This window comes from Cervus canadensis, chromosome 30, assembly GCF_019320065.1.
Source record: "Cervus canadensis isolate Bull #8, Minnesota chromosome 30, ASM1932006v1, whole genome shotgun sequence".
Taxonomy (NCBI): Eukaryota; Metazoa; Chordata; class Mammalia; order Artiodactyla; family Cervidae; genus Cervus; species Cervus canadensis.
This window is the reverse complement of record NC_057415.1, coordinates 14,339,415-14,411,503: the sequence shown is the minus strand read 5'-3', so window position 1 is coordinate 14,411,503 and position 72,089 is coordinate 14,339,415. Positions and strand designations below refer to the sequence as shown.

Sequence of the window (72,089 nt, the reverse complement as noted above, 5' to 3'; positions counted from 1 at the left end):
GGTCTCATGTGCCCATCATTCAGCCTCTGTAAAGGCAATGTCTTATCATCCATAGCACCTCATCAAAAGCAGGAAATCAATGTTGGCATAACACACTCACTATTATAGATTACTGACCTCACTCAGATTTCACCATTTTTTACGTGTACACCTTTTGTCTCGCGTGTTGATTTGTATAACCACCACCACTGTAATCAAGATACAGAACTCTCTGTCATCTGAAACTTATGTCACCCTTTATAGTCACCCTATCTCCTAGCCATAATTCCTGGAAAACACTGATCTGTTCTCCGTTTGAGCAATATTTTAAAAAATAAAATAGAATAGAACAAATGGAAAATAACAGAAGAGAATGGAAAATAAGAGAAGAGAAAATAGTTGAGGGCATTTCAAAGGAGAGGGGCAAGCATTGATTTGGGAACCTGTTGTTTCTTTTACATGTATATAAGTATGTATTGGGCTATATTAGAAAATACAGATCTTATGGAGAGTTGTGAACAAGAAAAAAAGTATTGAGAAATGCTGTGATATTAGACAGTTTGCATCATCAGCAAAAGCTTCCTGCCTGCTGAGATCACAGTGACCTTTTCTGTTGGCTGATAGCTGCTGCTTCACCTTTGGATGGAAATCCACCATCTGGACCTTAAGTGTTTGGATATTTTTGCTCAGACCTGAAGACTGGAGACAAAGTGAATCGGAGACAGGTAATTGACTATAGGGGCTCAAGGATCATGCAAGTTCCAGGCTTCCCTCCCCACCCCAACACCCCCGGCCCCAGCCCAACCTCCCTTAGGGCCTAGAAGATAACAGAAGCCAAAAGATAAGCTCCTCAACACTATAGACTTTGGAAGACAGTTCAAGAGAGCAGCTAAGGGAGTTCCTGGAACTTTTTTTTTTTTTTTCATTTATAAGCCAATTTGTGATGTGTGGTTCATACTTAGACAATTTCAGGAAAACTTAAAACGTTCATCACAATTTTAAATAAAAATATGTGTTAACTTTTTAAATAATATATTTCATATTATTGATAGGGATAATATTCCACCAAAAAAAAATATATATATATATATAACTGGCTAGAAAGTAAATGGATTGATGTGGTATGGCAACCCCCTCCAGAATTCTTGCCTGGAGAATCCCATGGACAGAAGAGCCTGGAAGGCTGCAGTCCATGGGGTCACAAAGAATTAGACATGACTGAAGTGACTTAGCATGCACATATAGGTGAAGTTCCCCACTTAATCCCCACAAAGAATGAGAGCTTGCTACTCCAAAGGCATGCTGCTGCTGCTAAGTCGCTTCAGTCGTGTCCGACTCTGTGCGACCCCATAGACGGCAGCCCACCAGGCTCCCCCGTCCCTGGGATTCTCCAGGCAAGAACACTGGAGTGGGTTGCCACTTCCTTCTCCAATGCATGAAAGTGAAAAGTGAAAGTGAAGTCGCTCAGTCGTGTCCTACTCTTAGCGACCCCATAGACTGCAGCCTACTAGAGCTCCTCTGTCCACGGGATTTTCCAGGCAAGAGTACTGGAGTGGGGTGCCATTGCCTTCTCCCTTCAAAGGCATAGGTCATTGCAAATGGCACATGTTTGGTGTCTTTGTCAAACACATTCAGAAACTAGGGAGTGGTTTTTCTGTAGGTTGCCTCTTTGTGCCCGGCAGTTGTGATGTAGACAGGTTGTCCTGCCTAAAAGCTGAAAGAATGTTTCTGCTTGGGAGACAGTGATGAATAGTTGGTGCCAAATCTATTCTTGGGTTACAGAGATCCTGGGAAATAATTCTGTCATATTCTGTTGCAACATTTGAGTTTTTAAGCACATCCAAACTTATGCCATCTGTCTATTTCACCAATGAGTGAAGGAAATCACCTACAGTAAGGAAGATTCCAGCTCTCAGGGACTGAGACACTTGCAGTACAGCTTACGGAGTCTGGCTAGCCTGTTCTCAAATCTAAGAACTTGTATAATTTGGGCTTGAAGTGACTGACTCAGGTATTTCAAGATACTGAAAATTTCATTGCCAGGTGTCGCTTGAACAAACCTTCTGAAATCACAGAAGCAATCTTTAACTAAAATTATCATGCTTCACTTCAAAACCTCACGTGAGCATTGTTTACTTTGATGGCTGTTATTTCACTTCAGAAAAGCAATGTCTCATGTTTTACTGTCATTTCTTGCCACAACTTTCTTTTTTTTTTTTCAGTACCTGCATTTGGATTACAGGTGCGATTTTCTCCATTTTCTTAAATACTAACTCAGGATCAGAAGCATGATATTGACCATTGGCTATTCTCTGGGGATAACTCTGAGTGTGGATCCACATTCAGATGTAACCTCTTTACCTGGAAACGCCCCTTCTCCTGAACAAAGGCTGATACCCCTCAGCAGCAACCTCATGGCAGCTTTTCCAGGTCATGTAACAGCTCCCAGCTTATTTAACCAAATGGCCCTATGCATCATTTCCCTATGCATCATTTCCCCATAGCTTGGGTCCTCATTGGTTATCACCAATGACAAATTCTTCATTTATTCTTCTCCCTCATGCAAACACTATGACAGGGACCATGGGTTTTTTGTCCCTGCGCTGCTTCCTCCTTGCTTTTCCCAGTGTAGCATTTCCAGGCCGTGGTATTTAGGAGCTGATGTGCCTCCTCCATCTCTTTCCTGCCACAGCGATCTTGGAAGACCCTTGTTCTACATGGCCCACCTACAATACACAAGGAGGTTCCCACCTGCATCAGACTTTAGAGAGGCACAGTTTCAGGGTTTATTTGTTATCCCATGTCATCCAGCCTAACTTAACTTTACATAGGCCAACAGTTGATTTTTATGCCATTGAATTTTATGTGACATCTACAGAGATATTTTATACAGGAATTTTGTGAATAAATTACTCTGCTTCTTCTCTGGGCACAACATTTACAAATTTGGGACTGATTTTATAAGATTTTTAGCAGCAAAGTAAACTACTTGTTCTTAGTAAAAGAAGTAGAAGTTGAATGATGTCTTTATGTTTTGGGTCTCTTCTTTGACCTTAACAACAAAATTGAATACCTTAAAATATTACTTTTTGTTTGTCTTAGAAAAACTTAACTCTTCTAAAAGACAATTCAGGACATTTTGTGTGACAAAAAAAAAAAAAAAAAAGAAAAGAAAGCAAGAGTTTGACAAAGTTTCAAAGCAAGTGTATCCTCAATTTGATTTTTCTGTTTCTCATGTGAAATAATCGCTTGTTTGATCTACACGGACTCATATTCCTTATGTATAAGAAATTCCGATCCACTGTTACATTTGGGATGCTTTTCTGAATTGTAGTTTATGTTACTATGCTCATTACTCTTTTCACGCCTCAGTGAACCATTTTAAAACCAGTAACCCAATTTTGTAAATTGCGAATTTAAAATAATTGCTTAACCAAGGTTCTCAGGAAAGCAGAGCCTGAGACACAGATTAGAGTGCTGATAATTTATTTGGAATGTGCAGACTTTGGGCAGTCAGGGTGAGGGAAAAGGGGGTCTGTGAAGCAAAGGAAGATGTGAATGAATGCGATGTAACATATGACTGCATTGGCCCTGGCAGCACAATGAGCCACAAACAGAGACACCAGGCTGGACCGCAGGCACGCCCACCTCCCTAGGGCTTCTCTGGAAGTGTTCCAACTCAAAGGAGGAGAGGGAATCTATTTGCCCAACTCCTTCCTGTCCTAGTGGTCAGTGTATACCTCCAGATGGCTTAATGCCTGTCACTTCTGCCTTGTGCCATCCAGCCCATTGGCAGCTTCTAAGTCTCATTTCTGTCCTCTGTCAAATGAAGACAATTATATCATCTCCTTATGAGATGTTTTGAGGATTAAATAGGGCAAAGAATTTAAAACCTTAACAACTGTAGGCATTCAAACAAATGACTGCTAAGGAAAAGATGACAGGAACTCCTAGATGCTCAGCCGTTGATCAGAGTTCCTATTCATCTGTTAAATGATGAGGAACTTGCAATCAGCCAGATTGGAACAGTGGAGACAGCTGGGTGTGGTGACAGACTTGAAACTTGGTCCAACAGGGATGTGCAGCTGTTTTGACCAAATTCATGAGAGTAGAGGGAAAGGATGGGTTCCAGAAATGTTTCAGCAAGAATAATAATAAGCAAAAATTATATAACTTTGGAAGGAAAAGACTTGCTCTGTAGTGTCCAAACACAATACTTTATAATGGCTTCCTAAGAAAAATGTCTATTTCAACACTGTTCCAGGAATTCAGAGAATGCTGGAAGTCATTTATTTGCCCTGTTTCTACCTTCTGCCTTTTTTTTTTTTTTATCTTTTTTTGTAAATATCATGTAGACCAAGAGCAAAAGTTTACATCTCCATCTGTTATCTCACTGGGTCAGAGTTGTTCCTTTAAATCTGGGAGGTAAGAAATCAAAGTTCCCAGAGTTGGCTCTATTCACCACACAGAATTCATTTATTTTGAATGGCATAGTTACAGGTTTCACTACAGAGTGGCAACCCCACTGCATTTCAGCCAAGAAACTCATACTTAGAAAAAATATTCCAAGCTCTGCTGAAAACAGATCCAGTGCTAACACAGCCAGATTAAACACTGAAGTCAAGACATTTAAAATCAGTATTCTCATGTTGCTTGTTACTTCTTTACATGGCATACAACTGAATACCTTAATTTTCTGTTGAGTTTTGTTAAGGACATGACTTTTCATTCAGCAAATACTCCTTGAGATTAGGTGTAGGGCTATGGACTTTACCAAGTGTGCATGCATGGTTAGTCACTTCAATTGTGTCTGTGTCTTTGTAACCCCTTGGGCTGTAGCCCACCAGGCTCTTCTGCCCAGGGGATTCTCCAGTCAAGAATACTGGAGTGGGTTGCCATGCTCTCCTCCAGGGGATCTTCCGGACCCAGGGATTGAACCCAAGTCTTTTATGTCTCTTGCATTGGCAGGCAGGTTCTTTACCACTAGCACCACATGGGAAACCCCCATTAAGAAGCAAACATTGCATTTTATATGAACTCTGTACAATTTAGTTGAAAATATGTGACAATGAACTAAAACAGTAGTGAAAAGGATATCATAAGGCAGTATGAGTGATAAAGATAGCTAACTCTGGTGCTGAAAACTGGGTCTCTGTATACCGGTGCTGAACTGAATCTCGGAGACACAGTTTTGTGTGAAGCAGAAAAGAATAGCTTAATTGCTTTGCCAGGCAAAGGGGAACACAGTAGTTTTGTGCCCCTCAAAACTGTATTTTCCAACCTGGGAGGATTTAGTGGGGAGTTTTATAGCAATGGTTCAAGGGCAGGATTTCTGATAAGGATTAGGGTGTGAGTAGGGCTTGTACTTCTTTAATCTTGTCTCAGGTAGTTTCTTAGCTGCTCCTCTGACTCTTCTTGGAGTCTGCTCCCTATGAACCATAAATGGGGGACAGAAAGGCTTCTGTGTCCAGGAGCCCCACAGGGCTATTACTCACACCATCTTACATACTCATCAGAAGTGTATGAGGACTCCAAATTCTCAACATCCTTGTCAACACTTATTGTCAGTCCTTTAAAAATTATATTTATTCTAATACAAATGACATGGTATCTCACTGTGATTACAACTTGCCATTTCCCTAGTAAGGAATGATGTTGAGAACTTTTTCTTGTGCATATTGGTCATTTGTATATCTTCTTTGGCAAAGTGTCTTTCAAATCCTTTGTCTATTTTAAATTGGGGTTATTTGCTTTTTCTACTGCATTTTAAGAATTTTTTATACACTCTGAGACAAGTCCCTTATTCAATATATGACTTGCAAATATTTTCTCCCATTTTGTGCATTGTTTTTCACTTTTAAATAATGTCATTACAGCAGAAAAGTTTAAAATTTTTGATGAAGTCTAATTTATCTTATCTGCTGCAGTCCGTGGGGTTGCAAAGAGCTGAATTCGACTTAGTGACTGAACAACAAAAACAACAATTTATCTTTTCTTTAAAAATTTCTTGTGCCTTGGTGTAATAGCTAAGAAATCATTGCCCAATTTAAAATCATGAAAATTTACACCTATATTTCCTAAGGGCTTTATAGCTTTAGCTCTTGCAATATGATCTTTGATCCATTTTGAATTAGTTGTCATATGTGCTGTGAAGTAGGAGTCCAATTTCTTTTCCATGCAGAACTCTGGTTGCTCCAACATTGCTTTTGAAAAGACCATTCTTTCTTAACTTATTTGATTGTCTCTTGTCAAAAATCAATTGGCCATAAATACAGTGGTTTATTTCTGGACTCTCAGTTTTATTCCATTGATCTATAAGTCTGTCCTTATACCAGTACCATACCGTCTTTACTACTATAGCTTCATAGTGGAAGTGTGAGATCCTCTACTTTTTTTTCAGGCTTGTTTTGGCTATTCTAGATCTCTCGAATTTTTATATGACTTTTAGGATCAACTTCTCAATTTCTGCGAAAGGGTAACTGAGGTTTTGAAAGGAATTGTATAGCAACTGTAGAATAATTTGAGAACTAACAATATTAAGTCTTTTAATTCACAAATGCAGGATGTCCTATTAATTTAGGTCTTCTTTAGTTTTTTTCAATACTATTTTATAGTTTTCAGTACATAAATGTTGCACTTGTTTTGTTAAATTTATTCCCAAATATTTTATTCTTTGTGAGGTAGGTATAAATTGAATCATTTTCTTAATTTCATTTTTGGATTGTTCATTACTAATGTTTACAAATACACTAAAAATAGTGTTTGATTTTTGTTCATTGATCCTATTCCTGCAAACTTGCTGTACTTGTTTATTAGTTCTAATAAGTTTTGTTTTTCCTTTTTTTTTTTTAAAGTGTGTGTGTTCTTTAGCATTTTTTCATACAAAATCATATCATCTGCAAATATAGACAGTGTAACTTATTCCTTCCCAATCTGGATGCCTTTTATTTCTTTTACTTGTCTAATTGTCCTGAATTCACTTTGTTTTGAAATAACTTCCCCTTAAGTTCTTGCTCCGCCAAGCCTTGGAATCATAATTATCAGTCAATTCAGATCTGCCCTTCATTTTCTGGGCTCCTATGTAATTTCCTAGGGGGTTCATACAGAACCAAGTCATCAGTGGGAGTGGGCACTGTCTGGTCCTGGGTCTGTTGTCATTCTTATTTTCATCTATTTCAGCCACTTATGCATGCAGACTATTGTTATGTCCTTTTTGCCCCAAGCTGATGGACCCCTCAGATCTCTAGTTCTCTGAGCTGTGTTGTCACAGCCCTAGGGTGCTCAAAAAACATTTAGTAGCTCCCAGGTTTCTCTGGGTTGCAGGAAACTCTGTTGGGGCTGTCTTGGATCTGTCTGCCTGAATATAGCATCATTCTCCTGGCCTGATGGGCAGGAATTCATGTACTCAGGGATCTCCCCATACACAGGGAACATGGGTTTCTTCTGCTTGGAATACTCACCCAGCATGGAGCTTTGCTCATTTGACTCTGAATCCCAAGGTTTGATCATGGACTAGGTGTCTTCTATGGAGCCTGTGATAGAGTTTCAATAACATTCTGGATTGTTATTCAAGGAATGGAGTGGGTGCTACTGTCATCCAGCAGATAGAGGCCAATGATGCTGTGAAACATCTTACAATGCACAGGATAGTTCTCACATCAAAGAATTATCTGGACCAAAAGGTCAACAGGGTCAAGGCAGAGACATCTTGTGATGAATCTATTGTTCATCCTCATCCTTGAGGATCTGGGCTTTGAAATAATAATAGTAAAGCATTTTAATCTGATTTTCTGCTGCTGCATTGCCATCCCTGGGGCATTGGAGACAGAAGGTCTATTTGATCAGGAAAGATAGGGAGCAGGAGGAAGTAACAACAATAATGAAATGTTAGCTGAATATCATAGAGCAATGAAAATGAATGAGCCATAGACGCACAGGAAACACAACAAAATAATGCGGAATAAAAGAATATATACAGGGACCTCCCTGGCAGTCCAGTGGTTCAGACTCCATACTTCCACTACAGGGGTACTCGTTCAATCTCTGGTTGGGGAACTAAGATTCCACAAGCCTCGGCATTGTCAAATATATATATATACACTATGATTCCATGTATATAAAGTCCAAAAACAGGCAAAGCTACTATATTGAGATATCCACAGCTCGACTGGATGGTAACACTATAAAGAAAAGCAAGGATGTAATTGCCATAAAAGTCATTTTCTTTTACTCCATTGCCTCTGGAATAGGCAGGTGGAAAGAAATTATGATGAAAAAAGGACACAAGATTACATTCCAAGGTCCTGGTGGTGTTCTACTTCTTGTTTCCTTTAACCAGTACATTTATGTTTTATAAACATCTTTATATGCTTCATAATAAAAAAGTTAAAAAAACACATTAGTCAAAATTCAAAAATCTTACCCTCTTGAAACAAATAAAGTACATAAATAGAAAAAATAAGTGAATTTCAAATAAGATCTGAGGTGTGGTTAATAATGTACGAGGGTTAATCTCATAGTTTCGATGCATGTTCTAGGATATAGAAGCTGTTAACAACCAAGGAAACTGGGTGAGGGATACTTGGGGTCTTGCTGAACTTTGTAATTTTTCTGTAAGTGTGAAATGAGTTCAAAACAAAATATTTACTTAAGACAAATATCATCCTAACATTTATAAATGTTTTCTCCAATCTTTCATCTTTTTCTAAATTTTTACTTTTTTTTTTTCTTTTTTGGTAATATGGGCAACATCTATGGAAATAACCACAGATAATACTTGCAAAGCACTTATTTTGTGCAAGGCACTGCTCTAAGTGCTTAATAAACAGGCACTCATTGCATCCTAACAGAATTCCAAGGGTTAGAGGTGATTATTATCCCCATTTTACTGCTGGTAAAATAGAGGCACAGAGAGTTGGGTGTGATGACTAGCCTAGCTGGCAGGTGGTGGGGAGTGGCAACAGTCTGGCTCCAAGGTCTGTGCTCATAATATATTGTCATTACTGGGAGTTTGGGAAGTACAGAAAAGTATGAAGGAACAGAAACAGAAAGCCAGTCAGATGCAACTACTATTTCTTATTGCAGCATGTTCTCTTTCAGCCTTTTTTCCTCTGTGTGTTTCAATTTGGTAGACATGAATTTGTAGCCAGATTTCCTTTTGACTCTAAACATCATGTCATAAGCATTTTTCATGCCACTAAAAATCTAAACAAAGCATTAAAGGCTACATGATATTTTGTGTATGGAGTTGCTACGCTTTGCATACCTGTATCTAGAATGCTGTGTGTTTAGATGTTTCCAATTTCTTTGCTATTATATATAAAGCTGCCATGAATATCCTCATTCTTAATTCATGTTTCCTTTCTGAGTATTTGTTTGATTTCTACTTTTTTGTCACTTAACTTTTTTTCTCTGCTTTTCTGACCATAACTTACTATACAAGCAGTTCTATAAATGCACAGTATACCATTTTAGTAGTAATATAAATATTTACAAGTTTTAAAAATTCTCTATCTTATACCATTCAGTATTCCCCCTTGCCATTCAAGAGTGAATGGCAGACTTTCCATGCTCAGAAATGAGGTGAGTAATGTCTCTCTTCACACCTGGTAGAAGGAAGGTTCCAAAGTGAAATGAGATGGAGGCAAGGATGGCAGTAACTAAGGATGAGGATACATGTAACAGCTCAGAGCTTCTGGTGATGTAGCAAGTGCTCTTGTGGTATGCCGTGTCTCTTACTCCCCTAACCAGTACCATAGTGAGACATTGCTATCCCCACTTTACAGATGGGAAAACTCAGGCCCAAACCCAGTGAGCTAGTTTCAGAAGGAGTGGGCATGGAAATAGAGATGATATGGGAGGAGGAGAAACTGCAGACCAGACCCCCTTGGGATACGTGTCTCTGAGCACTTATGCCAGATTAATATTGAATATTTACAGGAAAACACACACATATACACAAATCCCATCAGGTTTGGAATCTTCAATTTAGGACATTCTAACACAAATATTTGCCTTAATTCAATCTAATTAGTCTGGGGTGGGAGTGTGGTACATGGAAACCTAGCACCTGAGTTTGTCAGACACATGGAATCTCAGAACCCACCACAGACCCACTGACTCAGGATCTGCATTTTAACAAGATCTGTGTGCACATCTAAGTCTGAGAAGCACTGCTTTAAGAGTTTATTAGGAAGGATTTTCTTCAGGTGTCTTTAAGCCCGATGTAGCACCTACAAGCCATGAAATGCGTTTTCTCGGTATGTTCACCAAGTGACTCAAGGAATGCTGACTGACATCAGAGGCTGTCTAGGGACTCTTGGAAATGCAGATGTGGGATCACAGAACTTCAGCTCTGCCAATTGTCTTCTGCCCTCTTCCTACTTCTAACTGCAACTAATCGCATTGTGCACTAAAGCTCCAAGGTGGAATGGGCTGGAGGGCATCTGGGAGAGTCCTACAAACAGAAAACAGCTGAGACCCAGCTGCTACTAGGATAAGCTTCCCAAGAAGGACAATCACCACGAAGACAAAACAATGTTACTTCTGGGAGGTAAGGGGTGGTGGAATGATCTCTCCTTGTGTTTTTTACAGAAGTGAAAAGAACTGACAAGGTGCTTAGAGATGGCATCTTCCAACCTTCTTGTTTTACACGTGAAAGAACCAAGAGCTTTTACTGTGATCACGTAGCTGCTAGCAAGGGGCAGAGTTGATGTTCCCCTTTGGTTCCTGGGCTTCCAAGCCCAGTCCTGCCCCGCAGCATGGGTGGTGCTAGAATGGGTTGGTACTTAGTCTCCATTTCCAGCACCTTCTAGCATACCTCCTTTCAGAAGTAAGAAACCTCCTTTCTAGACTCTCCCATGGTTGCATTGTGGATATGATTTGGGTTCCTTGGATTACATGCACTCCCAAGACATCTGAAGGTGAATTAGCACAACACATCTTTCTGTTTTTTCTGCCAGCACACTCAGGAACGGAGGTGGATTATTTGCAGCACAGCTGCCTGGGGGTCAGGAGACATGGAAGGATACTTGCTTTAGCCAGTGTATATCTAGGACAAGATATGTGACTCTGAGGGAACAACTGAGACCACAAGGCTTTCTGATCCCTGACTTGCATCAAAAGTACTCCCAAGACAATAGTCCCAGGTAACTTCTTGATTCCCCCCCTTTCTGACAATGGTCAGGCATCGGCTCCTGGAGGGGTGTTCCTCCAACCCCTCTGATGGTTTCATGAGCACAGTATTAAATCCCCTTTTGCTTTAAGTGCCTAGGGCTTTTCTATTTTCTGCTGCTGAATCCTGATTGAAGTATGTACTCTCTTAAGTGTGAGGCATAAATTCACAGTAAATTATATTAGGAAGGAGCTCTGCAAAGACCCATTTTTTCCTTCTCTCTCTGATTACTATCGCACAGTATTTGAAACACAAATGTCTTTCACAATGCACTCTGTTTGGAATTTATATTATGTCATCACCCAAACTTCCTAGAATGGTAGGATATTGAAATATAAACTTTGTCATACATCAAAACTCTAGGTGTCAGGAAAAATGTCAGAGGTATCATTTAATTTGCAATGGTAGTGCTTGCTGACAGAAGAAACAAACTCAACAAGAGTTACTGGAGAACTTCCCTGGCGGTACAGTGGATAAGAATCTGCCTGCCAATGCAGAGGACACAGGTTCGATCCCTGATCTGGGAAGATTCCGCATGCCACAGAGCAACTAAGCCCAAGAGTCACAACTACTGAGTCCATGAGCTGCAACTACTGAAGCCCGTGCAACCGGAGCCTGTGCTCGGCAACAAGAGAAGCCACGGCGGCGAGAACCTGCGCGCCACGATTATAGAGTAGCCCCTGCTCACAGCAGCTAGAGCAACTCCTGGCACAGCAATGAAGACACAGCACAAACAAAAATAGAATTAAAAAAAGAGTTACTGGAGGATAGGAAAATTTTAATTTTTCTTCTGAACATTCGTATGCAACCTTTCTAATGCTGAGACGTTCTTATTTTGTCACTGTGCAGCTTGCATTCATTCACAGAGCACACATTTGGCCCAGAAGGTGGTCCACAGTAAAGACCATACAAAGTTTGAAATGAATCATTTGGAGAAAACAATTATTTCAAAATTCTAGCTTATTTTAATAATAATAATAACTGCTAATTTCTGAGATCTTTCTATGCTCTAGTCACTGTGCTACGGGCCTTCTATCTTGTGGGCGTTATTGCGTTGAATGGTCCCATAAAGTTGTTGTTTGTCGTTTAGTCACTAAGTCATGTCTGACTCTTTTGCCATCCTGTGGACTCTAACCCGCCAGGGTCCTCTGTCCATAAGATTTCCCAGGCGAGGATACTAGAGTGCGTTGCCATTTCCTTCTCCAGGGAATCTTCCCAACCTAGGGATCAAGCTTTGGTCTCCTGCATTGGCAGGTGGCTTCTTTACCTCTGAGCCACCAGAGAAGTCCTCCCACAAAGTAGATGTTATTATTTCTACTTTACAGATGATGAAACTGAGATTCAGTGAGACGAAGCATCTTGCTCAAGGATACACAACTTGTAATTGACATTTGAACAAAAGCTGGCATTTGAACCTAGTCCTTTTTTGACTCAAAAGCTCATAACCATTCTACCATCATCTCCCCAAATAGTACCTGCCTGAGAGAATAGGACCTGTAATGTTTCATATAGCTTTAAGAAGTTCAGGATGTCTGCTGTAAGTTCTAATTTACTAAAGGATGCTAAGGGAATGACTTAAAAAAAACTTATTCTCTTTCCTGGTGAAAATTTTGGTCATGAAAAAATTTACATATGTGCTAACTCATGGAGTTCTAGGGAAAGGGATTAGTGGTGTGTAGTCACGAGAGGTAAACTAGATCAGGTGGGAGGGCAGGAAATTTCTCCTTTTTGTTTCTCCCCTTTTACTACTTGAGGGTTCTGTGCCATCTATATTTTGGCAAAGGTTTGTAAGGATCTGATGCTGGCTGGATTTCCCTCCTGGTGTGAAAAGGACACACACAGAGGTGTATGGTGCAAATTCATTAGTCATCAGGAAAAGCCCTCCTCCTCACCGCTACTCCCCAAAGTAGCTCTGAGCATATGTCTGCAACATCCCTTGTTCTCGGTGCTGTGCTAAGAAGCAAGCCCTTATCTGTAGAGAAATGACCATTCTTGTTTGCTCAACATTTATGACAACAGGAGTGTGGGGAAACAAAACTGCCACCCACAACAAAGCACTTTATTCACCTGGACGTTGGAGTGCAGATTTTGGCCACTGGGTACTGGAAGATCCAGCAGTTACGTGGCTGCAAACAAATGCTGGCTGCCCTTCCCTGAGCACAGACGTCAAGCGGGGTCAGGTCCCAGTGGTTCAATGATTGCATCATCGGCTTTTCTCAAGAATAGCTGACACTAACAGCTATCTCCCCAAGCGCAGGCTCAAGGCCCCCAAAGCCCACAGTGCCTCCAGAAGCTCCCCTTACATCTGGACCTTGTGCTTCAAATCAAATACCGCCCACACCACAGCAAGAAAGAGCTGATTCAGCTTTCGGTGACTCTTCAGTCTCGACCTTTCTCCTATAATCACTAAGCTTGTTTTTAATCAATGTTTAACTTCTTGATTAATTTCCTTGATTTCTAAGGGCAGTTTTTCACAACTGAGATAATGTGTTCTAAATGCTCGCTGAGCTGTTGGTGCACTGAAAACTGTAAACACTTCAGACTGCTTTTTGTCTCCCTAATGCTCTCCCTTATTATGTGGGCTTGCGGCGCCTATGAAATTTAGTCTTTATTCTCTCTGCCATCTGCATAATTGCCACTGTTTAAAGAAGCTCGCTTCTCCCTTTCTTTGCCACTGGGAAAAGAATTGTTTGTTCAGCCTTCACTAAATTAGTATTTTTCAAGCTTCTTATCTCTCATGTCTTGAAGAGTGGTATGTAATTAACTCTGAAATTTTGATGGTTTTCACATTACTCACTGCCTTCTCGTTGGCAATTCACCTGCTTTCTACTTTCTTTCTCTCAGATCTATTTATCTTGGGGAGGGGGAGGACTTCTCACTCACATCTTTATTCCATTTGCTTTTTAAAAGGCTTTGTGGTTCTTTGGAGGAAGAGAATGTCATCTGCTGCCATAGAGCCTAACTGCCGGCTCCTTTGTCTTTTTGCCTGTGCTCCCTGGGCTACATCCCCCGTCCTTGGGATGCAGGTATTGGACTTGGAGGCGCCGGGTAATCCCATAATGGAACCACACTTAAAAGCCGGACAGCTTCCTCAGAGTTCTATTGCTCTAATACATTTCCATTACTGGCATTTATCAATATGGGACTGAGACAGCAAAGCTATGGGGAGGATATTTGAAAATGGGAGCAAAGACCAGGTTGATATGAATCTTGGCAGATTTTTTCCCAGTGTTTCTTTGCCCTCCTGCCATACCCCCAAACAGATTTCCTTATTTTACTTTTTATTTACTTTCTGCTCTCTGTCCTTATTATATTGTCTTTTCTTATAAGAGCAAGTGATTTAAACTAGAGGCTCTGTAATAGGATTTTCCAATCACTCATACACACTGGTTTTTAAACACAAATTGAAAAATGCTATACATACTGTTGTATGTCTTTCTTTTTTCACTTACACCTTTAACTTGAAGATTATTCCAATCCTTCCCCTGCTCTTTTGTTTTGCAAAAAAATAATATCAGATAGTGCATTACCATTTTCCCTTAGCAATATACAGCAATCCTGTTTTCTTGCTTAAAAATGTCTCCTTTAACCTGATGTTCCTAATTTCCCATTTTAGGATCCTATCTTGAGTATCAGTAACTCCCCTTCTGTAGTGACTAGGTGCTCCATAACTATCTATGGACTGGACTTGAGCTGATGCATTTTATGCAGAAAGGTAAATAATAGATTTGAGTAGTCAGAGGCGGGGTTTAAAAAGACTAGATTCTAAGCATCCAAAGGTTCGCAAGGTGTTTTCAGAGTCTCATTCTTCCTGTTAACCAGAATTATTTTCAAACCTCCCATCAGAGTGGTGGTGAGTGTTCTCATCACATCAGGGTAGATGGGAGGGAAACCGATCCTTTGGGTCAGCACTGACGTATAATTTAGATTTTTTCTCTCTGAAATGATTTAGGTATAGACTTGACAGGAAGCTGCAGGTTGGACTAAATGCTCTCTTGAGGCCTTTGCCAACCATATGGTTTTATAATTCATGGTAAAATGTTAGAATGACTAATTCACACTTACTTTAAAATAAAGTCAGCAAACGATGGAGATATGAAAGGAAGTTACACTGTGACCCTAAGTGCTTACAATCAGACTTTCTTTCACAAGTGGATAAGACTACCCTTTGAGTATCATGTTATTTTAATAGCTCTGAGGTAATAATTTTTGAAGTGTGAATCAGATCCTGTTACTCCCCATTTATAATGCTCCAGAGGCTTCTGCTTGCAAATCTCCTTTTCCATCCAAACCCTTATTGTGGCTCTACATTTGCACTTCTTCACCACCCAGGATTCTGTTCACCCTGGTCTACATCTCACTCACCTTCAGTGGCATCATAGGATTTCCTAAAGCAGTTGCTCTTTAGGATCGTGCCTTAAAATCACCTGGACTCATGTTTGAAAATCTGATTCCTCCCTGCCCTTCCACTCCTCCACCTTCTGAAAAAGAACTTTTGTGGGGGTAGGATCCCAGAGCAGGTATAATATTTTGAAACTTCCCTGGGATTCTGATACACACCCATATTTAGGACTTCTGCCTCATAGGGAAGTCCTAGCTGCTGGCCTGCCACCACATGGCATCCCCCCATTATCCCCTCATCATCCTGCCATCCGCCCATCATCCAGGAATGCTGACAACTGGGCTGACTCCTTAAAGTTCAGACCAAGGAAAATCCAGACTGATGGAAGATTGGATTCCCTCTCCAGTCTCCCTGGAGTCTGCCATTTGACTTTCTGCTGCTTCCTGTCTCAGGATTGCCTCTCTACCCAACATTCAGTAGATACAGACTCATCTTCAGGAGAGATCTCCTCCCCACCCACAACGTGGCCACTAGGTAATAAACACAACCAAGTGCACTCAGCTCCCCCCAACAAGGTCTGAGTACCTGAGGCTTATTCCAAATTTCTACAGAACCTGTTGGTTTTTGGTGTTTTACTGCCTCTTTTGTTATACATATTAAGTATCCCCATCTGCACAGCTCCCTTCAAACCAAGCCCTTCAGGTGCCCCTTGGGCGTGGCTGGTTTTCACAGTAATTATGGAAACTCTCCCCTCACTCAAGTCTGGCAGTTAAGTGCCAACACCTGGTCTCTTTTATTTCAAGACCCTGTCATCCCCACTGTGCTCATCCAGCCTGATTCTGTGACTTCCTCTCCTACCCTCCACCCTGCCTTGCAAAGGGGACTACATCTAATGACTTAGTGATGCTGGAGTCCCCTCCCCAGCCCCTTCCTGCTCTGAAGGGTGTGCCCCCCCCCAGGACCTGCTGCTAGGGGCTCTCAGGGCCTCACAATCACTCTACACCCGCCTTCCCTGCCTTTTAGTGGAAATTTTAAAGTAAACAATTCAGTAGAATTTAGCTCATTCATGATGTTGTGCAATCTCTTCTATCTAGTTCCAAAGCATTTTTATCACTCATAAGAGATCCTGTAACCCTAAGCAGTCACTCCCGCTCCCTGCTCGCTCCCCACAGCCCCTGGCAACCACCAATCTGATTTCTGTCTCTATGGGTTACCCTCCTCTGGACTTTTCACGAGAGCACAGGAATTGCACTGGCCCAGCTTCGACACTGCTTTTGGAGGAGACCCTACCTTGCTAAGTTTACTTGAATCAGTCTGGGTTGACTTTTAGTTATGTGCACCCTGAACCAATAAACTGTGGCTGGGTGGGTGGGAGGCAGGGTCACCGGGCCTCCTAGGCAGAAGGGGCTGTTGACTGTGTTTCTTTTGGAAGTAAGGGTAAGAAAGCATGCCAAGGTGATATCCCTAAAACAACACTTGAACATAATTTGCAAAAGTCTGCTTTGCTGGGGAAAGAACTGAGAAACCTAAGAGCCTGAGTAGAGAAAACACAAAGAACAGGAATACTGAAGGGAGAAGTTTTACAACTTCATAATTTTTCAAGTGCTGAGCTGGGTGGTCCACAAGAATTCTCTGCAGTGGAGACTTCTAAATTTTGGTACACATCAGAATCTCCTGTATAGAGGCTTGAAACACTCTGCAGATTTCCTGGGTTCTGATTCATTGGGTGGGAGGAAGAGGGTGTTGAGAATCTGTATTTAAAAAATATACTCCTCTGATGATCCTGATGTAGCCAGAATTTGAGGAAAAACTACCCTATGGGAACTTTTAGTAAGAGGAGAATTAAAACAATAGAAAATCAAGCCTTATTCTTGGTCTGAAAATTCCTTCTAAGCAGCCTGCCATCTGCCATGGCTCTAGGGGGTAATTACAGCAAATGAGAAATTAGAATGCATTTTAAAGTTTAATAATGATAATTGTAATAATAATAATAATGTACTAAAGAGGCAGTCAGGTGCTATGACAGAAAAGGATACAATTATGTAGGAGAAGAAAGGAATCTGAATTTTAATCAGGAATTTTCACAGAATGTTGGGACTTCCAAGCCAACAGGAAGTCACAGGGACTGGGTGTATCCTTGCACCTGAAACACATGGGAAAAATCTGGACAAAATAACAAGGTGGTGAGATCAATCACATACATTGGTCAATAACAAGATTAATATAAACCCCCAGTCTTCTGTTTTTACTAACTACAAACAATCAGAGGTTGAAATTAAAACAAAACAAAACAATGCTATTTACTATAGTGTCAAAAATTATGAAGTACTGAGGATAAAATCTGACAAAGGACAAGCAAAACAGGTACATTCAAAAAATATAAAACATTGCTGAGAGAAATTAAACAATCTACTAAACTGAGAGTGATACTGTAATTGTAGGTCAAAATGCTTATCAAATTCTTGCAGGATTTGTAGGAACTGGCAACTGAATTGAAATTTCATATAGAATTACAGGAACTTAGCCTAGCCAAAACAACTTTCTTTTTTAAATTTATTTTTTAATTGGAGGAAAAATTGCTTACCATATTGTGTTGGTTTCCAAAACAACTTTATTTATTTATTTATTTTTATAGATAGGTCTTATTTTTATTTATTTATTTTTCTTTTTTTCCCATCTATTTTTATTAGTTGGAGGCTAATTACTTTACAATATTGTAGTGGTTTTTGTCATACATTGGCATGAATCAGCCATGGATTTACATGTATTCCCCATCCAGATCCCCCCTCCCACCTCCTTCTCCACCCGATCCCTCTGGGTCTTCCCAGTGTACCAGGCCCAAGCACTTGTCTCATGCATCCAACCTGGGCTGGTGATCTGTTCACCCTAGATAATATACATGTTTCGATGCTGTTCTCTTGAAACATCCCACCCTCGCCTTCTCCCACAGAGTCCAAAAGTCTGTTCTGGACATCTGTGTCTCTTTTTCTGTTTTGCATATAGGGTTATCGTTACCATCTTTCTAAATTTCATATATATGTGTTAGTATGCTGTACTGTTCTTTATCTTTCTGGCTTACTTCACTCTGTATAATGGGCTCCAGTTTCATCCATCTCATTAGGACTGATTCAAATGAATTCTTTTTAACGGCTGAGTAATATTCCATGGTGTATATGTACCACAGCTTCCTTATCCATTCGTCTGCTGATGGGCATCTAGGTTGCTTCCATGTCCTGGCTATTATAAACAGTGCTGCCATGAACACTGGGGTGCAGGTGTCTCTTTCAGATCTGGTTTCCTCGGTGTGTATGCCCAGAAGTGGGATTGCTGGGTCATATGGCAGTTCTATTTCCAGTTTTTTGAGAAATCTCCACACTGTTCTCCATAGTGGCTGTACTAGTCTGCATTCCCACCAACAGTGTAAGAGGGTCCCCTTTTCTCCACATCCTCTCCAGCATTTACTGCTTGTAGACTTGGATAGCAGCCATCCTGACTGGCGTGTAATGGTACCTCACTGTGGTTTTGATTTGCATTTCTCTGATAATGAGTGATGTTGAGCATCTTTTCATGTGTTAGCGATCTGTATGTCTTCTTTGGAGAAATGTCTGTTTAGTTCTTTGGCCCATTTTTTGATTGGGTCATTTATTTTTCTGGAATTGAGCTGCAGGAGTTGCTTGAATATTTTTGAGATTACTCCTTTGTCTGTTTCTTCATTTGCTATTATTTTCTCCCAATCTGAGGGCTGTCTTTTCACCTTGCTTATAGTTTCCTTTGTTGTGCAAAAGCTTGTAAGTTTAATTAGGTCCCATTTCTTTATTTTTGCTTTTATTTCCAATATTCTGGGAGGTGGGTCATAGAGGATCCTGCTGTGATTTATGTCGGAGAGTGTTTTGCCTATGTCCTCCTCTAGGAGTTTTATAGTTTCTGGTCTTACATTTAGACCTTTAATCCATTTTGAGTTTATTTTTGTGTATGGTGTTAGAAAGTGTTCTAGTTTCATTCTTTTACAAGTTGTTGACCAGTTTTCCCAGCACCACTTGTTAAAGAGGTTGTCTTTTTTCCATTGTATATTCTTGCCTCCTTTGTCGAAGATAAGGTGTCCATAGGTTCATGGATTTATCTAAGGGCTTTCTATTCTGTTCCATTGATCTATATTTCTGTCTTTGTGCCAGTACCATAGTGTCTTGATGATTGTGGCTTTGTAGTAGAGCCTGAAGTCAGGCAGGTTGATTCCTCCAGTTCCATTCTTCTTTCTCAAGATTACTTTGGCTATTCGAGGTTTTTTGTATTTCCATACAAATTGAGAAATTATTTGGTCTAGTTCTGTGAAAAATACCATTGGTAGCTTGATAGGGATTGCATTGAATCTATAGATTACTTTGGGTAGTATAGTCATTTTGACAATATTGATCCTTCCAATCCATGAACATGGTATATTTCTCCATCTGTTTGTGTCCTCTTTGATTTCTTTCATCAGTGTTTTATAGTTTTCTATGTATAGGTCTTTTGTTTCTTTAGGTAGATATACTCCTAAGTATTTTATTCTTTTTGTTGCAATGGTGAATGGTATTGTTTCCTTAATTTCTCTTTCTGTTTTCTCATTGCTAGTGTATAGGAATGCAAGGGATTTCTGTGTGTTAATTTTATATCCTGCAACTTTACTATATTTGTTGATTAGCTCTATTAATTTTCTGGTAGAGTCTTTAGGGTTTTCTATGTAGAGGATCATGTCATCTGCAAACAGAAAGAGTTTCACTTCTTCTTTTCCTATCTGGATTCTTTTTACTTCTTTTTCTGCTCTGATTGCTGTGGCCAAAACTTCCAAAACTATGCTAAATAGTAGTGGTGAGAGTGGCCACTCTTGTCTTGTTCCTGATTTCAGGGGAAATGATTTCAATTTTTCACCATTGAGGGTAATGCTTGCTGTGGGTTTGTCATATATAGCTTTTATTATGTTGAGGTATGTTCCTTCTATGCCTGCTTTCTGGAGAGGTTTAATCATAAATGGATGTTGAATTTTGTCAAAGGCTTTTTCTGCATCTATTGAGATAATCATATAGTTTTTATCTTTCACTTTGTTAATGTGGTGTATTACATTGATTGATTTGTGGATATTAAAGAATCCTTGCATTCCTGGGATAAAGCCCACTTGGTCATGATATATGATCTTTGTAATATGTTGTTGGATTCTGCTTGCTAGAATTTTGTTAAGGATTTTTGCATCTATATTCATCAGTGATATTGGCCTGTAGTTTTCTTTTTTTGTGTATGTGGCATCTTTGTCTGGTTTTGGAATTAGGGTGATGGTCGTCTCATAGAATGAGTTTGGAAGTTTACCTTCTTCTGCAATTCTCTGGAAGAGTTTGAGTAAGATAGGTGTTAGCTCTTCTCTAAATTTTTGGTAGAATTCAGCTGTAAATTCATCTGGTCCTGGGCTTTTGTTTGCTGGAATATTTCTGATTACAGTTTTTTATTTCCTTGCTTGTGATGGGTCTGTTAAGATCTTCTATTTCTTTCTGGTTCAGTTTTGGCAAGTTATGCTTTTCGAAGAATTTGTCCATTTCTTCCAAGTTGTCCATTTTATTGGCATAGAGCTGCTGGTAGTAGTCTCTTATGATCCTTTGTATTTCAGTGTTGTCTGCTGTGATCTCTCCATTTTCATTTCTAATTTTGTTAATTTGGTTCTTCTCCCTTTGTTTCTTAATGAGTCTTGCTAATGGTTTGTCAATTTTGTTTATTTTTTTCAAAAAACCAGCTTTTAGCTTTGTTGATTTTTGCTATGGTCTCTTTAGTTCCTTTTGCATTTATTTCTGCCCTAATTTTTAAGATTTCTTTCCTTCTACTAACCCTGGGGTTCTTCATTTCTTCCTTCTCTAGTTGCTTTGGGTGTAGAGTTAGGTTATTTATTTGACTTTTCTCTTGTTTCTTGAGGTACGCCTGTAATACTATGAACCTTCCCCTTAGCACTGTTTTTACAGTGTCCCATAAGTTTTGGGTTGTTGTGTTTTGATTTTCATTCATTTCTATGCATATTTTGATTTCTTTTTTGATTTCTTCTATGATTTGTTGGTTATTCAGAAGCGTGTTATTTAGCCTCCATATATTTGAATTTTTAATAATTTTTTTTCCTGTAATTGAGATCTAATCTTACTGAGCTGTGGTCAGAAAAGATGACTAGAATGATTTCAATTTTTTTGAATTTCCCAAGGCTAGATTTATGGCCCTGGATGTGATCTATTCTAGAGAAAGTTCCATGTGCACTTGAGAAAAATGTGAAGTTGATTGTCTTGGGGTGAAATGTCCTATAGATATCAATTAGGTCTAGCTGGTCCATTGTGTCATTTAAAGTTTGTGTTTCCTTGTTAATTTTCTGTTTAGTTGATCTATCCATAGTTGTGAGTGGGGTATTAAAGTCTCCCACTATTATTGTGTTACTATTAATTTCCTCTTTCATACTCGTTAGCGTTTGCCTTACATATTGTGGTGCTCCTATGTTGGGTGCATATATATTTATAATTGTTATATCTTCTTCTTGGATTGATCCTTTGATCATTATGTAGTGTCCTTCTTTGTCTCTTTTCACAGCCTTTATTTTAAAGTCTATTTTATCTGATATGAGTATTGAGACTCCTGCTTTCTTTTGGTATCTGTTTGCATGAACTATTTTTTTCCAGCCCTTCACTTTTAGTCTGTATGTGTCCCTTGTTTTGAGGTGGGTCTCTTGTAGACAGCATATATAGGGATTTTGTTTTTGTATCCATTCAGCCAGCCTTTGTCTTTTGGTTGGGGCATTCAACCCATTTACATTTAAGGTAATTATTGATAGGTGTGGTCCCGTTGCCATTTACTTTGTTGTTTTGGGTTCACGTTTATACAACCTTTCTGTGTTTCCTGTCTAGAGAAGATCCTTTAGCATTTGTTGAAGAGCTGGTTTGGTGGTGCTGAATTCGCTCAGCTTTTGCTTGTCTGTAAAGCTTTTGAATTCTCCTTCATATCTGAATGAGATCCTTGCTGGGGTACAGTAATCTGGGTTATTGTAGATTATAAGTAGGTTATTCTCTTTCATTACTTTAAGTATGTCCTGCCATTCCCTTCTGGCCTGAAGGGTTTCTATTGATAGATCAGCTGTTATCCTTATGGGAATCCCTTTGTGTGTTATTTGTTGTTTCTCCCTTGCTGCTTTTAATATTTGTTCTTTGTGTTTGATCTTTGTTAATTTGATTAATATGTGTCTTGGGGTGTTTTGCCTTGGGTTTATCCCGTTTGTGACTCTCTGGGTTTCTTGGATCTGTGTAACTATTGCCTTCCCCATTTTAGGGAAGTTTTCAGCTATTATCTCCTTGAGTATTTTCTCATGGCCTTTCTTTTTGTCTTCTTCTTCTGAGACTCCTATGATTTGAATGTTGGGGCATTTCACACTGTCCCAGAGGTCCCTGAGGTTGTCCTCATTTCTCTTGATTCTTTTTTCTTTTTACCCTCTCTGCTTCATTTATTTCCACCATTTTATCTTCTACCTCACTTATCCTATCTTCTGTCTCCGTTATTCTACTGTTGGTTCCCTCCAGAGTGTTTTTGATTTCATTTATTGCATTATTCATTTTTAATTGACTCTCTTTTATTTCTTCTAGGTCCTTATTAAACCTTTCTTGCATCTTCTCAATCTTTGTCTCTAGGCTATTTATCTGTCACTCCATTTTGTTTTCAAGATTTTGGATCATTTTTATTATCATTATTCTAAATTCTTTTTCAGATAGATTCCCTATCTCTTCCTCTTTTGTTTGACTTGGTGGGCATTTTTCATGTTCCTTAACCTGTTGAGTATTTCACTGCCTTCTCATCTTGTTTAGATTGCTGTGTCTGGAGTGGGATTTCTGTATTCTGGTGGTCTGTGGTTCCTTTTTATTGTGGAGGTTTCACCCAGTGGGTGGGGTTGGACGATTTGCTTGTCAAGCTTTCCTGGTTAGGGAAGCTTGCATCGGTGTTCTGGTATGTGGAACTGGATTTCTTCTCTCTGCAGTGCAATGGAGTGTCCAGTAGTGAGTTTTGAGATGGGTCTATGTGTTAGGTGTGACTTTGGGCAGCCTGTATGTTGACGCTCAGGGCTATGTTTCTGCATTGCTGGAGAATTTGTGTGGTGTGTCTTGCTCTGGAACTTATTGGCTCTTGGGTGGTGGTTGGTTTCAGTGTAGGTATGGAGGCTTTTGGATGGTCTCTTATTACTTAATGTTCCCTGTAGTCAGGAGTTTTCTGGTGTTCTCAGGTTTTGGGCTTAAGTCTCCCGCCTCTGGATGTCAGTCTTATTCTTCCAGTAGCCTCAAGACTTCTCCACCTATACAGCACTGATAATAAAACTTCTAGGTTAATGGTGAAAAGAGTCTCCCCCGTGAGGGACACCCAGAGAGGTTCACAGAGTTACACGAAGAAGAGGAGAGGGAGGAGGGAGATAGAAATGAGCAGGAGGAGAAAAAGGGGGACTCAAGAGGAGAGAGACAAATCTACGCAGTTCTCTGTTCCCAAAGTGTTCTCCATAGCCCAGACACCTACAAAGATTCACAGAATTGGATTGGGAAGAGAAGGGGAAAGGAGGAAATAGAGGTGTTCTGAGGTAGAAAACGGAGAGTCAAAAGTGGGAGAGGGTAATCAACACACTCCTAAGTAAAAATGGGTACTGAATATTGGATTCTTAAATGTCCAAAATGGATATCAAATACTGAAAAACAAAGATTAAAAATCTAGAGTAGAGGTTAGACTCTTAAAAATACAATATTAAAAACAAAAACAAAAACACAAAAAATTTTAGAAATATATATGAAGTTCGGTTTAAAAATAGGGCTTCTCCTTTTTTTTTTTTTTTTTTTGGCAAGGTTATAGTGAAATGAAAATGAAAATTAAGGAGTAGTAGAGGAGTAATAGAGGACTTTAAAAGAAAATAAGAGAAAAAAATAGAAGAAAAAATTTTTTCCTAATTAAAAAAAATAGTAAAAATATATGAAAAGGAAAATGAAAATTAAAGAGTAATGGAGGAGTAATAGGGAATTTTAAAAGAAAATAAAAGAGAAAAAAGAAAAAAAAAGTAAAAATATATCTAGGAATTTCTCTGCAGCTGTTGCGGTCAGTGTGGGTTCGGTTCAGTTTCACATAGCCACTCATTCCAGCTTACACTTCTCGATATCTACAGGCCCCTTCCGGTGTAGTCGGTGTTACCTACAGGGATTTTAATCTGTTGCACCCGTCACTTCTGAAGTGGTTTCCTTTGTTTATTTGGCTTCTGTTTGCCAGTCTCTTCAGTGTCTAATTTCTGCCCTGACACAGGCGGGCAGAGTTCGCTTGTTCAGTTGTGCTGTGGGGAGGGAGGGGCGCTGCAGACAAATGTCACTGGCGTGTGTGGGGAGCATTCACAGTGTTCCAGCCACACTGGGTTTGCCCCCGCTCACGGGTGTGTGCTTTCCCCGTCTACACTGCTCAGGCTCCCGGCTGCTCTATAGGGAGCGGGCCCTGCTTTGCATGCAGTTCCAGTTTTCGGGTACTACACAAAAGCGTGGACTCGGTTGGGCCTGCGTTTTGTACCTTCCCCGCCCGAGCAGCTCAGGCAGCCAGGAGTTTGACGGGCGCACTCTCCCCGGGTGTGGTGCGCCTTCTCCCCTCCGCAGTCTCAGCCTCAGTTTCTGAGCGTGCCAGTCGGGTGCGTGTGCCTTGTGTCTGTTCTTGGGAGCTGGCCTCTAGCTGTGACTCTCCCGGCCAATGTCGACCATCCAGAATCTCAGGAAGTCTTTGGTTAGAAACTGGAGGCCTGTTTGCAGTTTGGTAGGGGACACCATCTCTGGGGCCTAGTTTGCCCCTTTCCTCTCCCCCCTACCTCCTGCCTCTGGCAGGGGATGGGCCCGTCCGCAGCCAGCTAGCTCTTCTCTGGAATTGCTCAGTCCCTTTATTCTGAGAACGGCCATGTTGCGGCTGGTTAATTTTCTCTCTCTCTCTTGCTATCCCACAAGTTGCTATCTCATGTTAGCACCCTCTGATTGCCCTCAGGGCATTTGGGCCCGGTCCTTACCCTAAGCAATGCCACCCGCTCCTCTCCATTCCACCCCCACTTGCTGGTGGCAGATGCCAGCGTCTGGGATACTTTTCTGCTGGGAGTTGCTTTTAGGCACGTAATCTGTGGGTTTTATTTATTTTTCCTCCCAGTTAGGTTGCCCTCCGAGATTTGAAAACTTCCCACAGATCCGCCAGCAAGAGGGTTTCCTGGTGTTTGGAAACTTCCTCTGTTACGACTCTCTTCCCGGGAAGGTTCTCCGTCCCTAGCTCTTTTGTCTCTCTTTTTATCTTTTATATTTTGTCCTACCTCCTTTCGAAGACGATGGGCTGCTTTTCTGGGCGCCTGATGTCTTCTGCTAGCGGTCAGAAGTTGTTTTGTGAAGTTTGCTCAGTGTTCAAATGTTCTTTCGATGAATTTGTAGGGGAGAAAGTGGTCTCCCTGTCCTATTCCTCTGCCATCTTGGCTCCTCCCCTCCAAAGCAACTTTAAAAAGAACAAAGTTGATCTACTAACACTAATTGACTTGAGGACTTATTTTAAAGCTACAAAAATAAAAATATAGGGTATTGATGTAAGATAGACAAATCGATCAATGGGGCAGAATAGGGAGTCCAGAAATTAGATGTACACATACATTGACAACAGACTTCAAAGGTTCAAAGGCAGTTTAGTGGAGAAAAGATGATGCTGAACAATTGGGTATCCATAGAAAACCAATTGAACTTGGATCCATGCTTTGCACCACATATAAGAATTAATTCAAAATGTATCTTAGACCTAAAGATAAACCAAAAAGTATAAAATATCTGGAAGAAAACATGGAAGATAATCTTGTGGTATTGGGCTAGTAAAAGATTTAATTTAGATATAACAGTAAAATATAGTCCCTAACACATAAAATTGATAATAGGACTTTATCAAAACTAAAAACTTCAGCTCTTCAAAATGTTAGGGGAAACACTGACTGAAACCGCCCACCCTGGTAATCATTTGTATGAGTTATTTTATGACCAGGTAAGGAGGTCCTGGTAAGGAGCATGGAACTAACAAGCCAACAGCAACTGGAAGAATTTGGGAAAGGTCAAAAGAAGACACCACACACCCTACCAACCTCCTGGAATCCTTGCTGGAATCCATCTTGGCCGAATGATGTGAGTGCCACCAGGAAGGACCCTGAGTCACAGTGATGGGCCAGAGACAACTTGGAAACTAATCCCATCACCATCACCATAAAACCAGAGGCTGCAAGACCAATGGAAGATTGGATTCCCTCTCCAGTCTCCCTGGAGTCTGCCATTTGCCTTTCTGCTTCCTGTCTCAGGATTGCCTCTCTACCCATATTCAGTAGATACGGACTCGTCTTCAGGAGAGACCTCCCCACCCACAACGTGGCCAGTAGGTAATGGGCTCAACAATGCAACTGCACCAGCATGCGACAAAACACAACCCAGGCACCCCTTCCCAATGAAGTCTCTTGCTCTCTCAGCAACCTGTGTCTCTTCAGGCAATTCATTGCTGAGTGTTAGACAAGAGCCCACTCTCAGGTCTTGTAAGGGGTACCCCTTCCTGCAATAAAAAGACACTGTCAAGAGAATGAAAAGAGAAACCACAACCTGGGATAAAGTATTTGCAAATCATGTATTTGATAAAAGTCTTGTATTTGGAATATTCAAAGAATGTTCATCAGAGAATGACAGTCAACCCAATTTAAAAAAAATGAGCAAAAATGTGAATGGACACTTAACTGAGAAAGGCATACAGTTGGCAAATAAACACATAAAAAGATGCTCAATGTCATTGTCATTACAGAAATGCTAGTTAAAATTACAATATATTTAATGTAACTGGTTAGAATGGCTGAAATTAAAATTATTAACCAAATGTTGGTGAGGAAGTAGATGAATGCAACTTTCATACATTTCTAGTGGGGACAAAATGGTACAATAGCTTTGGAAAACAGTTTGGCAATTTCTGAAAAATTAAATATATACCTTCCATATGGTCCAGCCATCCCACCCCTAGATATTTTCCCAAGAGAAATGAAAACATTTGTGCTCAGAAATGTTTGTAGCAGTTTTATCTGTAACAGACTCAAACTGGGAACAACCCATATTTCTCAACAGCTAAATAGTTTGATTATGGTATATCAGTACAATGGAATGCTACTTAGCAATAAAAAGAGACTATTGATACTAGCAACAACATAGATGAATCTCAAAATAATTATTACATGTAACAGAATAGAAGAAGGGTGCATACTGTATGATCCCATTCACATGAAATCCTAGAAAATACAAACTAATTAATCTAGAACAATGAAAAGCAAAGTGGTTGCCTGAATATGTGTGTGTTCTCTTGCATAGATTGTAAAGGTCATGAGGAAATGGGGGGGGGCAATGATATGTTTATTATTTTGATTGTGAAGTTATTTCTACACATGTCAAAGTTTATCAAATTGTGTGTTTTAAATGTATGCAATTTATTGTTTATTAAATATACCTCAACAAACTTTTTATGAAAGGAAGATCTTGTTAGGGTCCTTACTTCCTGTGGTTCTCCAATAGCAGCAGGAAGAAGGGGTCTAGAGCAGAATCTGGTGACAAAGCAGCCCTGGGTCATTTGGCTGGTGGCACACACACCCCCGGGAGCACCTCCCAGGGACCCAGTACCCCCCAGTGCCTGCTAAGGCAAGAAAATGTCCCAAAGGATGGCTCTGACTGTATTTGAATTATAATTAAAGTTGCAAATAACCCAAAATGAATAAAGACTTCCCAGCTAATGTGTCACTTCTAATTTAATCTAATTGGTCTCTGGATGAGAGCTTCAGCCTTTCTCAGAGGCAAAATTTTCCAAATGAAGTGACTTTAAACTGCTAAGTAATTGCAAACTGGGGGGCTTCATCACAAGAACAACTGTTATTGTTCCTTGATTACTTGCACAATTGGATTGTTTGCTCATTACCATTAGACCCCCTGGGACTCTGAGGTAGCGGCCCTTACAGCACATGAAATATTTTACAGGACCGACTGGAATGGAGAGTTCCCCACAGCAGATTGGCCTGAAACAGTTGATTTTCTGAGTTATCTTGATTTATCTTGATTTTCTGAATATTTGGAAAATCTTAAAGCCTATTTCAGGCTTCCCTGGTAGCTCAGTGGTAAAGAATCCACCTGCAATGCAGGTGACAGGGGTTCAATTCCTGGGTTGGGAAGATCCTCTGGAGGAGGAAACTGCAACCCACTCCATATTCATGCCTGAGAAATCTCAAGGAAAGAGGAGCCTGATGGGCTACAGTCCATGGGGTCACAAAAGGAATCAGACATGACTTAGCGACTAAATAATAACAACAACAAAGCCCATTTGCTGAAGAAATGAACAGCCTGTGCCACTCACTCAAATAACCTCCAACCTACTATCCTTATGTTTGGAAACATCAATCTTTACTTAGCCCGGGGATCTAGGTTATGAGCTCTGAGGTTGTCCCATGGAATCAGTATCTTGATTGTTCAATAGTTTTGAGGTGTAGCCAGTTATACCTGGGGAGGCTGCTGGAGCAGAAATGAGCAGAAAAGAAGATTTCTATTTTAGACCATTTCTCATCAGCTGTGTATATGGACATGTGATTGGACCCCTCTGAGACACAGGCAGAGAGGACTGGTGGAAAAACTATCCACCTGCTGCTGCAGTGCTCAGTGGCTCATTAGCAGGCAAATCTTTGTACTGCTTTCATTCCCTCCTCTTGAGCAGTAACTGCTACTTCAGAGAGTTGCTATCATTACTGAACATGATCAGCTATGTGAAAACATTTCGTACTTGCTAAAAATGTTCTTTTTGTCATCTGTAAAGTGAAGGAATTTAATCAGAGGATTTGAACAGTCCCAGTATTAATTCCCTGTGTCTGCCATAACAAAGTACCATAAATTGGCTGACTTAAAAATACATAAATGTATTCCCACACATTTCTGGAGGTTAAATCTGAAATCAGGGTGTTGGCAGGACTGTATTTCCTTTGATGGCTCTAGGGGAGAAACCCTCTTTGACACTTAGCAATTGTGGGGGGTCCCAAGTGCTCTTTGGCTTCTGGCTAAATTACTCTAGCCTCTGCCTCCATATTCAGAATGGGAAGTGACAGGAACACTCATATATTGCTGGCAGGAATGCAAAATGGTACAGCCTCTCTGGAAAGCAGTCTGCAGGTTTCTTACAAAACTAACATACTCTTGTCATACAAACCAGCAATCATGGTCTTTGGTATTTACTTAAAGGAGCTGAAAAGTTATGTCCACACAAAAACCTGCAGAATGATGTTTAGAGCCACTTCAGTCATTGTTGCCAAAACTTGGAAGCAACCAAGAATGGTTAAATAAACTGTGGTTCTTCCAGATAATGGGATATTATTCAGCACTAAAAAGAAAAGAGCTATCAAGCCATGAAAAGACATGGAAAAAACTTGAATGAATATTATTAAGTGAAAAAAGCTAATCTGAGAAAGCCACACTGTGTATGATTCCAATTATGACATTTGGGAAAGGGCAAGACTATGTAGGCAAGAGATCAGTGGTTGCCAGTGGCAAGGTTGTGGGGAGAAATAAATCAGAAGAACAGAGAGGATTTTTAGGGCAATGAAAATATTCTGCATGACATTATAATGATGAGTACATGTCATTATACATTTGTCCAAACCCATTGAATGTACAACACTAAGTGTGAACCCTAATGTGAACTATGGATTTTGAATGATGGTGTGTCAGTGTGGCTTCATTTTGGGAAACAAAAGCACCATTCTATTAAGTGAGGCTATGTATGTGTGGGACAGAGGTATTTGGAAAAATTTCTATACCTTCCTCTCAGTTTTGTTGTAAACTTAAAACTTCTGTCTAAAAAAAATTTTTTTTAAATATTTTTTATTTGGCTACACTGGGTCTTAGTTGCAGCAGGAGATCTTTGATCTTCTTTGTGCTATGTGGGACCTTTAGTTGTGCCATGTGGGGTGTAGTTCCCTGACCAGGGATTGGGAGCACAGAGTTTTAGCTCCTGGACCATCAGGGAAGTCTCCCCAAATAGAGTCTTCTTGAATATACGAAGTGATTGGGCATAGGAATCTGGAGCTTCCAGGGGTGATCTGGGACGGAGATTGGAGTTTAGAAGCTATTAGAAAATAGATGGTAATTAAAGCCATGGACTGGCCATGGTAGATACCCGAGAAGGTCCATGAAGAGCTCCAGAGGGGCAGAAGATAAAGCAGAAGGGTGTGTGACCAAGGAGCCAAGGGAGTGTTGCAAGAAAAAGGGTGCAGTCGACAATGTCTAATATTCCTGAGAAGTCAAGAGGAGAACTGAAAATGTACTCCGAGTTCAGCAACATGGAAAGTTATCAGTGACCCTGGCAAGGGTTCATTCAATGAGCAAGTGTGAACAAGTAGGTGTAAAAGTTAACCCACAGTAGGGTGTGAAAATGAAGCAAGTTTTTATACTCATTGACCTTTTTTTACATTTTCTCGAGACTTGACTGTGAAATGGTAGATGGAGAGAAGTAAGGGGGTTAAGGGAAGGATTTTGCTTGTTTTTCTTTTAAGATGTAGGGTTTGTATATGTTCATGGATAATGAGACATATCCTTTTGTGAGGAGGTAGCTGAATAGCAAGAAGGAGACACTCCACAGTGGGGCAGGGCTTGCTGAGAAGGGAGGCAGCTAGGCTTCAAGGCTCAGAGGCAGGATTGGGCTTTAGGAGGAAGGAAATAGGGTCAGATCAGAGGCAGATGTAGTTAGATTTCTCATTTGGGCAGGAGAAGTTGAAGAGCTCCTAACTGAAGCTTTTATTTAATCATTGAAGTTGGAGGTGAGGGGCTGGACATTTGAGAAAAGGTGAGTGAATTGATTGGAGAAATGTCCAACTGTGTGTGGATTTATGAACCTATGGTGTGACAGTTGGCATGACTCTCTCCAGCGGAGTGCCCAGAGGGGAGAGAGAGCAAGTAGCTGGGTTTATCCTGGCAGAGGTGATGAAAAGACTGGAAGGCAAGGAGATATGAGTATTGCCAAGAATGCCATTGAAATGATGCCTTGCAGGATCAACGCTGGAAAAGGAAGGCTGGAACAAAAATGCTGGTGGAGTAGGGAAAAGTAGAGGATGATGACCAAACCCAAGTTCACCCCTCCCTTCCTCTGTGAATGCTTCCCCAGTTACCTCACGGAGAAATGAGTCTGGCTTTCTCTTGGTTCCTGAGGCATCCATGGGTGTATCGTCCCTCACCTGATATAATAGTTATTTGTATTTATGACACTCAACAAACGTTTATTGCACCTACTATCTGCTGTCAAAGAATAATGCAAAGACTATCAGAACCATACACAAATAACAACAAGAAAATAATGCTGAGGTTTTTTTTTTTCTTGCAAGGGAAGTGAAGAAATTCACTGACATGTTTTCTGGGAGGAGAAAATTCAGATTTTTCACCTCAGAAATTAGGAAAAATAGGTTTTGTGGTGGTTATGCTAAATAAGGATGGATGCATGTACCCTGGAAAGGACATCTTAGAAAAATACGATACAATACAATCAACACAATACAATACAATACAATAATACAGAATACAATCAATACAAAATACAATCAATACAATAGAATAATATAAAATACAATCAATACAATACAATAATACAAAAATACAATATAATACAATGCAATACAAAAAAATACAATACAATCCCCTGTGCATTGGTCCCAAAAGAGTCTCCAATGAGTTCTACTACAGGTCTAGCATCCTGAGTCAGTTAGAACGAGTTGAGGTGAAGCAGCATTCCATTGTCATCTCTTCTCAGCAAGTGCTGCTCTAAGTGAAAACATTATCCTTTTACAGCACCATGTGTTGTTCTGTGTCCTGGGTCAGCAAGGGCAGTTCCTGGCCTCCTTGGAGCTTGGAGCCTGGAACCCAGTGTGGAGGGCAGAAAAGGAACAGAACATAGTAATAAGTGGATGATGGAGGAGGTCCAAAGGGCAGTGTGGGCCCACAGGAGGGTAGCTGACCAAGCCCCTAGCGAGCTGGGCCTCAGAGACCTCTCTGGTGGCCAAGGATTACCAGGGCAAGTGAGAGAGGGGTGAACTGTTTCAGGCAGGAAAACAGCAGATGGCCCAGCATTGAGACTGGAAAGAGACAGGCCTCAGGCAAGACCTGAACTCCACAGACCCTGGAAGCCAGACAGTATACAGTAGACTCCTAAGGCACTTCCCTGCTGCTTAGCTGTTTGACCTGGGGGAACTACTTAACATCTCCAAACCACAGTTTCCTCATTAAGTGGAATGAGTGAAATCATAGTTGCATTTATTCATAAGGGTGTGTGGGATCAAGTGAGACAAACTGTTTAAAACCATACTTTGCACAATGCTAGGCATAGAATGAGCACTCAACAAACATTAGCTATTATTACTACTCTGAGTCAAAGAATATAAGAGAAGGAAGAACGTTTGCAAAAACTTTTAGTTTCACCTCCTTATTTTAGAAATAAGGAAGCTCTGTCTGAAGAGACTAAGTGACATTCATAATTAAGATCAGCTGGTTTTTAGCAGAGTTGGTCCTGGAATCTGAGTGTTCTCTTTCATGGTCTCATCCCATGAGATAGAATCATGTTTAGTGCTAGGGTTCAAATTCCAACTCTGCTACTTATTACTGTATGGCATTAGACAGAAGAGTAAATCTGTCTAAGCTTTACATAAATGAGTTAAGAATCTCAGGAGATTGTCATAGGGATTAATCAGAGACAGGCCGTAGGGACACATTCAAGAAACCCAGCCCATGGATGTTTCATTATGCCCCTTTTCTGACCTTTCTGCTATTTTGCTAAAATGATGACAGTATCACTACTTGGGGCATAGATGTGTGCCCAGCTGGATGGTGAAATGGTCAAGACTTCCCTGTGCAGTCTTTGGTCCAGGACAGTGGCCTTGAAGAGTTTGTCAGGTTTAGTAGGTGCAAATTCATTGTCACAGAGGGAGCTCCAGGACCAAATGCACACAAAAGTGTAGGAGACTGTTTTGGGGAGTGAGACAGCTGGAGTGCGGGAGAGGGTGAAGGGGGGAATTGAGGCGTGGGGTTTAATAATGTGCAGTGGTGGTCTTAAATGTCCTACTCAAGAGCTGACTTTTTCCCCTGCCAATAGGGAGCCTTGAGAGATTCTAGAGTGAAGGAGTGACAAGATCTGAGTATCTTCAAGAGCATTGAAGCATTAAGGGTAGAGGATGAGAGGATGGGAACTGGCAAGAAGTGGGGAGATGGGAGAGCTGTTTCAGAAGCAGAATGATTGGGTGTGAGAGCCCAGAAATGCCAAGATTAACCCCAGGAGTTTGGATTCCTGGGCCACAGTCACCCTGAGATTACAGGCTTGCATGGTCAGAGAGCTGGCAGTGCCATCTTGCTTAAATAGTGCTCAGGGTCCTGGATTTATTCCACATGGTGTCTGAAGTATGGGGGCCTCTGCATAGCTCAGCACCTACATACCTAATTCATTACATGTCCCCTTGGAAGCGTTTATGTGGTCAAGACCCTGGGAGTAGAAGGGGCTTGCATTCTAAGGAAACAAAATTACAGAATAAATGATACAAAACCATCTCAGGGAGCAAAGAATGCCAGGAAGTGCATGAAACAGGGCAAGGAGGTACAAACTGATCATAGGAAGATTTCTTAGGAAATGACCTTTGATTCAACTGCTGGGCTGCATGCACTCAGCTGTGTCTGACTTTTTGTGATCCCATGGACTGTAGCCTGCCAAGCTCCTCTGTTAATGGGTTTTTCCAAGGAAGAATACTGGAGTGGGTTGCCATTTCCTTCTCCAGGGTATCTTTCTGATCCAGAGGATTGAATGTATGTTTTCTGCTTTGGCAGGTAGACTTTTTGCCATTGAGCCACCAGGGAAGCCCCTTTGATTCAAGACTGAACAACAAAAGGAATGGGGCAAATGAAGAGCTTATAGAAGAATGTATAGAAGAATAAGCAAAGAGGGCAGCAGGTGTAAAGGTCAAGGTAGAAATGAGCTGGAGTATTCAAGGAACAGAACTTCCTAGATGGCAATAGTGGTAAAGAACCCACCTGCCAATGCAGGAGACGTAGGAGAAATGAGTTCAATCCCTGGGTAGAGAAGGTCCCCTGGAGGAAAGCATGGCAACCCACTCCAGTATTCTTGCTTGGAGAATTCCAAAGACAGAGGAGCCTGGCAGGCTACAGTCCATAGGATCTCAAGGAGTCAGACACAACTGAAGTGACAGAGCACATACACTCACACATTCAGGGAACAGTCAGAAGGCCAGGGTGGCTAGAAGGGGTGGAGGGGGGAGGGATGGGGAAGAGCCATAGGAGATAAGGTTAGAAAGAGAAGCAACAGCCAGATGATGAAAGGCCTGAGAATAAACTGTAGGGGGTCAAGTCGAAAGCTGAAGGAGGTTGATTCAACCTCTGCTTGATTGCCTGTCAAACATGTGAAGATTCTGTCATATTCCTCATAAATCTTTACTTTTCCACCACATATTTTTAGCTCCTTCTATTGTTCCTCATATTATATTTTCAGTTCCTCCAATGGCTCCTATATGGCAAGGCCCTGTAGCTCTTCATTTTCTTCTCTGACCTTCTGGCTCCATGAAACTCCTCCTACATCATGCTCCATTCTACAATTGCTTCTTCTCTCCTGTTCATCCCATGCCCTAGGGATCCATTCTCCTACCTAGAAATTAGCCTACTTTTATTACCCCCGCTGATAGTAAATAGGCTAATGATTGCAACAGCAGGATGGAGCTCAAAGTGGAGGAGAGGGCTCAGCCAGCCCTGTGGGGACCTCTGAAGCTGGGTTGACCCATCAGAGTAGTCTGAAGGTGGGGCAGGGGGGCCAGAACTTCTATCCCCCTGTCAACCTGTCATTGGCTCTGGGTTGCTATGGGAAAGGTCATGGCACAGGAGAAGTGGCTCTCTTGTGTCCAGGAAGTAGTTTCAGGAGCTGGAGAACAAGTTCTTTATCCTCAGTGAGGAACTGGTGACATACTATAGCATCCACTATCTTAACCAAGAAGACTAGGAACTGAGGTGAGGCAAGGGTCTCTCTGTGTCTCTCAGCTTGCCTTTCCTCTCTGTGTCATCACTCAGACCCTCTCTTCCCTTGGAGGAAAGTGTATGACCAACGGTATTTCCAGACATATGTTCTATCAGCTTAGATTTACCCACTGGTTCCAACAAAAATCCAATGTTGAAATCTTACTGGTCCAGATAGGTGGTCACTCCGCAGGCAATGATTGTCATTACAGGGATAACACTGGATCTGCTCTAATTTATTTATTTACTTTAATACTTTTATTTATTTTTTATCTTTGATTGTGCTGGGTCTTCATTGCTGCGTGTGGGCGTTCTCTAGTTGTGAGCGGGGGCTACTCTTCATTGTGGTACACAGGCTTCTCATTGTCGTGGCTTCTCTTGTTGCAGAGCACAGGTTCTAGGGCACACAGGCTCAGTAGTTACAGCTTCTGAGAACTAGAGCACAGGGCCATTAGTTGTGGCACACTGGCTTAGTTGCTCTGTGGCCTGTGGACTCTTCCCAGACCAGGGATCAAATCCATGTCCCCTTCATTGGCAGGCAGATTCTGAACCACTGGGTCATCTGGGAATCCCTCTAATTTATTTTGAAAATGCAAATAATTATGAACATTAGCACTTTGCCTGTTTACAGGTCGAATGAGATACATCAATAAAAGCAAAGCACATGAACATTAATAGATGGTCAATCTACTGCTATTGTTAGGATTAAGATAGTTATCGAGGGTTGGTATCCAGGATTGAACATTCTGGAGCCCAAAGGAACAAGAAATAGCATAAGAAAGCTGAGTTGAATTTGAGGGGCAGTGAGGCAATTACGTTCACAAGGTGGATGATTTTTTAAAAAATAATATTTGTTCATTTGGCTGCATCAGGTCTTAGTTGTGGCATACAGGCTTTTCTAGCTGTGGTATGTGGGCTTATTTGCTCTGCAGCATGTGGGATCTTAGCTCCTCCACCAGGGACTGAACCTGTGTCTGCTGTATCACAAGGCAGAATCTTAACCATTAGACCACCAGGAAAGTCCCCAAGGAGGAGGGTATTGATGGGAGAAGAATAGTCAGCAAGTCTGGAGAAGAGCATTTCATATAAAAGGACAAACACCAGTTAACTCTTTGCTCCTTGGGCAACTTTTCAGGAGAAATACTGCAGAATGCTAAAAGCAGGGGGAAGGGCCTTGGAAAAGAAATATTTCCTTAAATACAAAACTTGAAGTATAAAGACTAATATTTTGGGCCTAGCAAAGGGTAATAGCAGCTCTATTTGTGTTTGTCCCCTTATGTGCCAGACATTTAGTCCCTTGGGATCTCAGATTTGCTGGGATGTAAAAGGCATCTAGTCCAGCCCAGCCCAGCCCTCCTGAAGTTTATTCCCTTGGAAACCCTCTCTAATAAGAGGTGAAATTCTCAGAACTGGGATGGGGTAGGCCTGCTGGATTCTGAGTGCCAGCTCTCCCCAGCCTGGAGACTTTAACCAGTTACCCTATCTCACCAAACACATATTATTTGCCTGTAAAGTAGGATGGTTGTTTCAGTTCAGAGGGGTGTCATGATGGCAGAGTGCTCAACTCCCAGCTGGGCAGAGAGGACACACCAAGTACATGAAAGCTCATCTGTTGCTTCCTGTCACCCACGATGAAGGGAAGCCCACCACTGACAAAGGTAACCATCCCCTTAGATAGAGGCCACTTTGCATGGTGGTCAGGTACACAGACTCTGGAGCTAGATGGCCTGGGTCTAGAGGCCTATATAGGTTACTTACCTCACTGAGCAATATTTTGTTCATCTGTTAATTGGGGCTAATGATTGTAGCCACCTTATAAGATTATACAATGATGCTGGTGCAGTGTTTAAGAGCCACCATGTTCACCCTACAGTAAGTATCAATATGTGCTATGTAAGCTTTGTTATGTGAATAGTGACAGCGCTACTGACCTGAGGAAGACAATACTCAAGACAGTGTTGGTTGGAAAGAAGAGTTTGGTTTATTCAGGAGGCCAGCAACCTGGGGAAAAGGCAAACTCATATCCAAGGAACAACTCCAAAGATTCTGCTCTACCATGAAAGTTTTTAAAGGAAGAATCATTTAGGGAGGTGACCAGAGCCTTCATTATCCTCCACTGTGTGCAGGCTCCCTTCTGGTTGGTTGGTGGTGAGCTAACAGGGTGGTATTTCTGGAATCTTGGGCTTAGCCTGATGTTACCATCCTCCACCTAGGTAGGGGCCTTAATTCCTACAGAAGAACACCAAGATATTCTTGTGTATTTTACTTGAGGAGGATCCAGAACCTTGCCCCATGGCTGCACTATTGTTTCTTGACTGCTCCTCCTTTGTTTCTGTGTTCCCTCCCTTTGTTGTTGTTCAGTCACTCAGTTGTGTCCAACTCTTTGTGACCCCATGAACTGCAGCACGTCAGGCTTCTCTATCCTTCACTATCTCCTGGAGTTTGCCCGATTCATGTCCACTGAATCAGTGATGCTGTTCAACCATCTCATCCTCTGTCACCCCCTTCTCCTCTTGCCCTCAATCTTTCCTAGCACCAGGGTCTTTTCCAATGAGTCGGCACTTTACATCAGGTGGCCAAAGTACTGGAGCTTCAACTTCAGCATCAGTCCTCCCAATTACTATCCAGGGTTGATTTCCCTTTTGGATTGACTGGCTTGATCTCCTTGCTGTCCAAGGGACTCTCAAGAGTCTTCTCTAGCCCCACAGTTTGAAAGCATCAAATCTTCAGCGCTCAGCCTTCTTTATGGTCCAACTCTCACATCCATGACTTCTGGAAAAAACATAACTTTGACTGTACAGACCTTTGTCAGCAAAATAGTGCCTCTGCTTTTTAACACACTGTCTAGGTTTGTCAAAGCTATTGTTTCTTAACTGCTCCTCCTTTGTTTCTGCAATCCCTCCTTATTTGATTAACAACTATTTGAATCTGCCCTTTGGAATTCAGGGAAGGTCAAGGAGACTGACTGAAGCTTTCTTCCTACTAACAAGAAATGGAGGACATGGAAAGGATGTGTGCCCAGGAGGGCCCTACAGGGTCCTGTTCTGTTTCAACAGCTGTTGCTTTTATACAAAAGCAGAAGAAATTTCCCTTGTTATCAGTAAGGGGCTAAAAGGACATGGAAATGGAGATTCAGACTGTATTTGCCTGTTGCACAGTTACGTCCCATCCATCACGTTACTGACCGTGACTAGCTCTTTTCTGAGTCAGAGCACATAAACTCATCACCTGGGTGTTAGCCCGAGTTAGGAAGGTGCATGACCGGAGGACAGTGGGCACCTCCACAAACGGGATTTCTCCCTCCTGCCTCCACCTGTGCCCGGCAGAGCTGCTCCTTGCTGGCTGCAACAATTTCTCCTCCTTGATCATCACAAAACACACTGACCTAACACAACACTGGATGTAAACGGCATGTGTGTGGCATTACCAACTTTGTTACGGTTCTTCTTCCTGTGAACAAGTAGTGATCACCGATCTCCTCACTCAACTTTGTGTCAGAGGCAGGATGTTGAGAAGTAACAATCTGGGTGATCACTTACCACCCCTGCCACCCATCTCCTGAAATGAAGGTACTTCTGCTTGTTCCCCCAAACCTCAAGGCAGCTAATGCAACAGGGAGGTGGCCTCCCATCTTGATAATCTATTTACAAAAACTTTTAAGCATCCTCCTTAGGTTTAAGAAAGTCCTTAACCTCAGCTCTAAGACATGGAGGCCATTTCCCCGCCCCTCCGCCCTCAGAATCCAATTGTTTGGAAATAGTTGAATAGTCTCTTAAGGGGACCCACAGTCTTAAGTAGGACTCCTAAAGCCTTTTTTTTTTTTTTTTTTTTTAAGCTCTTTCTACTGGACCTAGAGCCCACAGAGCTGGGTTTACTTTCTGTAAGATTCTTGTTGTTCCATCACTAAGTCGTGCCAGATGCTTTGTGACCCCATGAACTGCAGCACACCACACTTGCTTCCCTGTCCTTCACTATCTCCTGAAGTTTGCTCAGATTCACATCCATTAGTCAGTGATGCCATCCAACCATCTCATCCTCTGTTGCCCCCTTCTCCTCTTGCCCTCAATCTTTCCCAGTATCAGGATCTTTTCCAATGAGTCGACTCTTCACATCAGGTGGCCAAAGTATTGGAGCTTCAACTTCAGCATCAGTCCTTCCAGTGAATATTCAGGGTTGATTTCCTTTAGGAATGACTGGTTTGATCTCCTTGCTGTCCAAAGGACTCTCAAGATATGGGCCACTAAGGTTTTCAGGTTCTGTTATATCCTCTTCCAGGGCTAGTGAAAGCTGTGTTCCTCCCTCCTGAGATATATGCCCATTCATAATGAAACAAGAGGGAAGGGGTCAAGGCATGACTTTTGAAAGCCTGACATAGCCACAGGACATGAAAAACAAAACAAAACTGGTTAGAACCAACTAGGTCCAAGATGGTGGAAGATTTGACTTCCAGTAGAGCTTGAGACTCGTTATATGCTTATTGTAATACATTAGCATGCTAAATGACATAGTAACCAGTGCCATGACTGTTCAGAGGCTAAGCACAAAAGACCAAAAAGTGTACAGTGGCCCAATTCCTGGAAAACTCTAACTCCTTCTCCAGGATTAGTTAGCATAATTCTCCCACTCATTAGCCTTTGAAGTTACTCAGCCCACAAAAATTAACCATGCCATATTCTGGCATGTTTTGCCTTCTGAGATGGCCCACACTCTGTGGAGTGTATTTTTAATACACACTAAATAAATCCACTTCTTACCTCTCACTTTGTCTCTTACTAAATTCTTTCTGCAGTAGACATCAAGAACCTGAGCTCCATTAAGTCCTGAGATCAAGTGTGTGATCTAAATTTAAAAGAAGCCAGGTTCGAGTCTCAGCCTGTAGGTGGAAGTCCCAATCTGGCTTCCAGCTGGGTTTGAGTCCTGGCAAACAGGTTCAAGTCCCAATCAATGTTGCATGGTTTCAGTTAGGTCAGAACTTATAGAGACTTTTACTTGAAGGGTCCCTTTTCACATGCCAATGGTTCTCCTGTTAGATCTGCCCAATGCCCCTTTAACAGCACACTCCTGTTGGAACATTCTTCCTTTCAAGGTGGTCAAGACTGAGCAGAAATGGCTTCAAGAACTATTAAAAATTCTACTTTTTCTTCTTCCACTTCTTAGACAACCCAGGGCTCCTCTGGGGAGATCGGGATTATATCCCAAGGAGCCAACTAGGGAGCCCCTAGGCCCTGTCAGTGCTCCTCTGCTTGTGGCCCCTTGCACTCTCCATGGCCCTCCTTCACAGAGGATGATCGGGGCATTCCCTTCTACTTACTGTGTTCCTTCTTGCTGAAGCACATTGACTGGGCCCGCACCTTGGTCCCTCAGCATCTTCACCTGCATTCATCCATCAGTGCCATGGGTTACTCAGTGTGACCTAGGGGGCAACAGCCAGGAGAGTGGCTTGTCTCTTTAGCGACTTGTCCTCCTTTTCTTCCTCAGCCAATATCTGGGTTATTGAACACTCCCAACAGAAATACTCACCAAGTGAGAGTTTGGGGGCATTTGGACCCACTGCGACTTTCTGCAACTTCCCTTAGATGTTGGGGGCAACTCTGAGGTACAAAGTATAACCACTGGGTCACTCTCAGGGGCATCTCTATAAAGAGTTGTATACTGTCAGAGGCATTCTCTACCTTCTCTAAGAATGTTGACGAATTTTAATTGCCTCCTGTTGAGTGTTTCTGACTTTTCCCATTTATAGGTCTCCAGCCAGCAGCCTTCGTCCCTTTGAGTAGGAGACTTCGATAATGCTTAAGTCGGGCCCTGCCCAGACTCTATGGGATCCCATGTGGGTCAGTGGTGGGCACCACTCCTGTAGCTGGTCTCCAGATCTGGTGATTGGACTGAGTTTGGTGTTGCTGTCGCCCCATAAGGCACTGTACTAATGGGCTCTTGTATCCACTTTTCTAACCTTTTGCAATAAAGATCCAACTGCAGGATGGTGTTACAATTTAGAGACCTATCTTCTGGCCACTTTTCTTGATTTTCTATTGAGTATTGGGGCCAGGCAACATTCCTGAGAAACGCCATCTGGTATTTTGCATGGGTCAATACCCAAAAGATTTCCAATTTACAATACATTCCAATGAACAACAGTTGGGAACAGAAAAGTAGTTTTCCATTCTGATGTACCACAGGGAGACAGCCATTCTCAAAGGCTGACTAATGTGAGTTATAGATACCAGAGTTTGCTTGTCCTGAGCCTGAAGGTAGCTTTTCCTATGGTTGCTAAGGAACTCAATTTCAATTAATTTATTAATAGATAAGACAGTCAGACATTGAAGACGAGACAAACAAGGCAAAAACATAAACTAGAACCCTATGACTCAAAACCAGGGTGAACCCAGGCCAACAGCCAAAGCCTCAGAAATCAAACCCCAGTTTAGTAGTCAGCTTCTGCCACCTGGAAGGGTGAGCTCAAGAACCCTATCCACCTATGTGTTCCCTGCATCCAAAAGTCTCTTGTTTCTTATTAAAAAGGGACTCAAATTGCCCCCCACCCCCATCACAGAAAAGGTGGCTTCTAAACCAGAGGTCTGCAGTTTCCCCCCAGAAGGAATGCAACCTCCCACAGTAGTAGGAAGGGAGTTCTCATTCACAGAGACCTCCGGTTCCTTAGTGGCAGGAATGCAACATACCTGTGATAGAAATCAGAACCCGGTTTGGAAACCAGGGTGAAATCAGAAACCCAAGCCCAACTGAGTTCTTCTCAAATTCTGCTCTAAAAAGTGAGGCTATCCTGACATCCCCACCCATTGTAGCACCGATTCTGAATTCTACTCACCCTCTGAAGTCTACTGGCATTGAACAGAATTGTGCAGGTGGCCACTTGGCTCACAGAGAATGAGCCAGCGAACAGTCTGAACCAGTAGACACCCAACAGAACAATGTCTGACCAAGAGAACCTGGACAATCTGACCAAAACCAGAAGCAAATTAGTCCACTTCACTCCAGTGTGGCCAGCTCTCCTTGTCCCTGGCCAGGGCACATGTCCTACTAGAATTGCCAGAAATTGTACAGAACTCAATGGGTCCATCGTTTGGGATGCTTGTAAGGAGACAAGGGCTAGCTTTCAAAGCACGGTCTCGCTAATAGCAGATGTTCAATAAATGTTGTTCCATGAATAAGTGCCTTAGGACAGAAGCAATGTGCCTACAAAACCCTCAGGATGTGGCCTCGGAACCTCTGATCTCAGTGTGGTATCTAGGACACCCTTTCCTGGGTCTGTGAACATTTTCTCTGCAAAGTGCAGTTATTGGAAAGGAAGGTCTCCAGCACCAGCAAGACTCTCTGAGGCCCTCCCCCCACATCAGCTCCTCTTTGAAGTACCTAGAGAATATAGATAACAGTATTTGATGCAAGTTTCCTGAGTTGTTTTGTAGACATGAACCCAGCTCCCTCCACCCCTCCACCAAATGAAGAAACTGCTTGATGTCAATGAGCACATAGCCCCTGCCACTGCCCCCCTGTGCCCGCCCCTCACCCCCAAATCTGCCCTTTAAAAATGCTTTGCCAAAATCCTTTGAGGAGCTGGAGACTTTTCAGGGTATGAGCCAACTTGTTTCCTTGCATGGCCTTGCAACAAACCTTTCTCTGCTCCAAACTCAGACTGTTTCACTGTTTGGCCTTACTGCGGGTTTGGCACAGAAACTCGCATTAACAGGTCCCTTTGATAGCTCTCAGACTACAGGAATCTTGAGAACAGATCTGAATTAAGGATCCGTCCGAAACCAAGCCATCGGACAGCGAGGAACAGAGGAATCCAGTCTCTTGAAGTTGGTCAGAAGAATCAGACGACAGGACAAGCAGGGGTGGACAGAGGTCAGGGAGCAGATGGCAGATGACGACGGTGGGGGTGGGAAGCACAGCGGTTAGAGCATGAACTCCGGAGCAGCTGGGCTGCAGCGCGGGCTTCTCACTCACTAGCCACGCTGCACTGAGATTCACGCTTAACCTTCCCAATTGCCGTTTTCTATCTTAGCGAGGGAGGGTGGGAATCAGGATTGCACCTCCGTGCCAAGGGCGTTGTGCGGACCGAAAAGGACCATGGCCCAGAGCAGCGCTCTAGCACGCTGGAGGCAGCTGGGCAGAGGCGTGGCGCGGCGACGGCGAGGGAGCGGAGGTGCGGCGGGGGCGGGGCACGGGGCGGGGGGGGACACCCCGCGGGTGGGGGAGCGGAGCCGGGACGAGGATCCCGACGTCACAGAGGGTCGGAGAGGGCGGGGCCGCAGCCGGAGGGGCGGGGCCCGGGGCGCGGAGGTGTTCCCGGGGGCGGAGGGCGGTGACCCGCGCCTATAGCCTACCCGGCCCCCGGGACTGGAACCCGGCCCGCTCCGGAGCCGCCGCGCTGAGACTCTGTGCAGCGCCCGCGTCCCACCGCGTCCCGCCGCCCGCACCTGTCGCCCAGCGAGCCGCAACCGGGCCCCAGCATGACGGACCAGGCGGCCTTCGACACCAATATCGTCACCCTGACCCGCTTCGTCATGGAAGAGGGCAGGAAGGCCCGCGGCACGGGCGAGATGACCCAACTGCTCAACTCGCTGTGCACCGCGGTCAAAGCCATCTCCACGGCCGTGCGCAAGGCGGGCATCGCGCACCTGTGAGTCAGGCCTCTGTACCCCCCAGCCACCACCCTGGCCGAGTCCCCTTTCTCTCCGATAGCTGGGATACCCACACTGGCTCTCTGGTAGCGCCCCTGCAGAAGCTCAAACCACACTCAAGCCCTGGTTCCCCCCTCCCTTAAGCTTGTGGGCGCCCACCTGGGGCGCCTGTCGCACAGTCCACACTTGCCTCCACCCTGCAACCGGCGCCCCTGGGCTGAGCAGCCTTGGCACCTCTCTCGGCCTCCTCCTGGTGAAACCGACTGGCCCCATGGGCACCTGGCCTGCCCACCACACCCAACCCTAGCCTCAAATGGGAAAGTCCTGGTCCCCATGCCTCCCTTTCCATTTTTCTAACCTTTTGCTTTCACTCCCTTTGAAATTGGGGGTCCCAGGTCAGGTTTCTAATTGAGTATCTCCTTGACGCTGAACAAGTCTTGTTAAGCAGCAGCGGGGAAGCCGGGTTGGGAGGAGGCTGGGAGGAAGCCTGAAGGATTTAGTGTCTTCAGGGCTTCAGTGCTGGTGTACATGGGGCTGCAGAAGGTCGGGGTGGGGCTTGAGATGCTGGATTTCTAAGTTCTGTGGTGGCAGGGCTGCTGGTCTGCAGATCACATTGTGCGTAGCAAAGGAATGACAGGACGCAGGGATTCAGGGGGTACCTTCTTGTGAGGCTTTTATGTTACTAAGACAAATACCCTTTGGTTTATTCTGGTGTGCACAAGTATTTTATGTTTAGACTGGTCCTCACTTTAACTGAAGGATACTTGAGTTTTCAGATTGCTCATACTCCTTCCTAGTATTTCTCAAACTTAGGAGCACTTCATAAGCATTGTACACAGTGCTCATAGCTGATCTGAAAAAGCCCAACCCCTGAAACCTGGATTCCTTCTCTTGTCAGTTCTTCATCTTTGGTTTTACAGTTTGGACTGGTAGAACTAACTTAAAAAATTTTTTTTGTCTTATATTGAAGTATAGTTGGTTAACTATGTTCTGCTAGTTTCAGTTGTACAGTAAAGTGATTCAGTTGTACATATACATGTATCTTTTTCAAAAAATTTTCCCGTTTAGGTTATTACAGAGTATTGGCAGAGTCCCCTGTGCTATACAATAGGTCCTTATTGGTTATTTATTTTAAATATAAGTGTGTACATGTCAATCCCAAACTCCCAATCTATCCAAGCTGACTCTTAAGGAAAGAGATTATCATCATTTATTTGCAGATGTCAAGCAAAGTTGGGCCCTGATGGGAAAGAGATTGGGAAGTATGTTAGGAAGGTGGTGTCTCCATTACTATTTCACCTATGGACCTTCTTAATACATGTCTAAGGAGACTTTGCTTTAGGAAACACATTCAATTAAATTCTTACTTTAAACATAACGTACAGTAAGTAAAAGTGTCCTCACAGCTTTATCTGACTTTGAAAACCAGTGGGGGGGGGGCTTATTTAAAAAATGAAGGGAAATGAAAGTAACTCAGTCATGTCCGATTCTTTGCGACCCCATGCACTGTAGCCCACCAGGCTCCTCTATCCATAGGATTTCCTACTCTTTTAAAAAAGAGTGCTTGTCATTTTTGTATTATTTTAAAATGTGTCAGCATTCTTTCACAACCCAAAGAGACTCAGAAACACAAGATCTGCTTTGGGGTGCATCTTTCCCCCCTTAGGGCTTCCCTGGTGGCTCAGATGGTAAAGCGTCTGCCTGCAGTGAGGGAGACCTGGGTTCGATCCCTGGGTCAGGAAGATCCTCTGAAGGAAATGACAACCCACTCCAGTACTCTTGCCTGGAAAATTCCATGGACAGAGGAGCCTGGCAGGCTACAGTCCATGGGGTCGCAAAGAGTCGGACATGACTGAGTGGCTTCACTTCTTTTTTTCCCACCTTACAAGTAACCTCAGATAGTGGGACCATAGGTAGTGGGATATTAGTAGAACCTGGACAAAGGGTGCCAATTTTGGCTGTATGAATTGTGTATATTTTTTAAACTAGACACCTGTAAGCACTAGGTTAGAAAATAGTTTTTGCTATAGTTATAAATTCCTTTATATGTTGTGTGTGTGTGTGTGTGTTAGTCATTCAGTTGTGTCCAGCTCTTTGCAACCCCATGGACTGTACTGTCCATGAAATTTCCAAGGCAAGAATACTGGAGTGGGTTGCTGTGCCTTCCTCCAGGGGATCTTCCTGACCCAGATATTGAACTTGGGTCTCTTGCATTGCAGGCAGATCCTTTCCATCTGAGTCACCAGGGAAACCCTTTATATGTTACTCAACAAAAATTCAAACCACTCAGAAGAACACAAAGGGAAAAGTGAGACCCACCTTTATCCCTGGGGTATCCACTATTCATAATTTACGGGGTTCCTTTTTTTACTAGATACTTCTCTGTATTCATATAAATTTATACATGGATAAGCATTTCCATGTGACTATTTGTAAACAGCAAACAAAATGGGATCACACTTGACATGCCTTTCTGCAGTTTACTTTCTTTATTCAACTCTATATAATGAGCATCCTCCAATGTCAGGACATGTAAATTCACCTCCTCCCTTTTAACTGTTGCATAGTATTCACTAGGGCTTCCCAGGTGGCACTAGTGGTAAAGAACTTGCCTGTCAATGCAGGAGACTTTAGAAAACCAGGTTCGATCCCTGGGTCAGGAAGACCCCTTGGAGGAGGGCATGGCAACCCACTTCAGTATTTTTGCCTGAAGGACCCCATGGACAGAGGAGCCCAGCACAGGCTATAGTTCATAAGTTTGAAAAGAGCTGGACACAACTGAAGTGACTTAGCACACACAGTGTTCCTCTGAACAGCCGGATCATGAGCTATTTGACATTTCCCATATATTTGGGCATGTCACTGGTCTTTCACTATTTCAGAGAGCATTGTACCCATGAAATGGGCATTCCACATGGTCATGTGGATGGCTGACAGAGAAAGAGTAGAACCTGCACATTCAATACTCCCGTGGGAAAGTAAGTTTGATTGTCTCTGTATCATATGTAGTTGGGGAAGGGGCAATAAGATAAGACCTCAACTTGGGCTCCAAATTATGCTTATTATAGGCTTTGATATCCTGGATGAAAAGGCTAGCGTACCTGCAAATAACTTGTTAGTGCTGCTGACTTGCCCTAGTAGGGCATCTAGCCAGAGGGACAAGATGATTGCAGACTTGCAAGAACCTTGTGGGACCAGTTAATGGAGGTCAGCCCTGACTCCTCATCAGGGACAGATCAGGAGTTTAAACATAGAGCCTGGAGCTCTCTCTCTCTCTAAGTTCTAGAAGTTACTGAGAGATGAGAAAGATACAGAGCTTATGCTTTAGGGAAAATATTACATGTATACAGTTAGAATACAATAGAGAATCTTTTCAAAAGAGATTTATTTGGCCACATAAGCTGAGTTTTAGAGGCTGGAGAAAGGTAGGAAGATGATTCCAGGCTTAGCTGCAGCACTTGGGATCTTGGTTCCTACCTGCGGGGGTCTTCTTTTCAGAATGAGGGATCTAGTTCCCTGACCAGGGATCCAACCTGGGCCCTTTGCATTGGGAGCACAGAGTCTTAACCCCTGAACCACCAGGAAAGTCCCAGCAATAGAGATTCTGAAAGATAACTTTTGTATAGTTGGCAAAAATATGTGGATGTGAAAGATGGTGGCCCATCAAGATGGGCATTTGTAGTGGGCAGGCAAAGCTGGTCATAGGGCCTGATGGCTGGGCTGCTGTGTAAGAGAGGTACAAGTTAGGAAGATATTTCTGGAAAAGGTGCTTATTTGGTTTGACTGAAACCTGGAGCCCTTCATATAATGTAGTGATGGATCATTTGTGGATGTTAAATTGTGGGTGCATTGGGGGAACATTATGTGGTAAGGGTGAATACTTTATTTTTGAGGGGGTGACCAAAGGGGAGAGTTACAGGTTTTTGAGTGGGGCAGAGGCATGACTGGAGATTCATCTGGGGCAGCTATGAGTGGAAGTACAGAGTTAGAAGAGGGAAAGTGAAGACATGGAAAACCAGCAGGATTCAGAGCTAGAGGATTAGAGGAGATGGGGGGACCTGGGAGAAGTCTGGATGGGGGCTAGGGGAGAAGGACAGTGAGGGAGGTTCTCAAAGAGCAGATCCTAGCAACTGAGACCAGGGGTGTGATGTTAAAAAACAAAACAGTGAAAATAAAACCAGAATTCCAAGGGAGGGGCTGAGTTTTAGAGGCTAGAGAAAGCTAGGAAGATGATTCCAACATTATGGAGATGCTGAACTTGAGGTGTGAGAGGGGCATCCTATTGGAGATGTCCAGCCTGCAGTTAGTGGCGACAGTCTGGAATTTGGGTATGAAGAAGTGACTTAAGATTAGGCCTCTGGGTTTTGACACATTCACCCTGAGATAGGCAGAGAAGAAAACCAGGACCTGATTTAGCAGAACAGCAACATGGGGGGCTTTAAGAGCATATTTTGGAGATAGATGGAGCTGGGCTCAGATTGGTGGCTCTGCTGTTAATTTCTGTGAGGATTTGATACCATCCTATGAGCACATTTTGGGCTGGCATGAACTTAAGCCAACACTGGGGTTTGCAGCCTTTGAAGCTGCTCTGCTTGGCACCTCTTCTTCAAAGTACAGTTGTCCCTAGCTGTCCACGGGGGATTGGTTCCATGACACCCCACAGCTACCAAAATCCATGGATGCTCAAGTCCCTTAGATAAAATGTCTGAGTACAGTCTGCCCTAGGTAATCTTGGGTTCAATTAACCACAGGTGGAAATTTGTGGATGCAAACCCCAGGATACCCAGGGTGGACTGTATTTCTGATCTGACCTTTGGATGTTCTGGGTTGGATGAATGGTTGGTCATTTACTTCAGAATCAATCAACAAGTCTGGTTACCTTCAGCTTTAGCGATAAGGATTAAATAATAATCTGCCTCCCTTTTTCTTGTGAAGATGAGCTCTTCCCTCTTGGCTCTGGTACATGCTAACTCAAGAACTTTACATGGTCATGCTGACCTCAGAAGGAAAAGGTCTAGTTAGTTAGCAAATCAAGGAAGTCATCGAAAGTTCTGTAAGTGTGGCCCTGACTCCGGTCCTTGTATCTAGGGAGGTGCTTCAGGAATGTTAAAGGAGACTTTCCCAGACCATCAGTAATCATAGACTTTATGGCTGTAAAACAGCTCTAGAAACTGTATGCAAATTTGAAAAAAGAAAAACATACTAATATTTAGTCCAAATTTCTAAGGATTTAAAAACACTGGTCAAATGAACCTATCCTTCTAAAGAGTTTCCCACCATGTGAATTAAAGTGACTTATAGCTGTTTCACATTTTCAGTGAGGTTTATATAGTAAGTGTAAAGGAAGAGATATTACCTGCTGCATGGTGTAGCCAAAAAAAAGAGAGAGATATTACAGACAGCAGCTTCTCAAGTTAGATTTTTCTTCCCAAACTCCAGAGAGTTTTTTCTTCTCAAACTCAGAGAACTTTTGTGTCTCCAGGGATTTAAAAATGAACAGTCACAGGGACATAAACCTTGACAGAATGCTGTGCCACCCTGAACAACTTGGGCTGCAGGGCCAACTAATATGAATAAAATTGAGGTGACATGTCATAAGCGTCTCAAATGAAATAATAGTCCCGGTTAGTCAAATGTGAACTTTGAGCACTTTCTTTTGCTTAGTTATCTGTGACACTGTTCTGCATTGGCTGTCTTCCCAGAAGCTGCCTGCAAAACTGGTTCAGAAGTAGTTTCCCCTCCCCCTCATCAGCCAACGGGTACTTTAGTTGATTCCTGTGGAACAGGCAGACACAGCACCGCACATGGGGCTCCATTAAGAACGGTGATGGCTGCTATTGGCCTCTGTGAACCAGGTGCATCACGTGGGTTAGTCCTCATCCTTACAAAGCCTAGAAATGAACAATCAGGGAGCTGAGACAACCTGATGGAAATCATGTGATTAGCAAGAGGAAAAGGCAGAATTTGAGCCCAGGTCCCTCTGGTGCTTCTCAGCAGGGTTGTATTCCTGCTGAGGGGTATTACGGGTGGGATTCTGTTTTCTGCTGACTTCCTTGGTGCCAGTCTCTGTTCTAAGTCCTTTACTGAGGTCAACCCATTTACACTCCTTCTCCACATACTGTGCCATAGATACACTAAATTCCGATTTTACCAAAGATCAGAGATGCTAAGAGATTGACACAGAATTGTTCAGCATGTGGCAGAGCTGGGATTTGAACCCTCATGGTCTAGAGTCCCAGCTTATGGAGGAAAGTCCATGATGCTGTTGCTTTTCCCTGCTGCTGCTGCCTGTGGCCTTCAGGTTATATAGTGAAGGCTCTGTCCTTTGGGACCTTTGATGGAATGATGACTGATCAAAATGCAGAAGAGTATTGCTTTTAAGGAGCTTCCCAGGTGGCTCAGTGGTAAAGAATCCACCTGCCAAGCAGGAGACCCGGGTTTGATCCCTAGATAGGGAAGATCCCCCTGGAGAAGGAAATGGCAACCCACTCTAGTATTCTTGCCTGGAGAATCCCCATGGACAGAGCAGCCTGGCGGGCTATAGTCCATGGGGTCACAAAGACACGACTTAGCAACTAAACAGCAGCAGCATGTTTCTAAAGGATTTTCTGAAAACTTATGAAGAAAATAAACTCTGTTCTTCAGCTTATTAGTTCCTTGAGGATTTTCTTAGGGTCTTTTTCTTCTGTCAAAGTTGCAGAAGCCTTGGGACTTCCCTGGCGGTCCAGGGAAGACTCTGCACTTCTAATGCAAGGGATTTGGGTTCCATCCCTGTTGGGGAACTAAGATCCCATATGCCAGGGGGGTGTGGCCAAAAAGTAAAAAAAGAAAAAAAAAAAAGTTGCAGAAGCCTTTCCTGCTTCCGACTTTTCATTGATCCATAGAATATGTACTGTCCAGGTCTTGCTTCCCTTCTGGGGAACCCTCATGAGGCATCTTGGGGGAAGCCTGACTGAGCATTTGCTTAGTCCTGGCTCGTCATTCCTGGGCAGGATGATGCAGGGCCGTGTGAGATAAAGCTAACTTCATGTGCTGCTGCTGCTGCTGCTGCTAAGTCACTTCAGTCGTGTCCGACTCTGTGTGACCCCATAGACGGCAGCCCACCAGGCTCCGCCGTCCCTGGGATTCTCCAGGCAACAACACTGGAGTGGGCTGCCATTTCCTTTTCCAATGCATGAAAGTGAAAAGTGAAAGTGAAGTCTCTCAGTCGTGTCCAACTCTTCGCGACCCCATGGACTGCAGCCTACCAGGCTCCTCGGCCCATGGGATTTTCCAGGCAAGAGTACTGGAGTGGGTTGCCATTGCCTTCTCCTGACTTCACGCGCTAAGGTGCACCATACAGAAACCAAGGTGATGGGGGTATTAACTCAGATATCGTCACTACTGAGATGGCAGGAATTCTTCATTCATTGGAATTCTTCATTCTGAAGCCTGTTTCTACCTTAGAGTCACTTTCCTGATCCTTCTTGAAGACCTTCCTAACAGAAGGTCTCACTAAGGGAAACCCTCCTACAAGATGCCTGAATCTTGACTTTAAGGGGCCCAGAATAATCTCTTTTCATTTTTTTTATGCTTCACAGGCAACTGGAGGAAAGATGGGGAAGGATCTTTCTGGTTAGAACAGAGGAGGGAGCCTCCACAGGGGTAAAGAGGAGGATGGAGAGGTGACCACCTGTCCAGGCAGGGAGGCAGGGCCATCACAGAGGTCTGCATGGTTTGGCCATGAAGATGGCCATTTGGGTTCTGGTTCTGGTGTGGTGAGTGTCCCCCACAGTGTTCATCCTGCAGCTGTTATATGGCCCCACCTGACTCCGCATGAGAGGAGGTGTGACCCCAGGGCTGGAGCCACCTTATGACCCTAGAATAACAATGTGGAACCTGGCTGGTGGTCCCAGCTAGATGAGCCAGCTGCCCTGAGGCTGACTACAGCCTCTTGTAACCCACAGCATGGGAAAGACTTGGAGGTTTAAAAAATTACTTGTATAAATGTGCACAGAGCAACCCCTCCCATTTGGAAATATGTGAAAAACAAAGTCTTTGTTCCTTTGGATAAATTACTAACCCAGAGCTGTTCTTTGGAATCATTACTGGCTGGCTTATTTGGACTCTCTTAGGGCTTTGTCATAGCTTCATTTTGTAAAACATCCGAAGTATCCTTCAGCTGGAATTGCTCCCTTGCAGTGAGATCTTCCTTGATCATCTTGATCCTTGCCCAGCCGTCCCCCAGCACCTTGTTTCCTTTTATTAAAATGAAAGCACCTGTCATTTTCTGACATTGTCTTATTCATTCAGAAGTACGTATTGATTTCTTGTTTTCCTCACTCACTAAGCTCCATGAGGGTTAGATGCTGAATGGCACCTTGTTTAGCACTGTATCCCCAACACTCAGTACAGTGGGGACAAAAAATATTTGCAGAATAAATAATCACTCACACAGGCCTCTGGGAAGATTTTGGGTGAGAGGGCTGAGGTCTGACTGCTCTTCACCCATCACACTGAGCCAGGTGCCTGAGCAGGTGGTACGTGGAAAGTAGGTATTTCCCACGCTTGCCTCGGTGGCTCATCGACCTGTCCCAGCCCCCCAGGCCTCCCTGGAGCTGTCCCCATAGGCTAGTCCTTCTGGGGACTGTGCCAGAGGCTTCCTCCACACTCTAGGCTGTGGAGTGACCTTGAAGTCTATTGATTCCTACACTCATTTTTCAGGCTGGAGTTTCTGTTCTCTTCAGTGGATACTTTTAGCAAGTATTGCTTGAGGGCCTACTATGTGATGGAAGCTGGGACACAGTGGGGGAAAACATACCCCTCTGTCCTCATCCTCATGAAATTAAAAGTTAAACAATCATGGCAACACAATGATGGATGAAGCAAGGGGGATCTTGAGAACTCTCCCTTAGTACTGCAGATTCTTAATGAGTGCTGCCTTTAGTGGGCAAACAAGGGATTGATTTAACATTGAGAGTCAAGGGCTGTGCTAAACCCTTTGTGTATATGCGATGTGTGTAATTCTCCAACAGCCCCATGAGGCATCATTGCCCTCCATGTTCATGAATGAAAAGGAGAGCTCAGAGAAAGCAAGGGGCTTTTAGAGCTGAGGGCTGAGCCAGGTCTCTGTCAGGAAGCCCATATTCTTTTCCATCAATGCTGTTTGCCCTTTTGAATTAGTGATGATTTTAATGGGGGAAATGTCAGGCTAGGAAGGAGAGCCAATTGGTGCCGGTAGGGCCGTTGAGGGAGATGGAGGCCACTGAGGGGTTGGGTCCAGCCAGGCCCCAGTTCAACCCAGAATTTGACTGCCTTCCTTCTTCATCAACATCAGCCTCACAGTTGAAATGAGAAAGAGAGTGTGTGGAAGGAGAAGCAAAATCTCAGCTGCAACTCTGATAGATCCCTTGGTCTTTCATTCATGAAATAGGAGTGACATAATGAAAAGAAAAGGGCTCAGAGGAGGGCTGGAGGGATGAGATGATGTTTCCAGGTGGGCGGGAGAATGAGGCTGAAAGAGATGACACTGGAGAATGGGCTCGGTGATAAATGGAGTTACTTCCTGTAGAGAGTCAGGCCAGATGAGCCATTTGGGTGCTGGCTCAGTTTTGGCCAGCCAGAGACTTCCAAGTTATGTGTAGAGAAAATGCATCTTCAGGAGTTGAAGCAGTGAATACCATGACAGTCAGTCCCCAGACAAGTGCTCCCAGCAATCTCAGCCAAGGTGCCCCTTAACACCCACTCCCAGCTGTTTGGCATTATCTTCAATGCTCTTACTCTTTCCCTCTCCACATCCAGCCTCTTCTCATGTTCTGTGCATCCTTCCTCAAAAACATTTCCCCTCCTTTCACTGTTCCTATTCAACCCCAGGCTATGACAACCCTTTTCTCCCCTCATTCTAACAAACTGAGCTCTACTTTGGACCAACTATTTGGTTTCTGGGAATTCCACAATTACTGATTTGCAGGTACCTTGAAGATAAAGTAAGGACTCCAGACTTCCCACTCCCTCCAGCCCCTAGGACTCCTGCTGGAGGTTGTGAGGTACCACCAGGAGGGGCCTGGCCTGGAAGTCAAAGTGAGCTTCTCACCTCTGCTGCTCCAGCTTACAGAAGGTGTCTTAGAGTGAGCTTCCTCTATAAAGTGAGGTGGTGGGATCTGTCAATATTTATTTTCTTTTAGGATCTTGTCAGCTATGAAACCATAGATCCCTTGGCTTAGTTCCCATCTCAGTCTCCCTCCCACACAGAAGGTTTCTTTGCTTGCTTTGTCTCTCACCTAACTCATTGTACATTAACTCATGCATTCAGGGGTAAAAATTGGTTATTGGTGGTGGTGAAAAAAACAGCCATTTTAGGTATGAAGCATATGGACATATAGTGCATAAACAGATACACTCTATCTGTAATATTAAATTTTCATGGGGGATTGTGTTAGAGAAAAAAAAAGCCTCCTTAGGGCCATAATGAGAAAAAGGCTGAGAAACATGAATTTAGCCACAAAGCTGTGCTGGTTATTATGCTAGGCATTGGACAGGTGAATATTGGACAATATTGCCTTCCTTCCAGAAGCCACTCCAGATAGATGGTCATCCTTCTCATTCTGTTTCTCCCAAACCATGTGTTTCCTTTCATTTCTTCTAAATCTTACCAAATGCTCTCTTTTAGTGACTTTATAGATGCACTAACATTCTGGTGTTCATGGCTTATATTTTTGTGGCTTTTTTTCCCTCTAGCTATGGAATTGCTGGCTCTACCAATGTGACGGGAGATCAAGTGAAGAAGCTGGATGTCCTCTCCAATGACCTGGTTGTTAATGTGTTAAAGTCATCTTTTGCTACCTGTGTTCTTGTTTCAGAAGAAGATAAACATGCCATAATAGTAGAACCTGAGAAAAGGGTGGGTCTGCTCCTATGCTACTGAAGGTTTTAATGTAATCATTTTTCTTTCTGGCTTCATAAATGATTCCACTTGTTCAACCAAGCAGGATTCTTAAGACTCACCTTAGATCCCTCCTGAACCACCAGTCATCATTTCACAGATTCCTCCTCACTGCCGTATCTCAAACTGTCCTCTCCTGTCCACACTTTCATCAGTCTATTCTGTTATCATCTCTCCTATGTGCTCATACATAGGAGAGACTCAAATATAACTCATATTTATCTCCACTTCTTTTCATTGTCATGTTCAAAGCTCTACAAAGTCTCTCTTCTGTTAACTACATCCTTTGCTTCATCTCCATTCATCTGGTTTCCAATCCTCACAACCAATCTTCCTGCCAATCTAAGCTGCTAGCAGTTCCTATCAGTGATTCATGCATTGGAATCCATTGGAATCTTATTAATCTTGTTACCAAACTTAGGTTGCTCAAGAATCAAATACTGAGAGACAAAAAGTGAAAGTGAAAGTTGCTCAGTCGTGTCCGACTCTTTGCAACCCCATGGACTGTGTAGTTTTCTGGGCCAGAGAACTAGGCCTGAATTCTCTAGGCCAGAATACTGGAGTGGGTAGTCTTTCCCTTCTCCAGGAGATCTTCCCAACCCAGGGATAGAACCCAGGTCTCCTGCCTTGCAGGCAGATTCTTTCCCAGCTGAGCCACAAGGGAAGCCCACTGAGAGACAAGTGTTGGCTAGAAGGAAAGATAACTTTATTGAGGAAACCAGTAATCTTGGGGAGAAGGTGGACTCATGTCCCAAAGAACAAACTCCCTGCTGCTGATCTAGGGGCAAGAGTTTTTAGAGGGGAGTTTCAGGGGGTTATAGGCAGAGGGAAGGGGCTGTATGCAGAACAGCACAGTCGGCTCTGACAGTCATCTTGAAATCGGTCATGTAGTGGTCTGATCAGTGTCATCTTGATTGTTTTAAGTACAGCTAATCGTCAACTCCAGGGTCAGTTTCTTCCCGTCTCCTTGAAGCTCGTTCTTAAAAATAATTGTGGAAGCTTAATGGTGAGTCTGGTTTTCATGTAGTTAACTTCTTCCACCTGGTGGGGGATTCAGTAGCTGCAAAACAGCTCAAAGGATATGGCTCAGAAGAGAGAACTGAAGGTTCTTGACTTTGTTTAGTTGGTCTTCCTTGATTGCTTTCCTTTGTTTTAGCATTTTCTCACTTCTATGATTAAATTTATTCTTTGGCCAAAGTGTTTTTCTACAGACAAAAGGCAGGCAGAGGACATGGGGTTGGGGAGAGGATCTCTCCTAAGAAAGCCCTACAGGGTCCCACTCCATTCCAGTGTGATTGCTTCTTGAGGGCGGAGAGCAGTTTCTATTCTTTTCTGTATCCCAGCATCTGGCACAACACCTGGTGCATTGTGGGGGATCAACAATAGATTATTGTTGAAAAAGTGAATGAAAGGGTATATTCAGGTTTTATTGAACAACAATCATATAATACTAATAATACCTTTGAGTGGAAAAATGTAGTTATATGGCTTACTATCTTTCCCTGTTTGAGATGAATTGAGGACATGAAAGAGCATAATGAGAAAAAAGCAACAGGAGGTCAATTTAAAGATACTGCCTGATATCCAATCTGACCTTTATAAGAGGAGTGGAGAGTCACATCTGATTTGATTGCTTTATGTCATTCCTAAAATACAGCATATTCCTGGTTTCCTGATGACAGTTTCTCCTGCATTGGCCAGGAGGATTTGTTAAGAGCAAGAAGCCAGGGAATCAGAAAATTGCCTTAATTTGATGCAAAAATTTAAAAACCACATATTAAAGTGGCTAACTTGGAGAGGGAAAATTTCCAGTGGTGTGCTGGTAAACTGGCTCTCTATTAGAAAAAAAAAAATCTTTTATTTGTAGCACTTGTCACTTGAAACTGAAATAGTGTCCCATAATTGATTTTAAGTTATCAACATGACATCACTGAAAATAGAGTTGGGAAGAGATGTGCATAATTGGCTCTTGAGAACCAATACCAATCAGCTCCAGAGTACCACTGAAAATCCTGTTCATAGAATAAATCTTTGGTAGTTCCACTACAGTTGAGGGTTATTTCCTTTGGAAATTATAATAGGAATATGGGTGAGAACTCTGTGTACTGTAACCCCAAGTGTCATCTGTAGGAACTACATAAAAATTTTCTTGTAGACCTTAAAACGGAAAAAGAGACACAGAAATACAGAACAGACTTTTGAACTCTGTGGGAGAATGTGAGGGTGGGATATTTCAAAAGAACAGCATGTATACTATTTATGGTGAAACAGATCACCAGCCCAGGTGGGATGCTGAGACAAGTGGCTTTGGGCCTGGTGCACTGGGAAGACCCAGAGGAATCGGGTGGAGAGGGAGGTGGGAGGGGGGATCAGGATGGGGAATACGTGTAAATCTATGGCTGATTCATATCAATGTATGACAAAAAAAAAAAAATTAATTAATTAAAAAAAAAGAAAAAAAATTTTCTTGTAGACCTTAATGTTGACTTTATTTCACATAAGTTATTACATTTGTGGCTCAGACAGTAAAGAATCTGCCTGCAGTGCAGAAGACATGGTTTCGATCCCTGGGTCGGGAAGATCCCTTGGAGAAAGGAATGGGTACCCACTCCAGTATTCTTACTTGGAGAATTCCATGGATGAATAGAGGAACCTGGCAAGCTACAGTCCATGGGGTCACAAAGAGTCAGACATGACTGAGCAACTAACATTTCCCTTATGAATAAAGAGAATGAAGTGACTAATCATGTTTCTCTTCTTCCTTGACTGGTTAGAGGAAACTCTAACTAAAATGATGATTCATTCAAATCAATGATATAGTAAATTATTATTTAATATTTGTATTTCTCACCTTAATCTAGGCCTCCTATTCTGTGTTTCTCTGCCTAATGATCTTTTGATATATGTTTGTTATTGTTTTCACTCTGTGTACCATCTCATACTTTCTCTGACAGAGTATAAATAAACACATTTCTTGAATTTTCCCTTAGATTCCTTCTTTTAACCTCTTAGTGTATATTCTCTGTTTTGTTACAATGTATTCATTTTAAAAGCAAAGTTGTATTAATATTTTCTTTCTTTTTTGTTCAGGGTAAATATGTGGTCTGTTTTGATCCCCTTGATGGATCATCCAACATTGACTGCCTTGTGTCCATTGGAACCATCTTTGGCATCTACAGAAAGGTAAAATGTAATGGATCGAGCACGTGGTTTGGGATCAAAAGTAGAGTTAAGGTTGAACATCCAGTCCTGTTTCACTGTTGGTGGCACAACCAGACTGTACATCATGAAACCCCATGAGGCTTGAAGTTGGGGGGTAGCCTATCCCTTTTTCAATGGATCTTTCCAATCCAGGAATCAAACTGAGGTCTCCTGCATTGCAGGCAGATTCTTTACCAGCTGAGTAACCAGGGAAGCCCCAAAGTGAAAGTGTTAGTCACTCAGTTGCGTCCAACTCTTTGTGACCCTGTGGACTGCAGCCTGCCATACTCCTCTGTCCATGGAAATCTCTAGGCAAGAATACTGGAGTAAGTAGCCATTTCTTTCTCCAGGGGATCTTCCCAACCCAGGGATCAAACACAGGTCTCCCACATCATAGACAGATTCTTTAGCACCTGAGCCACCAGGAAAAACAAAACAAAACCCTTATTTCTCAAGTTATGACTTTTCCCAGCATTAACTGCATAGTGAAAACCTATTAAGTTGTTAAAAGAAAATGTAGTAAGAGGTAGGTAGGAAGAGATGGTGCATAGCTGTAGAACTGATAACCATGTGAATTGAGAATTGTGAGAATGTGACAACAATAGGGATTATATCAAAACTGTCCTTTAAATTTTCTAAATCAAGTCTGCAAACTATGGTTTCCCTGGCCAAATCCAGCCCATTGCCTGATTGATATGGCCTGTGAACAAAAAATAAGTCTTTGGCATTTTTGAATGGCTAAAAAGAAAATCTAAAGAATAATATTTCAAGACCCATGACATTTATATGAAACTTAATTTTCAGTCTCCATAAATAAAGTTTTAATGGCATATGGTCAGCTCCCTTGTTTACATGTTGCCTTTGGCTGATTTTGCACTACACAGGCAGGGTTAAGTGGTTGTGATAAGGACTGTGACAGTAAAGCCTAGAATATTTACTATTTGTTGGTTTATGGGAGGATTTTGCTGACCCTAAACTCCTTTGCTATAAATTACAGAAAGCACACTGGTACAGCATGGGGATCCAGATTTCTGCCCTGTGTCTCTTCTACCCACATGACCTGTGCAGGAACTCTACCTCTAAAGCCTCTCTTTCCTTCTTTTATTTTAAGTCTGTGTATGGAGGGCTGGGGGTTGGATGTTGGTGGAAGAGAGTTCAAATATACAGACAAATGATAAATAGATGAATACCCATGGGTTCATCATAAAACACAATGAAATCTAAAATGTGTCATCTTGTCTTCAGCCCTCTTGTTTATTTTAGAAATAAAACCTCACAGATGCCTTTGAGGCTGAGCCCTTTTCTTCATCTTAATGGACGAGGCGGCTAATTCAGCTGACCTCCGAGGTTCCTCCAACTCCCCCATACTGGGATATAGAGGCCATAACTTAAGAACTGAGACCACAATTTGTGCTTTCCTTTTCAAAGTGACTTGTTGTCTAGTATTGCATATAATCTCCTTTCAAACATGGAAAGTAGGACCACCATGGGACAGTTTTCTTTCGTTACTGAAATAAATTTTGCATTTGTCTTAGCTGGGAGGCAGTGTAAGTAATTGAAGGTTCTAATACTCATACCAGAGAGACAAAGGCAGGAGTTAATCTATCTTTCAAGTCATACCATGAAATATTCCATTCTTGGTATAGATATGCAGGCATGTAATTTTACCTGCAAGGTTTCAGATCTAAATATTATAGTATAGCAAGAGACCTTTGTAGCAAAATTCTTCATATAGAGGTAGACTTTTGGTTAATGACTCAACCAAAGCTAAAGCAGCATTAACATTTGCCAGCCCCAGTTTCTGCCTCAACTCCCCTCCCCTAATAAAGACCCTTTTAAGGGAAAAAAAATTGGGAAACCGATACTATCAACTAAAAAAAATAAAAACAGCCTGCAACAGCAGCTTGAATTACAAATGCTAGAACAACTCAACAATGCATCTCCACACTCTTCTCAATAAACCTGAAGTGACTCTCATAAAGACTGAGAGAGGTGACGAGTGTCACATTGCCTTTAAGTCATTTCAGTTTTCAAAAGCCTTATTGATTGTTTGAAGCCATTTGAAAACTTACAGGGCATAAATACTGAAACGTCTGATGTTTTAAAGGAGACCTCTCCTGCTTTCTGCAGAGCTGGTTCTGGTCTGGAATTCAGCTCCCTGGTGCACCCACTCAGTGGCATAACATCAGTTGGTAACTGGAATCCGGCAACAGTGAGCTGGTCTTGCCCACAAGATGCCTGGAAACAGGCTCCAAAGGGATCTCTTAGGGCCTGGGGTCCAGTGTTTCTATGAAGTTCCTGCCATGGCACCTCCAGAAGTGTCACCCTGCCTCTGGCTGGAGACATCCAGAAGGGGTAGAATTTTCCTGAGGTGTTGAATGAGTGTTTGTCCAAATATTGAATCAAAATCTGCCTCCCTGTTGCTCATAATGGCCTTTTGTATCATTAGAAAATAAGATTCTTTTACATGCTTGGAAATGGCTTTTTTGCCCTCCTCTCTCTTTCTTTTGAAGCTTGCAAAGTCACTTTAGTTGTGTTCAACTCTTTGTGACCCTATGGACTGTAGCCCATCAGGGTCCTCTGCGCATGGAATCTCCAGGCAAGAATACTGGAATGGGTTGCCATTTCCTTTTCCAGGGGATTTTCCTGACCCAGGGATCAAACCCAAGTCTCTTTAAGTCTCCTGTATTGGCAGGAGGGTTCTTTACCACTAGCACCACCTGGAAAGCCCTTTCCTTTAAATCTTAAGTTAATTATCTTTCATGTGAGATGATTTTTTGACCTCTCTCTAATGTGCTTACCCTCTGTTGGATACATTCTAACTTTCAATATCTGTTAAAAGTATCCAGTCCCCACAACTAAAAGCAGAGTTTCAAAAGTGCTCTAGCAGCTTCAGAATCCAATTCACTTCGCTTAACTGGACACAGAGAGACTTCATAGCCATATGGAATATGGCTTCCTGACATTGACACTTACTAGATTTGTGGGACCTTGGGCAATATAATCTCTTGTTTCCTTATCCATAAGGGGAAGAAAAATTAAGCATAATAGCAATAAAAATAGTGCCTGACACATAAAAAATGCTCAATAAATGGTAGCTATTAATATTGCTTGTTTTTTCTATTAATATTCAACACACAGTTTCACAGCTCAAACCAACTTAAGGAAAGAAAGGAAGGAGGGAAGGGAAAGGAAAATGATTTGTGTATGTAAACTAGAAAGTCCACTGGGTAGTATAGCTGTTTTCAAGGACTCAGACACTCACATAACAGGACACTTTATCTCTATCTCTGTAGCTCCCTCCTTTCTGGTAGAAGAATGGCTCCCAGTAGGTCTGGGCTCACATTCAATCCTTTCAGTGTCTCAAACAGAAGATGCAAAGCTTAGACTTCCCTGATGGTCCAGTGGTTAAGAATTCACCTGCCAGTACAGGGGACATGGGTTCTATCCCTGGTCCCAGAAGATTCCACATGTACAGGGCAACTAAGCCCATGTACCACAACTACTTAGCCTGTACTCTACAGCCCGGATGCCCTAGAGCCCACTGCACAGAGCCCACATGCTGCAACTACTGAAGCCTATGCACCTATAGCCTGTGCTCATCAGTGAGAGAAGCCACTGCAATGAGATGCCCATGCACCACAAAAGAAGAGTAGCCTCCACTTGTTGCAACTAGAGAAAGCCTGCATGTAGCAATGAAGACCCATCACAGCCAAAAATAAATAGATAAATAAGTAAAAGAAGATGGAAACCTCTTTTCCAACAATTTCAACAGGGATTTCACCTCATCAGCCCTGCTTGGCTTGACTTAAGTCATGAGTCCATCTCTCAACCAGTCACTGTGGCCTAAGGCATGCAGTGATCTGACTGGTGAAGTCAGGGTCATGTGCCCACAATTGGAGCTAAGAGTGAGGGCGACGGTATCTTACGGAAGATTAAAGTTCAGTTGTCAGCAGAAGAGTGAAGCATTCTGGCGAGGCAAAATCAGCTGATGTTCACTCCAGATTATACCCCTTCTTAAGAGCAGCGACCTCGTTTTATATATATTTTTTGTGCACTAGGTTGGTACAGTGGTGAGTAATATTGGCTGAGTTACTGGAGATGCTGCCAAATGCCCTGTGAGAACTTCTAGGGAGGGTTGGGTTGTCCCTCTGTGGGAGGACTGTCTGATGACATGACAGCCCCATACCACTTCTGCCTGACTTTCTCCTCCACCACCTCAAGTCTTCAGAATCCATGGTGTCTGTCATGCTTCATATGGAGTGGCATGGGTTAAAACAAAGCAATACCTGCAGCAGGTGGTGGCCTGTGATAAGTAAAAAAAGGTAGGGTCCAGAGGCTTTCTAATTTTTGCCAAGCTTCATGCACATTGGTCTGTGAACATCCACATGAGACTGTAATAGGTTCTTTTTGAACAAAGGCATTCATTGTTGGGGGTTTGGAGGAGGTTGGGCATTAGAAAGGGGTTTGGGCTAGAAAAGAATTCCTCCAACTCTATGACTAGATGGAATTACTTTGTCTTTCTTTTGAGTATATGGATCATAGATAATGTTACCATTTCTTATTCCATGCAAGGAAGTTGAAGGGTTGAGATTATTTGGTGACAATATTTCGGGGAAAAGTGGTTCATTCTTTTAAAAAAAAATTTTTTTTAAAAATTTTTGGCTGTGCTTGGTCTTCATTGTTGCAAGAGGGCTTTCTCTAGTTGCAACAAATAGAGGCTACTCTCTACTTGCGGTGCTCTTGCTTCTCATTGCAATGATTTCTCTTGTGGCACATGGGCTTAGTTGCTCCGAGGTATATGGACTCTTCCCGAACCAGGAATTGAACCCAAAGCCCCTTCATTGGCAGACAGATTCTTAACCAATGGACCATCTGGGAAATCCAAGTTTGTTCTTCCTTGTGCCACAGGCAGACATGGATGATTCTGGATGAGGTGTCTCTCTGAGGGAGTTTTCTTGGTAGAGAACTAACTACTCCAAGCTTCTAGGGGCTTCCAGTCAGCTTATCAGTTTACATACTGACTTTATTCTACTTTGTGCTACACTTGCAGGGCTAAGTAGTTATGATACAGGAGATGTTTAGAGCCTGCCTGTTTTCTTTCCACTATATCACTGGGGATTGATTCCTCTTTTAAGGTTGTACACTGGCAAAATTTGGAGTTTGAGAAAACAACTCAAATATTTGATACTGTGTTTAGTCCATGTTTAGCTGTACTGTACTACCCTGTGAATACAAACCAAACTAAATCAAATAACTTGGCCCAACCCATCCAGCCAAGCAACCAACCAGCGATCTAGATCTATTAAACACAAGGCTTGGAGATACAAGAAAAAAATGAAAGAGGTGGTTTTTTGTGACTCTTCCTTTTATATGGGTAGTTCTTAAGCTTCAGTGGGAGAGTCACCTAAGGTGCATGGTAAAAGGAGGATTCCCAGGGCCCACCTTAGAAAATCTGACTTAGTAAGTTTAGGTTGCAGGCCCAGAATTGCATTTTAAATAAACATCTCAAGTGATTCTGAGGGACATGGTCTCCAGGCCACACTTTCAAAAGTTATGGGAAAAATTACCAGGAATGTGTTTGCTGAAGTGACCTCCATCTCCAGTATCATGATGTGAATTCCCTTATTTATTCTCAGGCCCTAGAATCTGTGGTTGGGGAAGGGATAAATGAAATTTGCAGAAACTGCTCATTTTCATTTCTGTTTAAATTCAAGTAGAGAATTTTCAAGCAGAAAGATTTGTTTGAGGCTGTTTTGAGGACCATAGAAGCCAGTTGTTAAGATAATTATTAGTGACCACTGCTTAGGAGCCATGCCCTTAAGTTGTTCCTTTCCTTAGTATTAGGGAACAAACTGAGGCACTGTCCCAGTGGGCTGTGTTTTTAGTGAAAAACAAAGGTGATTAGAGTAGATGTCATGTTCTAAGTGTAAGTATTGTTTTGTTAAATTTTTGTAGTTGTATTGGTGCTGGTTTGTGATATAAAATGTATTTTTTACTGTGGGTCATGGTTAAAAACATGGAGAGCATTGTCCTGCATGGTAATGACCCTGGAGAGATAGTCTCAGTGTCTGTATTTCTGAGAATTTCTTTGTGTGACTATGGAGCATGTTGCTCACTGGAGTATGTGCCACAACTGGCAGGAGCTCAGGAAATTGATTTCCTCGCCAGACTGGTAGCCGTGCAGCCCAGTTTTAATTTGCTTAAATAAAGATAGAGTAGGCAAGGGAAAGACATTGATGCCTGTAATAAGATTAAATTAGAGGGCACTGGCATGGAGGCATGCTCTTTTTTTGAGAGTGATAATGGAGAAATGAAGGAATATCAAATTAGTAAGATTGAAGGAGGACTCAGATTGGAAAGATGGATCCAGATGCAGGAAATTTGGGTTTTGGTGGGAAGGTCGCTGTGGTAATATAATCAGGATATGACTGGTGTGTGGAGGAAGCCCTCCTCCCTGCCCCTGTGCCCGCCCCCCCCCCCCATCCAGGAAGATGCCCTATTTCATTAGGAGAGTACCTTGATAATGCATCTTGCTAAGGGAGGAACTGCAAAAAGAACCACAAAACAGAACAAAACAAAAATGTGTTTTGTTTTCTTTTTTGTCCTAGATTTCAAAAGATGACCCTTCTGAGAAGGACGCTCTGCAGCCAGGCCGGAACCTGGTGGCTGCTGGCTATGCGCTCTATGGCAGTGCCACCATGTTGGTCCTGGCCATGGCGAATGGAGTCAACTGCTTCATGCTGGACCCGGTGAGAGATCCCAGAGTGGCCGGCGGAGTTGGGTGCTTGGCTGGTGGCTGTGAGTGTCTGCTGTGTGTGTGGCGGTGGGAGTCAATTCCTAAAGGTGGAAGATGAGGCCCATGGAGGGACAGAGATGATGGGGTGGGGAAGCGGGGTAGAGAGATGGACAGACCATATGTGTACATCATAAGAAGATTACTGAGGTGACAAATGGTGTCTGTCCAGAGCACAAGAGGGAGTCTTTGTTTCACAATGAATTCTTTAGGGCGGACATTACTGAGCTAACTCAGATGCCTGCTGGGCTGGGCAGGCCACACGAATGAGTGGAGTGGCTGGGACAGGATGGCGGGTGCTGTGATGGGCAGTGGGGGGCAGCAGGGAACTGGGGAGGTCCAGTGGTTGTTACTCCTTGGGAATAGCGGCTCACTCTTCCATGGCTTCCAGTGTTTCAAGAAACACTGGATTTTTAGAAAATGTTAGGTTTCTGGATGTGTAAAACACTGTGCTAGCCAACTAAAGCACGTTTATAGACCAGATGGGGCCCATAGATGGTCTGTTTGCCACCCACTCTCTCCATTACCAGTTTATTTTCCTGAGGTGAATGGGTATCCCAGCTGAAGCAGTAGACCACCTCATTTCTTCAAAATTAGCTCCCAGATTCATTTGATGTGCATTGCAACATCAAATGAAATGCAAGCTTCAGTGCATGCAAACCTTCAGTGAACCCTTGTGGTTTTGAAAGACTCTGATGAGTTCGAGGAAGTGAAAATAAGGAAATGAAGATAATTTCTTAGTCTACCTTATAGAGGAAACTCCCTCATGAAGAGGAGCCCAAGGTGCCATGAAAAATATTCATTAGCAATTTTAATTTGAGGATAATTTCTTCCATATGTCTATTAATTGGGGTTGTTTATTTACTCTGTTAGATGACAGTTTTAACAGAGCAGATAAACCAGGCAAAGAACTCTCTTTAAATACTTTGCCCAATTAAACTCACCTTTGATATGGACTCTATAGAATCATCTTCAGTAGGTATGCCTTTGGTCCAGTGTCCCAAGGGAAAAAGAATTGAGTTTATAAATACCTTTCAGTTTTAGAAATGTCCTCAGATAACATTTAATGCGCTTTATTTATTTGGTGCATTTTGCTGACAAAGTGAACACTAGGTACCTTTGCCTGCTGGAATCCTGTGAGGAGCAGGCTGCTGGTGGTGGTGGGGCTCAGGGTCTGTGGGTGGCAGATCGTAGAAATTGGAACTCAGGCTGCCTTTGTCCCCTGCACTGTTGCACAACTGGCCTTTGGCTCCTTGGCATACTGGTACTTAACAAATAAACAAGGGTAGGGAAACAGCACTAGTTCAAGCCTCCAAAGGCTGTTATTTCAGGGGAAAACAGTGGCAGACCCAGAGCAAAGTTCACACTGACCCCAGGGATCCGTTTCCGAAATCACTGATGTTTGTGAATTTATCCTCCTGCTGGGCATTTACCTCTTCCCCAGACATTCTTCTGGTGACTTCTCTATTACCTTTGAACTGATGGAAACATTAAATCTCTTCTTGTTTCAAGATTGCAGACGTTATGTCCAGGAGTAAGTTTCTGTGTGTTTCCTACTCTCTTGCTGTCCTCACGCCTAATGGCCACTCAGTGTTTGGAAGAACCATGCAGGCTGGCTACCCTCCTTCCTGCTGGCTCCCCTCCCCATCGCTGACAAAGCCTCTGCTCCCCATGCCTGAGGAGTAGGGGTTGGGTGGGGGGCGAGCCTCTGATCAGCATAGCGCTTTCATTTCATTTTGGCTGACAGTTTCTGCTGAAGACTGCAACAGCTTTATGTGCCTCTCTAGCAAGCTTTAAAGTATGAAAGGCTTTTCAGTCTCTTTTCATGTACAAGAGACTCACCGCCTCCATGGGTAGGATGCTCTGGCCAGGTACCAGGGTGAGGTGTCTGCAAAGCATGGCTTCATGAGCATTTGTGCAATGGCTTCATTTTCTAGACTTTCACCAAAAAATTATAAAGAAAAAAAAAAAGAATCACTCACAACAGTACCTTTCAATGACCACTGTTAATTCTCATCTCTTTTCTCTCCCTACATTCCTCTCTCCCTCCCTCCCTTCCTCTCTAGTTCCAATGTGCTCCATATTGGCAGGAACCAAGCGTTGCTGTGGGAATAAGTGGCTGGGGAGAGATGTGTCCATGGCAGGGCCTCCCTTCTTAACTCTCCTCTCTCTGGAGCAACTTCCTTCTCAGATGGGTAGAGCCTCAATCACTCTCTTATCAGGGACATGTAGAAGCCCCAAACAGTCCAGAGCTCCAGTAGTGATGTGACACTGTCTTCCCAAATTCAAATCTCCAAAATGGCAACCCACTCCAGTATTCTTGCTTGGAGAATCCTATGGACAGAGGAGCCTGGAAGGTTACAGTCCATAGAGTCTCAAAGAGTCAGACATGACTGAAGTGACTTAACATTAACATTGAGAAATCTAAGCCCTAAAGGTATCAGCTTAGTGCTGGGACTTTGCAGAAGCTTGAGTTCTGAGAAACAGTCTTCAGATCAGTGAGCAAAGGCATCAGAAGTTATACATTTGGTGAGCTCAGGGTACTCGGGGAAAATGACATCAAGACAGAAACAAAAACCGGAAAGCTAAGATAAGAGCAGCCATGAACACTGGGTTCCCATCTCCTCTCCTGATATCCTAGCTCTAGCCTGCACCATCTTTTTTTCCCACCAAAGGCACACCTGTCCTAGGCCAAGGATTTCCCTTGCTGGTAATCATTTCACAACATACACAAATATGGAAGTGTTATGTCGTATACCTGAGACTAACATGATGTTATGTCAATTGCACCTCAGTTGAAAAAACAAAATCCAAGCTCTTTGTACTGAAGCATGTGCTGAAGCACAGGTGTGACCTCAGGCCTCGAGCCCCCCATCCCCCCAACCCGATCTGCGACTCTTTCCTGTAGGCCTGGAGGAGACGTCCTCACCTCTCCACTTTCCTTTCTGTTTCACAGGCCATTGGAGAGTTCATCTTGGTGGACAGGGATGTGAAGATCAAAAAGAAAGGGAGCATCTACAGCCTCAATGAGGGCTATGCAAAGGACTTTGATCCTGCCCTCACCGAGTATGTCCAGAGGAAGAAGTTCCCCCCAGTAAGTGGGGGCTGGGGGTGGTGGTGGTGGGGATGGCCCCTGGACTTTGCAGAAATGTGTTGATTCATGATTTACCCTAGAGAGGAAAGGTGGGGGATGGGGCGGAAGTAAGTGAACTCCACTGTGCACTGACCCCTATGGTTAAGTTCCTACTCAGGTACTGGGGACTGGAAACCCCGTCCTGGGACATCACCCCTTTGTCACTTCCTCTTGACCGAAGAAAATCAGGACAATCATGTCAGCCAGGTGAATGACGTCATGGCAATAAAACATGTTCACTTCTGGGGTCTGTGATGTCAGTTGGTAAAAACATGATTCTTGCACCCCAGGCCCCATCCCCATGGCACTGGGTGGATTTCTGTCAGTCGTCTCTAGATTAAGCATCCATCGTGATAGCTCTCTAAAGAGGTTACAAATCACTGAAAACGAAGAGAAGAAATGGCTGGTCCTATGTGGGGAAATCCAATTTTGTCCTATTCTAGCTTGATACCACTAGAGGCTGCTGTGTTCTGAGGAGGAAGCTCAAATGCTATTAGTATGGCACGTGGGGCCCTCGGAGCTGACTCCCAGACTCTCTCTCCTGCTTTATCATCTCTCCTTCCACCTCTCCCTAGAGATGCCCTCTGCCCCAGTGGCACCAGGCTCCTCCCCAGGCCCAAGGCAGACAGCTTCTCCTTTGCCTGAGCAGTTCCTGCTCCTGTGAGATGCAAAATTCACCCTTGTCCCTGCTGCTCAGCTCCACAGAATCCTTCTTCCCGCCAGATCCTGCTAAATGCCTGCCCCACCCCAGAGCCCGAATCAGCCCCATTCTCCTTGGGGCCTCCTTGGGTAAGCTGAGCTACTATGAGATGTAAGAGGCTGTCTCCATTATTCCCATTTTCTGCTTCTTGGGAACAGATTTTCATCACTAAATACACACCTCAAAAAAGGTGCTCTGTTTGATTGCTGAATCAAATAAGCATAGAGGACAGAAAGAAAACTCTCTTTTCTATAACCCTAATTATTGCTGGTCTTCACCTTATAGGACAACTCAGCCCCCTATGGAGCCAGGTACGTGGGCTCCATGGTAGCCGATGTACACCGCACCCTAGTCTACGGAGGGATCTTTATGTATCCAGCTAACAAGAAAAGCCCCAATGGAAAGGTAAATAAATCCCCTAAGAGTGGTGGAGCAGCGGTAGATTTCATTTGCAGCCTAGGGGATTTGACTGAGGAAGAAAGAAGGGTCATGGAAGTTGTTATGCTCTGCAGTAGGGTGCAAAGGATGTCTATGGCATATTCTTTTCTAGATTAAAGGCTGTCCTGGATAATGTCAGGTGGTATCAGGCAAAAACGATCTCTCAAGAGCCCTTCTGTTGCTAAAGATAAGTAAAGAGGTTATGGTCAGAGGGGACTGAAGCTGTTAGTGCTTCCAGTGGGTGTGTGGTTTGGCTTGGACAAAATGAATTCCATTCATAAAGTAAAATGAAACAGTCCAACATCATTACCAAGGCAGCAAATCATATATGTATCCCACACAGAGGTTTTCTTTGATTGCTTTTTCAAAAGGCAGAAAATTGAAATAACTTAGTGAGCTGACATTTGCTGCTTGGAAAATGATACCTTTCTATAGAAGGAAAGAATCTCTGGGGACACCTAGAGCTTTCAGGTGAGCTGTTACTGATGCATTGGTCTTATGCCCACAGGCTTCCTGGAAGCCATGGGATGGGCTGTGCTTGCTCATGCTAGTGAAAGGATGTCCCACTTTTCTCCTACACAGAGGGTCAGTGTGTTTGCTTCTCAAGTAGTGTCCTTTTGTTTCCACCGCCGCCCCCCACCCCTGCACTTTTGTTAATATGAGAGAAGGAACAACAATCCCCATAAGATAGTTATAAATTGATGTACTTCAGATACGATCAGATCTCTGTTTATGGCATGTGGCGTCCAGTTTACTAAGGATGTTCTTATTTACTTAAAACACCACTCTTGTCATAGCCCCCTCTGAAATCCCAACCTATGTGATTAGCCTGCTTTATAGCACTTTTCTCTAATGCCTCAAAAAACTGTTCTTTAAATATTGAGGTCCCTCCCCTGCCCCCTTTTATTTTCAGTTTTGCAGATCTGACCCTGACACCTGTATGGAAATAGAGTCAGGAAACACCTGCAAAAAGCTGTCTACTCAGTAGGCAGACTGCATGAAAATGCATACAATAAAAAAGTTAATATTTAAAAGTAAATGCCAAGATGTATAGCATACTAAATCCCAACCCTCGAGCCTTAGGAGAATTGTAAAAGGAATGTGTACAGAGTTGCAAACAATATTATACTGTTTGGAGGAGCCTGTCTGCTTTCCAGATGTCTGCAGCCAGACACTGCCATGGACTTTAAATGCTTTTAGAATAGGCAAAGGTCCATCCAAAACACACACAGAATCACTCATTAGGTCCAGTCTCTGGGCTATAAAGAGAAGGGAACCATCGTTTCTGCCAAAATGTCATTCAGTCCTGAGTCCAGGTGGTCTGCCTCACATGCATCAGGCAATCTATTGCTGGCTCTTGATGGATGGCTTAACTTAACCAAATGATTAAATTAACCATTCAGTCTTAGACACAACCTCATGGGGGAGCTTTTACAACCTCACGGAAGGTAAGGGAAAGTATCAGTTACCTTGGATCGCCTCTGCACTACTTTGCTAAGGAACAAATTTCTTTTCTGTGTAATATGTTCTGGTGTGAGCATGCTGCTCTTGTTTTCCAGCTGAGACTACTGTATGAGTGTAACCCCATGGCCTATGTCATAGAGAAGGCAGGAGGAATGGCTACCACCGGGAAGGAAGCTGTGCTGGACATCATTCCCACTGACATCCATCAGAGGGCGCCCATCATCTTGGGGTCTCCTGAAGATGTGACTGAGTTCCTGGAGATAAATAAGAAGCACGCTGCCAAATGAAGAGCGGGCCTTGCCCACACCAAATGGAATTGCCTTTTATTTGGACCTTTTATCTCACATAGTGTTACCACATTCCAACTGTTCACCATACATTCCTAGTCATAGAAGTAAAAAGTATAACTGTTTTCACCATCAAATGCTCTGTAATGCACTACCTAACCAAAATGCTAAATCAATAATGCTACAGATGGTCAAGATATATTCTGAGTGGACAGAGAAGAAATAAACATATTCTTCCTTTTTCTTAAAAAAAGTCTTAATTGTTTTGTGCTAAATAATAGTAATAATAATAGCTAATGCCTATAACATTAGATAACTCATTTAATCTTCACAATGACTTTATGAATTAGGTACTATGAATAACCCATTTCACAGATTATGAGATAGAGGACCGAGTAAAGTGAAGTGAAATTTGCTCAGTCATGTCCGACTCTTTGTGATCCCGTGGACTATACAGTCCATGGAAATCTCCAGGCCAGAATACTGGAGTGGGTGGCCTTTCCCATCTGCAGGGGATCTTCCCAATCAAGGAGTCGACCCAGGTCTCCTGGATTGCAGGTAGATTCTTTACCAGCTGAGCCACAAGGAAAGCCCAAGAATACTGGAGTGGGTAGCCTATCCCTTCTCCAGCAGATCTTCCCGACCCAGGAATCAAACTGGTGTCTCCTGCATTGCAGGTGGATTCTTTACTAACTGAGCTATCAGGGAAGCCCAGAGGGCCGAGAGGTGAGGTCATCTGCCCAAGGTATCTAGCCAACAAGCAACTGAGCTAGGTTACAAACAAGGAATCTGGACACTGAACTCGGAGTTACCACATCAGTTCTCCCATGTGTTCTTTTCTGGGTGTGCAGAACAAACCTGAGTAAGGTTGTTTAAGCCCTCCTTGGAACTGGAGAATTGATAAGTTAGTG

The 72,089-nt window shown here is 42.9% G+C and overlaps 1 protein-coding gene across 1 annotated transcript; it reads left to right on the top strand.

The window, feature by feature from the left end:
* Nucleotides 1-43,917: 43,917 nt before the first annotated feature.
* Nucleotides 43,918-71,431, top strand: FBP1 (fructose-bisphosphatase 1). The gene is made up of 7 exons (XM_043453671.1): nucleotides 43,918-44,237; nucleotides 54,955-55,117; nucleotides 58,250-58,342; nucleotides 64,972-65,112; nucleotides 68,113-68,250; nucleotides 69,275-69,394; nucleotides 70,987-71,431. The coding sequence occupies exons 1-7, from the start codon at nucleotides 44,068-44,070 to the stop codon at nucleotides 71,176-71,178; spliced, it is 1,017 nt and encodes a 338-aa protein (XP_043309606.1). The 5' UTR covers nucleotides 43,918-44,067; the 3' UTR covers nucleotides 71,179-71,431.
* Nucleotides 71,432-72,089: the final 658 nt, after the last annotated feature.

Bases quoted from the DNA above. Each gene is read 5' to 3' on its own strand.
- FBP1 (XM_043453671.1), top strand. From the start codon at position 44,068: ATGACGGACCAGGCGGCCTTCGACACCAATATCGTCACCCTGACCCGC. The intron at 55,118-58,249 runs GTGGGTCTGCTC...TTTTTTGTTCAG, and splicing joins TAGTAGAACCTGAGAAAAGG to GGTAAATATGTGGTCTGTTT. The intron at 68,251-69,274 runs GTAAGTGGGGGC...TTCACCTTATAG, and splicing joins AGAGGAAGAAGTTCCCCCCA to GACAACTCAGCCCCCTATGG.